At 39.5% G+C, this 72089-nt stretch overlaps 4 protein-coding genes across 5 annotated transcripts; 1 reads left to right on the top strand and 3 right to left on the bottom strand.

Moving 5' to 3' along the window:
* Positions 1 to 4036: 4036 nt before the first annotated feature.
* iqch (IQ motif containing H) lies at positions 4037 to 39009 on the bottom strand (the record flags this gene model as incomplete). Its single annotated transcript, XM_044036069.1, is given in 21 exon segments — positions 4037 to 4149; positions 4981 to 5091; positions 19184 to 19329; positions 19971 to 20079; positions 20523 to 20668; positions 21725 to 21883; positions 24653 to 24916; positions 25111 to 25245; positions 30059 to 30247; positions 30369 to 30635; positions 31828 to 31997; positions 32083 to 32166; positions 33063 to 33129; positions 34336 to 34881; positions 34964 to 35148; positions 35539 to 35641; positions 37317 to 37436; positions 38155 to 38230; positions 38379 to 38476; positions 38556 to 38678; positions 38941 to 39009. Coding segments are annotated over 20 exon segments (3123 nt in total), but the record flags the coding sequence as incomplete, so codon positions are not given.
* lg10h15orf61 (linkage group 10 C15orf61 homolog) lies at positions 17619 to 19177 on the bottom strand. Of its 2 annotated transcripts, XM_044037022.1 has the most exons (3): positions 18980 to 19177; positions 18032 to 18412; positions 17619 to 17930 (listed from the first exon to the last, which is right to left on the bottom strand). In XM_044037022.1, exons 2-3 carry the CDS (start codon positions 18372 to 18374, stop codon positions 17803 to 17805), a joined length of 471 nt encoding a protein of 156 aa, XP_043892957.1. In that variant the 5' UTR covers positions 18375 to 18412; positions 18980 to 19177; the 3' UTR covers positions 17619 to 17802. The 2 variants fall into 2 exon arrangements, with proteins under 2 accessions (XP_043892957.1, XP_043892956.1); XM_044037021.1 differs by having other exon boundaries at positions 18032 to 19177.
* Positions 39010 to 39465: 456 nt separating the features above from the next.
* Positions 39466 to 42435, top strand: aagab (alpha and gamma adaptin binding protein). The gene is made up of 10 exons (XM_044036128.1): positions 39466 to 39662; positions 39903 to 40093; positions 40176 to 40272; positions 40369 to 40458; positions 40706 to 40789; positions 40886 to 40965; positions 41094 to 41187; positions 41336 to 41440; positions 41526 to 41575; positions 41946 to 42435. The coding sequence occupies exons 1-10, from the start codon at positions 39569 to 39571 to the stop codon at positions 42021 to 42023; spliced, it is 963 nt and encodes a 320-aa protein (XP_043892063.1). The 5' UTR covers positions 39466 to 39568; the 3' UTR covers positions 42024 to 42435.
* A 584-nt stretch (positions 42436 to 43019) lies between these two features.
* Positions 43020 to 53758, bottom strand: smad3b (SMAD family member 3b). Its single transcript, XM_044036127.1, has 9 exons — positions 52966 to 53758; positions 48117 to 48310; positions 47869 to 48003; positions 47582 to 47656; positions 47448 to 47498; positions 46491 to 46703; positions 46230 to 46367; positions 45987 to 46131; positions 43020 to 44789 (listed from the first exon to the last, which is right to left on the bottom strand). Exons 1-9 carry the CDS (start codon positions 53166 to 53168, stop codon positions 44666 to 44668), a joined length of 1278 nt encoding a protein of 425 aa, XP_043892062.1. The 5' UTR covers positions 53169 to 53758; the 3' UTR covers positions 43020 to 44665.
* Positions 53759 to 72089: the final 18331 nt, after the last annotated feature.

Raw genomic sequence — 72089 nt, forward strand, 5'->3', positions numbered from 1 at the left:
AAACATGACTGCTACCTATGAGCATCTGTATCGAGAGACAAAACATTTTGATGAAAAGCTTGAAGCCATGCAAGTGAAAATATTTCAACCCAGTCTTGTTACATTCACAAACGAGGTTGCCTACAAAATGAATGGTTATGGTCTGAGTAAACGAGGTGATGTCAATACAACCCTGGTTGGTAACCCTGTATTATGTAAGACTGACTCTATTCAAATGGATGGGAGGGTTGTGTTTTAAGCAGCACTATTGTGGGTGTGAATGAATCCTGTTTCTGTAAGGCTTCCAGAATATGTGCAAATCACAATGGCACATGAAACAACTAAGTTTACATGGACACAAACAATCAGTAAAAAATGTTAAATGTAAACACTCCAAACCAGTGCAGTCCATATGAAATTGTAGGGGTGGTTTATGCCAATCATAATTCAAACTGTTGCCCCAGTCATGACTTCCTGGTTTGGGTTATCATGAGTCTGCCATACTGTATGCAAATGTGGCATATTTCTGCTTTTGATATAGCTAGAAATGGATAGAAACATGGCTGAGTGACAGCAAAAAGACTGGTCTGGAACCTGGAACTTTAAATGAACTCCAGATTGTAGGGAAGTGAATGAAATGTGCTTGGCCTGATGTGGATGTCTTCCTGTCCTCTCCCTCTGTTTCCTTAACTCAGGAGCAGAGCCTGTAGCTTCATTAGATGGAAAAAAGACTAATAAACAGAAATTAAATCCAAAATGGAAAACAATGATATACAGAGGAGAAAATATCTGAGGTTGAGCAGTGACAGTGGCTTTTGTTTAAAATACAAGCAAAAGTGAAGCTTCTTCTTTAACTTTAATGTCTACTGATGTCAAAAATGGTTTATTATGAAATGCTTGATTCATCTGTGCTCACAACAGAATCAGATTACTAATCTTTAGATCCACGCAAACAGGGATGTTGTCATTTCTAATCAGAATGATTTCAATAGAACATTTTCTCATTTAAACATAGCTAGTGTTGTGGTCAGCCTGATGCGTGGATCCAATGTTTTTTTTTTGTTTTCATCTTTTTCCTTTTGTGACGCTCACTGAGGCACAGTTTACAATGCTGGCCAACCAATAACTGACTTGTCTTTACTCAAAAGAAACACCATCTGCTTAGCATTTAAAGGCCGCACACTCTTTACTGTTTAACACCTCCACCTGAAAACCTGTTGTCTTACTCTAACCCGTGAATGGGAAAGCAGAAAACATACATCAAGCGGTTGACACAAGTGCCAGACTGGAAAATTATTTTTAAGTAGCAGTGTTGTTCCTGAATGATTGAATTTACTTTAACATGGGAGAAAAAATGTTCACTTGACACTAGTCTGTAAAATAAGGCAACATATTTCTTTCATCATCTAAGGTGCGGTGTGTAGGCGTACAAGAACTAGTAGTCCCCGAACAGTTTTTTGTTGTTGTTGTTTTAATTAAAAAGACAGATGGTTGAGTAAAAACACACAAGGGTGTATTTGTGTGTATTTAAACAGTTCTCTCTCTCTCTGCTCTCTGTGTGTGTGTAACTGCACACGATCTGTCTGACAGATACACGGAGTGTAGGCCAATAAGCCACCTGGAAGAATTATTTTCTGGGAAAGCAATCTAATGTAATATCCCCCATGACCTGCTCCACACAAACAACCCAGGCATAGCAGTCAGACTGGTTGGGTTTTTACAGGAGTCATTGCATGTACACGAGGTGGAGCACAAAACAAATTATAAAGTAAGTAAATGGCCACAAGGCTCATGCTGTACTGAACACAATGTCGGGCACCGGCTACAAACAGAGGAAACATCCCACACATCTGTTGTGTGGAGGCCGCTGGAAGCTAAATGATATCGGTGGTGTTAATAATCAATTCTGTGGGATTAGTTAAAAGTGGAGGACAACACACTAACAAATCAGGTGGCCTCCTCTAAAACAGTGCCATAAAGACATAGAGCAGCAGAGCATATGGATTTTCCACAGGGTTCAATTGTGTGAGAAGTTGTTGGGCTTGCATTATTGACTTTCTCAGTATGGTGGAACCGTGGTAGTTAGGTGCCTTTCCTCAACTCTAATTATGGTGTCATAAACAGGAGAGACCATTAATGAAACCCACTCATGGCTTTAAAACCACAGATAGGATTTGAAGAGGAGAGGGCGTGAAAGAGGTCTTAGAGTAGTCATGGTATCAATCACAGCAAACTACTCCGCTGTTGAGTAACAAGCATGAGAGCTGGTCAATAAGTCAGCCAAAGAGCCAACAGACTGTAATAGAGACACAGCAGAGATGGGAGACAGAGGTATTTGACCTGAGACTGCCTGTCATGTTCACAGGTCCGCGGTCGTGCATCATCGAGGAGAAAAAGTCACTCTGCCACGCGCTTGTCAGCGAAAATCAATATCATACAATATCATGGCATATAATGCATTTCCTATCTTTGTTAGTAAATAAAAGATCTCCAAATAAACTGCTTTCAACGCACTTTGGGTGATGGAATACGGACGTCCGACCTTTTCCGATGCTGTAAATCAACTAATAAAAAAATGAGGTATGACTAACTCAACAGAGGAAATTTGCAAAGGTCAAGCTGTGTGATTGAAATGCCAAGGTTGTGTTGCTCCACCTCTAAACATAAGCGCAGCAAAGCAGGTCAACTCAAGTTCAGCCGCTATTAGAGGTGGAAGATCAATATAACATTTGCTGTACGATAAAACCATAATACCAGGGAGAAGAAGCTGGTGGATAAATCAAATTTGTTTGGCTAGAATTGTTTCATTTGATTTTGATAAAAGCTGTCAGAAGAGAAGTGATAAAACACTGTCCCCAAGCTGATATTATTGGACAATTCCTTTAGATAGTGTTACTGCTGACAACAGAAGACGAACAGATGTGTTAACTTGGGATGTGTACCCGGACGAAAACAATAACAGGAAACGGTGAGCGGCTAACGGTTTATGCTTCTTTTAGAGCCTCGTTTAAATTTTTCGTAAAAATCAGAAATGTCTATATGCTTCATTATATTCTGCAGAAATGTACACTGAGCTTAGGTCTATTAAGGAGTTGTTGTTTTTTCTCATGTTTGAGGGTTTAAGTACCTCCTTCGTTCATGACATGTCACACTTCTCCTCAGCAAAGCCATTTTGACTTTCAAACGTGGGCAGCTATAAAATATCAATTCAACATGTTTTACTATATGGACTTTAAGACATAGTCAAAATAGCTGAAGCTATTTCATGCTGCCTGTAAAAACTGTATCCAACAACAAGAAAAGGCAGAGTCATGGTTGAGCGGCAGAGGAGTGCGAGTGTTGATAGCCCTCCATGGACTAACCACAGACGTACCGTGTACCTTAACTAGACAAATCTATTTCAGACACATATTAGATAAATATTTATATACCATAAACTGTATCAATAAATCCCCTGGGCCGGGGAAGCTATTCCACAGCATGTCAATAACTGATTTCAGCAGCAGATAATCATTTTTCCCTCCATGCCGGGGCTTGATATAATGTCGATACAGGCTGTCAGAGTTCATTTTGGCTGTAGTCGTTACAGAAAGCGTCACTGAAAGGATGTGGCACGCTTCTATTCAGCTCCATTGATTGGGTGGTAGTCTGTTAGCGGGGAGGAGAAGAGCTGCTTGTCATGAATCCAGTCGTATGCCGCACATCGTATTAAGTTGGAGGGAGACGATGGGTCGTGTGGAAGGTCTACAGCTCCATTTGACCTCAGTGCTACAGAGCACACAGGGGAGTCGCGCCTTTTAATTGTCTTGCTGAGACCAGGCTGCATACAAGTAGGCACAGGAGAGGGAGCAGAGAGGAGGGCTCATGGCTCCGAAATGGCAATTGCACAACAGTACTGTGATACGATGAACATATACAATCAGTCAGGATAAAGATCTCACCCTTGGCGGCATGAAAGGGGGAAGTGAGGAGTGCTTGGGAGAAATCAATACGGAACCGCTCATTTTGGAGGGACATGTGTGTCACAGTCAATAGGAGTTAATAGGCTGGGTTGTTCAGAGAAGACAGGCGGCTTGGGAGAGCAGCCCACTCTGACAGCTTAATACATACTGAATGGCAAGCTGGTTGTATGTAACAGTCACTATGGACACATCAAGTGTGGAATGGAACCTGATGGGTGCAGGCGAGAGTTAATTATAGAATAGAGCTGAAGGTCTTACATACAGAAGTACAGAATTACCCATCCAGTAATCAGAACAGACACATACACGCTTTACTATTGCCTATGACTGCAAGGTACTGTGAAGGAAAGTTTGTTTAAAACTACTGCTTTCATTGCGGTTTTCATTTTAACTTTAAATGAATCTTTAAGGATTTTATTGTTGATTAGTTTAACTGTGTCTTTGTATCAAAAATAACTTAACGCTCTGCTTTTTGCCCAACGACAGCTGACGATGGCTCCAGCTCCTCCCAAATGAATGAACATAATCTTTACATAGTGATCATCAGGTCATGCATAAATGCTTTTGATTGTAATGTTCTGTATTCAGCTTTCATAACCACTGATGAATTTGTATTTCTGTATAATCTAAACAGAAAATCTATATTTTTGCACTGTGGTTTAAAAATACTTTCTGCCGGAAAATATGATACTCAGGCAACAACGGACAAGCGAGAACAGAGTGCTGCCCACTGCTCCTGTGTCCGACCTGTGTGTGTTCACGACTGGTGTGTAATAAGAATGGGTTAAACGCAGGACAAATTCACTGTCACTAATTAGTCTATGTGCAAAAATGACTCATTCTAAAAATCATACCATTAATATAGAGATAACATATCTGACATGTTGCCATAATGTCTTCATTTCAGAGCTGCAGTAAAAATGTCTAGATGACAGAGATGACTCCACTCGAACAATTCACACTTTAGTTCCTTGTGTTTCAGTGCACACATGGCAGAACAAAGGCAACAGATAACTGCTTAATACTAACATGTGCTCACCTGAGGGCCTCTCCACAGCATCTCGTATAGAGCTCGTCCCAGCTCTAATTAATCAGCTTTGTACCATCGGGCTGATCGCAGGTTAATTGGCTCTGAGGACGGGTGAGGGACCTTGTGGAAAAACAAACAGAAACACATTTTTAGTGTCATTTTTCACATGTTTTGACTTTAGTTGAACATGATCCAGATCATCCAAACATGGGTAAATGGCTAATAATAGCTTAATTAATTGAGGTCTGCAGGTCACACCATTTGGCTTCATAACAAGGATTCTCCACTCAATTAGTAGCCATTAAGACCTAATATGGATTATTATCATCTCTTAATTTCATCCCGCTAATTAACAATTAATTACAATTTCAGTATACAGCAGGGTTCAAACTTTCAGCAACATTTTTTTTTCTTAAATGACACTAAATCCTGCAAGTCATGTGTTCATTCAGAGAAACATTCACATGCTCATATAAGGTTATTCTTGAAAAATAAAACTTTATCAAAAGAATCCTCAAAAGCACATGCAGAGTGTTTAGGATTAAAAATGAGGAAATGTGAAATTCAGGTTTTCCTCTTTTAGCAACGGCAAGGACTTGGGTGAGTAGGAAAGGCGAAACAGTCATAATGTAGTGAGGAAGAATGAGAAGAGAAGTAAAAGGGTCTTGGCTCCAATTGACATTTCAATAAGTGGAACAGAGCATTAGCAATCCATTCCCAACTTTTCTGAAACAATTATTGAGATGGTACCTCCAGGCGATGTATGTTCCTGGTCCCCGGAGTCCTGCTGGCTGAAACAGTAATTGACTAAATTGTAGAACACATCAGGGCCATTTACAAATTTGCCAAAAATGAATCGTTTAAAATGAAATGAGGGTGACTCTCAAATTAGCAAGGAGTATGATTGAGATGTGGCTCTGGGAATTAAGAAACATGATTTAGAGTTCCACTGAAAGGAGCATCTGTGAATAGTCCAGCGTTACTCCCTGCTCTGACTCGTATTTAAATATCACTGCGGTTTAACAGATGTTCAGTAAAACGCCACGGTTCATATTTAAATTTTCACTGTGAAGATAGATAGATAGATAGATAGATAGATAGACAGATATATGGAGCTGTAACAGTTGATCCAAATGGAACATTTAACCACACAGTCCACTGTATCGTAAAAGGAAGTGACTTCAAGCTTGAGCAAAGTAATTTGAACCCATGAAACAGTTCCTTAGCTAAAACTAACAATTTTTCTGAGAGCAGTGTGATAAATCACATAACACACATCTCATTGGCTTAAACATATTGTGCTGCAAGGTGTTTGGGAAAGTGATCTTAGCTACATTTTACAGGGTGTACTCATTTCTGAGGAACACCAGCAAATTACTCTAAGTGTTAAGGGCCTGACAGCTTTGATTGATTGTTGTGCAGACACTGTGTTGATTGTTGCCTGTTGTGCCATTTCTGTGGCTCCCAGCAGCCACTGCTTTCATCTCACCCAGGCTAAACTCTCCCAACCAGTGATGAGTAATTACAAAGTTCATTAGCTGCGCTAGTGGCCTAGAGATTTATTAAAACAAGATTTGCCATCAACTCTCTCCACTGCTTTTGAACATCTTAACTGACTACATCTGGCATTTAGATGGGCAATTATTACCTCTTCTGTGCAAGACTTTACAGGTGAAATAGCCAAAATAAACAGTTTGGAAAAATGGGCAGACAGTAAAAAATTAATTGAAACCACTGCAAAGCAATGTGTAACTCAGGGCCTTAGTCTTGTTACAAAAAAGGGAGAATACAAAACATATCAGATCAGCAAATAAACAATACATTCTTTGAATCCTGTTAACCATGTCACTGTCAAACATGAGCTGATTTACATGGAATGTGATTTGATCATTGTGACATTGAATCAGATGAATGAATTTGTTTGTGACAAATTGAAGGAAAAGGCCTGATAAAAAAAAATATTAACAGAAGACAAGAATAATAAACAAGGACATTTAACTTCTGCATTATCACAACAAAATAAATTCTAAACTAAGCTAGTACAACAGGAGAAAGAAACTCAATCGTGCAAAAGTGCAAACTTATTACACATATCTATATCTTCTTTGTTGCCTTTAAACATAAATGTGTAACAATAACTTTGAAGCTTTGAGTGAAATGATCTACATATCCAATTCCATAATATCAATTCTTTTTGTGTTTCTAAACATCAGTTTTTACTGATTTAATAATGTTTTCAGTTCATTATTTAGATTGTTCCACGATTTGAAATTTTAACTCAATGATATGTTAAGAATTTAGGGGGGTTATATCAGTTTGACTGTAAAAGCAAACACACACAGACAATACAAAGTACAGTCAGTCATGTGGTAGTGATTTTTAGAACAAGATAATATTGCATTATGATATTAGTTTTGAATTATTTAATCGATTTCAATAAAAATCCAGGGGTGACAAGGTCCACCATCAGCCTAATATACACCAATGCATACGTATGATGCATTCATTTTAAAATAATCTGTATTACTTTTTTTTTAAAAGCTGAATACCATAATGACTGACTGAAAGGCAATACAATTACACAAACCTTTAAACAGGAAATCCTGCTTCCACAACCGGTCTGAAGTGAAAGAGCCACAAGCTATCTTAGTGCAATGTCCACGTAATTTTTCTTTAATAGGAAAATTGTTACTTATTGATCTGCACTTGGTAATGCCTTCCAGCAACGCTCCAATCACCACAGCTGTCAAAACCATGGAAAAGGACTCTGTTCCTTCTTGAAGTTGATGACACACCAACTCCCATTACTGGCACATTTCCTGTGTTAATTACCTGCAACATAACATCATGTCTCTCAAAAGAGTCTCATACAGGCTACTAGTGTCCCACCAGAGGACAGCGGGGGGCAATAATGATATGGCAAGTGTGGAGATATCGTGCTTTGCCTGTCTAGAGCTTGTGTTGAATCTGTGCACCACTGAGTCTGGCCATTAGGCAGCGTGATGGGCTTTTCTTTTCCAGGCCATTTCCCATGGTCAAAATAGCATAAAAACACCATTTTGGTTCAATAGCAAAGACTTCAACTGAATAATCACAAGGGTGAAACTGTAACTATTACAGAGGCACCTCTGGGATAACCATACATAACAGGGGTGTCAAAACACTGTAGGTTTTCTGGAGGGCAAAGTGTTTAAAGTGTATGCTTTTGGCTCTTGCTCCAACATCTGCTTTTAATTACTCAATTAGCGCAATCATTTAGTCTCCTTGACATTCATCCAAATGGCAAATCATAGCCGGAAGTTGTTCCGTTTAAACAGAGCGTTAAAAGGAGTCATGAAAAATGCATACACAATAATGTATATGGATACTTAACTAATTGAACCAATTAAAGGGAGGGAGGTGGTTTAAGTGAGAACAGCGTTGCATTTGCCCTGTGGGCAGAGGCTTTGACACCTTTGATCTACAGCCTCCCCACTCCCTATTCACAGTCCTAGGCCTGAGGTCATATTTCAGCAGACAAAGGGTTTTTGACTTTAGTCAAACAGCAACAATGAACCAAAAATTAAAAGGCATGTATGTTGATGACAGGATTAGCCATGATGGAACAAAGCAATAGCATGTTTAGATTCCAAATTAGATTTACATGGTATTTAAAATACTCCATGTGTCCTCAGGAACACTTCAAATATTAAGTCTGCCTTCATCTCAATACGAGCAAATGAAATGCTACAATCGTAATAATATCCCCAAAACTATAACACGCAAACTAAAGTAGGAAGCCATCTTTACTTGCACTTTCAGGACTTTACTTTGTGCTTTAAGGGGGAAAAAGGAAACAACTCTGCTCAGGTTTGGATATTTGGTTATTTCAGAACATAAAGTACCATCAGATCATGGAGTTAAATGAATATCTGTTCAGTATAAGACAAGCTAGCTTACCTCTTCACAAAGTTAAACCAATGCAATCCCCCCGCCCCACCACCACAAAAAAGAATGATTGTACCCCCGCGGTGGTGATTTCCTGCATGCTATGGATGCATAAATAAACATAGGCATAAATACACAGAGGACACTGACTGGGACTGGCTGGCCAAGTGGGGCAGCTGTTATTAAAAGGGCTATTTATCACTGTCACCCCTCTCAGGTTCCATCCCTCTCTGCCCTCCAGCTATGTCACTAGGCCGCACAGGAACAATGTGGCTCATCCAACCAAACCTATCCCCCTCCACCATATGTACACAAAAACATGCAAAAACTCACACAAGCTGCTTTATCAGCTTCCATATGTATATTTTGTGCAGAAACTGGGATTGAATTCTCTTTTGATGACTTGGCTGAAACAAAAGCAAAAACAAGGACCTCACTCCCGCCCCATTTGTGTCAGATATCCACAACACAGCTACGCTGCACACACCGTTCATTTTCCGCTCTGTTACTTTATTGATTGTGGCCACAATTATCCACTTTTCTGAAACACTGCATTAAGTGAATTCCCCCTTTGTTGGACAATAAGTACAGAAGGTTGGCTAAGTCATGCTATTCCTCAGCCTGAGGGGACAGACTACTTCTCCTGCACCCTCATCATCATTAGCAAGCCCAGATAAAAAACACACCTCAATTAGTCCAGCTTTGCTGTGGGAGGCACGTCAAGTAAGGCAAACACTTCCAACTGACCTATGCCATAACTTCACTTACAGCAGCTACTATCCAAACTAAAAGACAATGATTACACTGCTGAACAATCATCCATTAGCAAACAGAATGAGCATTCAAGGAGACCCTTTGAAATAATTGAATCAGTAAATTCCCAGTATTTTTGTTGTAGTAAAAGTTAAATGAAAAATATGTACACAAACATCCCACATATACAAATGTAGCCTTGGACAATACATACAATGCACAATCAGCATGTCATGCTGTGGATGTATAGTCAGCATGGAAGCTACGATTGTTATACATTCACATGGGCCAACATGCATCATAATACATTACAGAATCAATCAACGTCAACATTGCTGAATAATGTGACAATATTGTGTATATATTGCTTATCCTGGTTGGGTCTATATGTCCCACAGCCAAACGCAGTGTCTTCAAATGTCCATGACTAAAGGTGCAGAACGCTTAACAGCAGCAAATCCTTCAGTTTGGAGACCAGGGAGATTGCAACTTTGCTGTTTTCATTATTTTTGCCTGATAAATCGCCTATCAAAATATTCGATGCCAATAACTTTTCTGTTGATTAACTAATCAATAATCAACCTAACCTGTGTCTACATCACATGGTATACATGTATTTGTGATCTCTTAACTACATCTTCTGAGCACCAACCAGCTTTTTAATGTGGAACTTCCCCCCTTTTATTTCATCGAAGTACTAGCAGTCTACATCACCGATAAACCTCTTACACACAGCAATCCAGACACGATTAATGAAGTGCTTACTTAACCAATTTAAACCCTTAATTCCTATTAATTCAACATAATAGCCAGCCTCTCAGCCAGAATTAACACCCTAGCTGAAACCTACAAATCTCTGCAGGCCAGAAAGCGTCAACACAGCACATTCCATATTCTATGATAAATATGTAACAGTATGTATATCACTGTTAAAATGCATAACCCTCATGTAAGACCCCTATCAAGTCTGCTTTACACCTGTATCACATTTCCCCCTCAATCAGCAGCTTTTCTGAGACACCGGCCTCCCACGAGGAGCAGAAACCATTACATGGGACTGCAGCTCATTTGCAGAAAGATTGGAGATCACGCTGCATCAAAAAAGTATGTGAAGCATTTCTCAGAACAAAATTGATTTATTCCATTTCTGTGTTTGCATGCAGCATCAGTATCGGTGTATTTAATGTAAATCTCCAGTCTAGCATTCAGTTGTTGTGAAGGTTGCTGCTCCTTGTGCAAGTAAGAAGCAGGGCAATCGGATAACACGAGGGCCTGGTGTGTGTGTGTGTGTGTGTGTGTACATATATATGTGCACTGGCTTGTGACACAAATGGACACACAATGTTCTAAAAATGACAAAAAACATTATTCACAATATGCCTTATGAGCAGTTCAAAGTTAAAATCTGTATTTTTAATCAAGTATTTTTACTTGGATTAAAACACACTGCCTGCAGTTTTGCATTCACTTGTTCACTCTAAGCTTGCGTACGAATAACTAAATCTTCACTTTTGTCCTGGTTGAGAAAATTATTTTCCATTGAGGACTTGTCCCGGTGTCTCTTGATGACATCTGCAAGATGAAAAGACTAAAAAGTATAGGGCCTAAAAGCGTGCCCTGTGGTACACCACAGTTTAATCTGTTGTTTTGAGAACATATTTCACCTGCTGCAATTGACCCAAACACCTTATTGTTGCCTTTCAAAATATGTTTAATGTTAACCATTTAAATGATTTAAAAACTAGTTTTCATAGTTTTGCTGTTGCCTGTCTATCATCTCTGCAAACTCTAGAGAAGGTTGTCCATGAAATTCCCAAAAGATCAGCAGTTTCTTGATGTTAACAAGTAGTTGATCAAGTGTACCTAATAAAGTGGTCAGTGATACTATCTATCTGTGTGTGTGTGTGTATAACAGTTGTCATGAAATGACAACAGTGTTACAAATTACACTGTATCTATCAACAAAACCCTTCATTATCTCCCTTTTTCTGATCCACTGTTGTTGCTTGTTTAAGCTACAAACACATTAGGCTGTTCTGGGGTAAAAGAAAGGCATAAACAAATAAATAAATATTTCTGAGTGTATTTCAATTTTAACTTGGGAAAAACAGCTCAAGCAGAGCCTGTGGCTAGAGGAGCCTGACTGCATGCTGGTGGGGGGTAAAAGACGGCCTGGGGGTGTGGGGAGGGCGTCTGTTTTTTAATGAGCTGAAACTTTAAATACTGCATAATATATAATAAAAATGGATAGTTCATTTAACTCTACGGATAAGTCGTGGCAAAACTATTAAAATCCATTACTCTCTTAATGTCAACAGAGTAAGCATTAAGTATGAATGAAGGGAACATGATACCACATCATCAGAGAGAAAGAAAAACAACGCAATTACCAACTTGAACTACAAAAAGAAGGGAATTTTGGCACAAAGTTAAGTGCTCAGGCTTAAGGGCATCAACTAAATAGAGAAAACATTTACAATGATATATTAAACTATATACATTTAGATCCACTCGAAGGATACAACATTAGCATTTTTAGTGTGCTTTTAATGTGGAGTAAAGTATAAAAGACCTTGATGAAATAGTCCAGCTTTCTATTCTGTGCAACTTCTCCCCTGATATCACTTGGGAGGGGTCTTAGAACAGGAAAGCCACAAAAGATGAGATGACAGGTATTTTAGTAACCCACTGACAGTAGCAGCAGGCATTACGCACATACACACACGTATAGAAGATGCCACAGAAATAAAGAAGGAAGGAAAAAAAAAAAAGCGAGCTCTGGTTCCCCTTGTCATCAAATGACTGAAAAATACACCATAATAGAGTTTTAATGGCTTTAGTTTCAGCCAAGTGCTTGATCATTGTGTGTACTGTTGGGTCTCTGTATAATAATTGTAAGGTCTTGACCTTACCATGTAAAGTGCCCTGTGATAATTGTATGGTATGAATTTGTGCCACACAAATACATTTGAATTCAATGGATTTGAATACAGTTTGCAGTTTTAAAAAACTGTCATTGGTCCAAGGTCAGCAATTGTCAATACCGAAAATATCTCAAAACAGGGACAACCAATATTGACAGAAATGTTGCCACTAGGGAAGCACGATAATATTCAGATATCTTTCAAATGTATTATCGAACAGACTACAACAGCAGGCTAAATAAGCTGCTACCTCCTTGTCTTCTTTGTGCCCTCTAAAACTATTGTTTTTACACTTATTTATTTTGCTCAATTAAGTAAATTCATATCCACATCTACTGTAACATGGATAGGCACAATATTATGTTAATTTCACTACAGAAAAGGGGTATATATACAGTATGTGTGTATATATATATATACATGTATATATAGACAGACAGACATACATACATACAGTCCCTGACAAAAGTCTTGTCACTTATCCATTTTGTAGAAAAAACAGCTCATAACCTACCTTTAAATTAATCCATTGGTTTTAGAAATGGCTCATATGAAAGCTAAAACCCTCCCAAATCATGTTCAATATACTAAAATAAATTTGCTTCACTGAAGAAAGATTGATCATTTAATGAACACAGAAAGGTCAGATTTTGGTAAGACAAAAGTTTTGTCGCCTACAGAGAGTAATGTGAAAATTGAACAAATAATTTACTTCAAATACAAAAATATGCTGCATAACATCAGCAAATTAAGCAGTGGTGCTGTGAGATCCATATTTAATATCTTGTATGACTTCCATGAGCTTGCAGGACTGCATCCATGCAGTTCGATAATGATTCATACAAGTCATCAGGAATAGCAAAGAAAGCAGTCTTACATGCCTCCCAGAGTTCATCAAGATTCTTTGGTATTGTCTTCCATGCTTCCTCTTTCATTCTACCCCAGACATGCTCAATGATGTTCATGTCTGGTGACTGGGCTGGCCAGTCCTGGAGCACCTTGATCTTCATCGCCTTGAGGAACTTTGATGTAGAGGTGGAAGTATGCGATGGAGCACCATCCTGCTGCAAAAAATTTTCTTTTATGTTTGGGAATGTAAGAGGGAGCTAATACTTCTTGAAATTTTAGGCTATTGATATTGCCTTCCACCCTGCAAATCTCTCACACACCCCTTTACTGGATGTAACCCCAGACCATGATTTTTCCACCACCAAACTTAACTGTTTTCTGGGTGAATCTCGGATCTATGCTGGCTCCAGTAGTTCTCCTGCAATATTTGCGGCGGCTGTGATGTAATTCAACCGAAGATTCATCTGAGAAATCCACCTTCTGCCACTTTTCCAGCGTCCATCCTTTTAGCAGGCTGTGGGCCTTGGCAAATGCCACACATTTTTTTAATTGCCTTTTGTTAAGTGATGGTTTCTGGGCACAGAGGCCATTTCGAGACAGAATTCTACGAACTGTTCTGGTTGACATGGGGACTTTAGGTGACCAGGCCTGGTGAAGCTCTGCTGCAGTGGAAAAGGGGCTGGCCTTGGATTTTCGAGCAGTTGTCTTGCAGGGTCTGCCGGACCTGGGCTTGTCAAAAACATCTCCAGTCTTTTTTAATCTTTTTCTTACACTTTGTATTTGATGCTGAGACACATTGAAGTTGTCAGCCACCTCAGCAGTGGATCTGGTCTTCAGCCTCTTGATAATCAACGCTTTGGTCTCAGGGTGAATCTTAGGCATGTTGTCAGAGGTCAAGTTGCAGTTGAAGTGAATGTCTGATGTGATAGGGTTCTTTTTATACACACCCGCTAATTGATTTATCAATTATTGATCACAGGAGAGGCTGTAATCTAGGATTGGGTGCATCATATGACAAGGCGACAAGACTTTTGTCTTTGCAAAAACTGAATCAGTGGGCTTTACCAAGCTGTGAACGTTAGAATGCTTTTCAGAAGTTTCATTTGGCACCAAAACATTACTTCAAAAACTGTTGGGATTAAAATTAGCCATTTCTTGTAAAAAAAAATTGATTAGACATATATTTAAGGGGCACTTAAGGTCAACTTGTACCCAGGCGACAAGACTTTTGTCAGGGACTGTATATATATATATATATATATATATATATGTTTTGACTGAATTATCGCCCATCCCAAGCTTAAAACAATAATAACAACAAAAAGGTTGATAACTCACACCACCATTCCACATATGTATCTCTCAACCCTGTCAAAGCAGATGTGAATATGTAAATGCCTGTAAATATAGAAATGGCTCCAGCTGAAAAGTAATAAGCTGTATGTTTCGGTTGCCACATCACAGAGGATGGCGTGACAGTGTCGGCTGACACTTGTGTATTAAGATGTAATTCCAGCGTGATCCTTAAAGTGATCTGAATGATGGCTCTAGTGTCCCTGCTGCTTGTGGAGCACGCACAGCAATGGTGCTGGTGGCCAATCCAGAGGCTTAATAACGATAACTTACAAGCATTAGCTGCAGGGGTTGTTCGCACAATAATTGTTTCTGCCAAGCCATACATCTATATGACAGAGGAAAAAAACTGGTGTTACTTTCCTTTTAAATAATTGATTCAAGAATGGGACACATCCACTATTTCAAGGAATCCAACATGGTTCGGGACCGTTTGTGGGGGTTTTTTTGCACAGAAGAAACTGAGAACTTATGAGCTAATTAGACAATAATTACAAGTCTCTGTAAGTTGATTAGCAATTTCACTGTTTAACATTAACAATTTACAGCAACACTACACTCAATTTCAGCACTTGTTTTGCTTTACTTACCTAAATTCTAAAGAGTACAAGTATTTAAAGATTTCACCTTGACAAAACGTATTACCAGCTCCAGCCTGCAATTAAACCTGACAAACAGGCATTAATTCTTTGTTCATTACCATGTTGTGCTGGGTAATTTAGACACTTCAATACAGGACGACACAACCAGCTATTAAAAGGCATCAATCACATGAAATGCAGATGTTATCTGCCGTATGTATATGTAGACTCTGCATCGGTTGCAGTGAGGTGTCAGAGGATCCGCCATCTTGGTCAGGGGATGTCCATCCTATACATATATATGTATATATACACACAATTAGATGTGGAAACTGTAGTTTTTCAGAATTAAATGCACTAATGCTGACATTTAACAGATTTTCATTACTCGTTTTTGTATTTATAGATTTATAGAGAAAAATTTTGATCAGTGTTTTTCAAACCTGGAAATGATGATATTCTCAAATTACTTGTTTTGTCCACAAACAAAAGTGATTCAGTTTGAATGATTTCTTGTTATATGGAGCAAAGAAACCCAGAGAAATTCACATTTAAGAAGCTGAAAAATCAGAGAACTTGTTTAAATTCTCTAAGAATAAATAAGATTTTTAAGGTTTTTCGGTCAACAGGTGCAGCAGGTGAATAATTTTCTCAAAACAACAGATTGAAATGTGGTGTACCACAGGGATCCATTTTAGGCCCCAGTCTTTTTAGTCTTTACATGGTGCCTCTTTGAGATGTCACTCCTCAATGGAGTATTTTCTCAAACTGATTTAGTAATTGTGTCAGTGTTATGCATCAGATAAGCTACTAAATTCATGGGCTCCCAAGCAGCACAGGTTTAAGTTATCCTTCTCACTCTCAATGATGGTGGTAATGTTAACACATTCTCTACCCGTCAGTCCAGCATATGTCTATGCATAAGTCTATGCCTGGTGGTGACAGAGGTTCCATGTGTAATGCCGAGACTATTACTGAGCTCGAGGAGTCCCCTCCCAGCTCCAGTTTAGATTTCACTGACTCGCATCATCCTATGATAGCCACACACAAAGCTGCAGTCTGTTGCAACCCCATACAATTGTGTCTGTCTGTACGACAGTATCAATGCATCTCCTGGGTCAAAGGGTCAATGAGTAATTAAGACATGGTTGCCTGAGCCTTCCCCGTGCACACTGTCAATCCTGATGAAAGGCTGAAAACGAAAGGGAGGGGGTGTAAGTGCAGCCTGATACTATGGATCAGATTTCCGTAAGTGTGTCTAAATGTTCCTGTTCAACGCAATTAGTATGATTACTAGATAGTATGGTGTCATTGCTCTGTTTAACGGAATTTTAGGTTAAGTAGAGTTAAGTTAGCAGAGACAGTGAAACACGTCATTAAAAGGTGTCCAAATATGAAATATATCAATATGGATTTAAAACATTAAAGTATTAAGTATTAAAAACATTTTGACTGATGTAAGTACACCACTCAAAAAGGATGGAACTTGTCGTTGTTAGATATTTTAAAGCAGAATTGTACCTTATTATATTTTATTATATATTGCATAATGGACATATAATAAACATGACGAAGCTGTACATCATGAACAGCATGTCCGTGGATCGCTTAACCTTTAGGAGCAAAGAAGGTCACAAGGTGCATTGATTTACATGAAGAACAAGAAATTGTTCGTTCAGTTTCTTTGTTACAAAAATGAAGAGGCCAAGGCCAGAAACTGAGGTCACTGATAAATGCTATTAGTAGGAGATGCTGAGGGGTGAAGAAATCAATATGGCAGTTTGTCAACCTGCCTCTCAGAGGGAACAGGACTCTGCTGCAGATGCAAGTGTGCACTGTCAGCAAAGCACATTACCAGAAATCAAAGGCCAGAGAAGGCCTGAAGGAAGAGATGTAAATGTCTCTGTAGAAAGGCCACACTTTGGTAATTAAAACCTATTTTATCAGACCTGTCTTGTCACTGTTTTTCCTCTAACACTATTGAATATCTGTTGCATGGAGACTGATCACTAATTTAACTTTAAATGAGCTGTGGTTATTTAAATTCCTCCATTTGCGTTGATTAAGGGGTGATCTTGACAATTGTAAGTCAATGTGACATTCAAAACTTTGCCATCATATCATCTCCAGTGGTGTCAGTCTGTATGCTTTGTCAAATCCACATTTACATCAGGCAAACAGGTACATGGTTTATGTCAAAAGGTCTGTTCTTGGTGAATGTTGTATGTGTTGCAATAACATGCACAACATACTCCTACACTGAAGGATCAAACATTTAATAATTTAAAACAAATAAACCATTTCTTTGATACAATGAAAGCACTTGAGAGTCACAGAGTGCCACTGTTGTCAATGGAACATCACCTGGAGAAATGTTGTAAATACAGCAGCAACATAGATAATATTCTTTTGAAGATGCGCTGAAATTAATAGTAGTTCATAGTTTAATATTGTGCACCTTCGTCCTCTTTGTAGGCAAAATAGACTTTGACAGGTCCAACACTTGTCTGCACCGTTTCCGCAGCTCCCACGACCATCCAGCAACCAATGCCATAGGCCAAACAAGGAATGCCTGCAAGGAAAGGTGCACACTGATTACGTGTCTCTGCAATGTACAAATAACATATAATGATGATTTGTTTCTCACATGAGCATTAAAATGTGTTTACTGACCCAGATTAATCACTTTGAGCATGGTGAAAAACCTGTCCTCAAAGTCCAGGTTGTGTGGTGGTGCTTTGGTGCAGTGGTACTTTATGAAGGGGAAGCAGCCTGTTCTCAGTATGTGGTAGTTGGATCCCTGAACTCTCCAGTTAAAATTGGACAGTCCAAATTGGTCATTGTGGACCGAACTGTAGCGGACACAGTATGAAGTCCATGGTGGGAGTTTACGCTGCAGCAGGTGACAGGTCAGCACCTCTGAGGCAGCCGGCTGTGGGCCCGTCCTACCAAAGACGCTCGGAAACAGGGCGATCTTCACAAAGACGTTGTGTATTGTCCTCAAAAACTCCTTCATGACTTGTGCTAAGATTCACTAATCACCTGGACCTAGGGCTGGGTGATATGGCCAAAGTTATGGCAATGAAAAAAAATGTTTTGTAATCAGTCGATATTGGTACTAATCATGATGTCAGATGATTATTAGAGGGTTTTTTTATTCTCCTCAGTGGTAGTTGAAAGAAACCAGTTATTTATGGTTTCAAACTTATATATGGACATGAAAAAGACAAGCAATTCTTGACACAAATATTACTCATTCCAGCTGACACATTCAAAGCTATGGAAGCCCATTTATGCCACTTGAAAAATAAAAATATATATTAGTAAGTCATAATAACGAGATACTATACTATACTCATAATTCTGAGATGCTAAGTTATAATTTCAAAATAGCATCTCATTAATATGACATGTAATCTCATAATTATGGGACATTATCTCACAACTATGGGACATTATCTCAAAATTATGATTTTACTATCTCATAATAATGACTTGGGTCATCTCAAAGTATGACTTGGGTATGCATTCTTTGTTTCCATATGACGTACACGGGCTTCCATAAAAAGGAATCGTGTTATTTGTCAAAGTGTAAGCTGTATTATTGAGCAGTCCTCCTACCTGGATCTCATGCAAACGACTCCTAAAGCAGTGTCAGTGTGACGCTACACCGCGCACATAACACACAGTAACAGGAGCTAAGAGCTAAGGTTAGCAAACATGGGCGAACACGTTAGAGAGACACAGAACAGAACAAACTTTCGTCTACACAGAACGACACAACAACTACGAATACACACGCAGATTATCTGCTTCTGAAATCACCTTTGCATCAGTGTTAGATGTTCTGTCACGGCACTTCTTCTAAAGTTGTCCGGATGGAAACAAAGAGCTGCACAGTTGTTCCTCCTCAGCAGAATTAACCTCAAATCCCGGCATTTAGTGCGCGCTTGTTCACCGACCAAATATTCCTGTAGTGTGTTAAGAATGCAGTTTTAAACTGTACATTCCTCAGACAGCGTCATTTGTTAACCACAAATGAACCTGGAAAGAAACACAATTAATAAATAAAATCATATTTCTGATGAACAAAAGTTTTAGCTTTGCTGTGTGAAATTTACTTCCACTTCCACCTATAGTCATTCACTTATTACCTGTGTTTATTGACTTTTACATGATAAGTGCATTATTTATAATTAATAAATAAAGTATGATATTTGTTCACCAGAAGGGACCACTATTAATGAGCCACATGGTTGGTATAGTTGTTTTCCTTTGCAGCAAGAAGACCTGGGTTTGTGACCAGCATAGTATGTAATAATGTCTTGCATTATTTTATAAAGCTTTTGATTTTAAATCAAAACTCAATTCTGCCACCTCATCAGGCCCTGGAAATAGCTGCAAATGGTATACCTGGAGAGTATGTAAATATCCACATGTAGTCTTTACATGGCTGAATAATAAGTTATTGTAGCCTAAAACAATGAGCCAGACAATAATTACAGGCTTAAAATAGCATGTACTGTAGCTGCAAATTTGTCTGTATGTCAGAAAACACTAAATATGGATGTTTTCATGATGTAGATGAGAAGAGAAGTCATTAATATGGTACCTTGAAATTGGTCTCTTCTTGCATTTTAGATGATGATATTTCCCGATGAATGACGGACAGATTCCGAGCAAAGGTCACTAGAGCTCCCTGGAGATCTTCAGAGACCGTTCTATTAACAACACCCCAAACAAATGAGTTTACTAACGATCCCCATGTTGCCAGCTAAGAAACAATCACCTTGTTCTTCTGATGGGGGTGGTTAAATGAAACTTTCAGCTGATAACATTGTCGGTCTTTAGGGGGATGAGCACAGCTTGATTTAACTGTTACAGCACTGAAGTAAGCTAAAGGATTTGTGTGATAAATATGTTAAATAACCCTCCGCTTAACAACTTGTAGAGTTTGCAACGACATTTAGAAAGCCAAAGGAAGCTTCTTAATCTTTGGAAAGAACGGTCATTACTCTCAGTCGGGAGCGGTCTTTCACACAGCTAATCCTCTCCCCTCACTCCTCATGTGCTCAACTCGTCTTAGTCTGAGCAGACCTTAATAAGTTCAGAATGTTGTCTCTACAGTTCTTCATAAAGTCCATGTAAAACAAATAATGCTTACATCATTCCAATGTTGCATCGCTCACCGCTGTCCAATCCAATACCATGAACATTGCACATCTTAAAGAACACATGGTGGTACAACATAGAGAGGCTGGAGTGAAACAAGTGGCTGCCAAGAACAGCAAAACGATGAACTGCAGGACGCTGTAAAAAGGTAAGGAAAAAAATCAGTATATGAATGGTGTGTATCCAAAGGGTCACGAGTTGTGTGTGATTAGTGAACATGCCAAGTGTGGGGCATGTGGGTTTAACTACTTAAATCAACAACAGGGAGGAACATTTAATGTTATTTAAATGTCTGCCAGTTCAAATTTGCATTCAGTTTCAGACAAAACAAGGACAAAATGCACAACAGGACAGCCAGCGTAACATAGGGATTCTGGCTATGTGAGAGTCATAAGTAACACTAGAGAGGTTGATTACTTATAAGTGGCAGGGCTCACGAGGATAAAGATGTTCCTGGTTCTCTGGTACCTCTGGGAGGCAAAAAGCACAGGCTTAAGCCCGTGTGAGCTCAGGAGATAGCCCATAACTCGCTGTGACGGCTGTGTGTTTGCAGTTGTCAAACACAGGAGTCTCACACAACAATAAAAGTGTCCAACAGGGATTTAATTGTGTTTGTAATATGCATGCCCCTAATGATGGCCACTGCTAAAGCCATTAACCACTGCAGTGGCTCAACTGCTGTTCTGAAGCACCAGGCCACCAACTAAATGAATGTTTGATAAAATAATACAAGTCGCAGATTAACAAGCGTAAACTCAGGCATACTGCTAATAAAGGAACTCTATTGTTTAAGGCCTGGCACCAGGTTGATGAGGTGTTCAAGCAAGCATACACATGCATAATGAAAATGGCATGAATTATTAATGTGTTGATTATTTAGGCTCATCTATCAAAATGATAATGAATTCAGCACCTAAACACCAATTGAGCTCAGTGCGTAATTACAGTTTTTAGTTGTATTTAACAAAAATGAGGAGCAAAACTTGATCTAGCTTCATGATTACTGTGGAGGCATTATAAAATCCACAAAAGGATGAGCTTGCTTTAGTGGTGTCTGTCTTGTTGATGGCATATATTAACAACTTACTTTGGGGGAATTATACTTTAAACAACTTTGACGTAAGCATTTAAAATCATTATTCTCATGTTAAGGAAACATTTACAGGATGCAAGCTAAGTAAAATAAAACGTTACTTTGTCTGCAATCTGCTGTTGACACTGTTTCTCTCTGATTTGCATTGGCACTTCTAAACAGCCTGCGCGGCAATTCAGCGTTCCTCCAGTCATCATCAGAAGCATCTGGGTCATGGCCAGTTGGTCACTGTATCTGAGGTCCAGATCAATAGCCCATACCTACAAACAAGACATCGTGAATTATGTGTCACTGCCGAGAAAATCACTCTGCATACTTAATCACTTCAATTTAACCATATAAAAATGCCACATCAACCAGTACTTGTACGGACATGGGTCAGTACCTTTTAATCCTAAAAGTGTTATCCATGTTGAGCGGCAGAAGAAAGGAAAACAGGGTTAATGTTGTGTGCTTGCCAGAGTTAGGTAATTCAGTTGTGGAGTGACACATGCACAAAGAAGATCATTCCCTGCATATTTGGATTCAGTCTGCCGTGGGCTAGTTCGTTTGGCTCAGGTCTAGTGAGAAGCTAAGTTCAGATATGTATGGTAAATGGCGTCATTATAAGGATATTAAGGGGTCAGGTATGGTCATAGCCTTCTGCTTAAACAGGGCTAATTTTCCCAATAATAACCTAATAGCTATGCCCTCCCTTCAAAAGTGGCAAATAAATCACAAGTGAAGGAGTTGTTAATAACTAAGTGGCAGTCGGCTGCCTCCTTTTGCTGTTCCTATTTGTCAAAGTAAACGCTCCTGCCACTGAATGCAAATCGCTGCCTGTCTGAACCGTGCAGGCTGCGTAACCTGAGCTCTTTATCTCCACTAACACACAGACATCTGACCGCATACACTCGTTCTCTTTCATTTGTTTCAGTTTGTAATGAATTCAAACATATTTTGAAGTCAAGCTTACCTCGACCATGACTAATTTGAAGTGAATAGTGAATAATTATTTTCAATGACGTGTCAAAAAAAGGCAAAGGTCTTATTTTGAGCCAGACATTTGAAAATAATCCAAGTGACAGATCAGTTATCATATTTGCTGCTTATTAAAACATAATGTATAACATTTAAAGGTATTGCTTCACAAAAAATCATTAAAGGCTTCAAAAACACATAGCCTGATTTATAATTTGAGAATATTGTAATTTCAATGCTTTTAATAAGCTTTAAAAGTGAATGCAAGCTACCGCACACAGGAATGCCATGTAAGAAAAACAACTGCAAAGCGTATGCGTTTATTTTGAGCAACAGCTCAGCAGTGTGTACTACACTCAGTCACCTTTCCTGAAAGAGGTACAGTAGCTACCTACCGGATGGATGCTCTATCTACAGCAGTTACCTGGGCCTGGGTGATGGACACACTCCTCTGAGCTATTCACTCGACTCACTAAAAATCATACTCAAATGTTTCATTGTCACTCTTAACAAAGCAGTGGGAAATGTAAGCCTGGATTGCACCTGTTTTCTATTGCCTTGAATTTTCATTAAAAACCCTGATGCTGCAGCTGGGGCCCCACCATTCCACAATGTGAGGGAAGACTGCAAGGGCAAACATATGTGACCCACTTCTTCCCATCAAATAAAGTAGGCAGCTTTTAGCAACAGGTTTGAATCTAAATTGATGTTTAAATCCAGACAGGTTTGCCCATGTGGCTCTCTTCTGTCTAAGCTGTGTGTGCGTGTGTGTGTGTGTGTGGAGATGGTTAAGAATCTGTCTTTAATATTCCTACCTCTTGAAGCACATGCAGTTTATAGTCTATTCTTAATTATATTGTCACTGAATCACATTCAATTTCAGGTCAACGTTGAAAATTAATATTAATTTTAGGGCTGTCATTATATCATTGTAAAGGAGCAGCCTCTGAACACTCTGATTTCAGTGTCACAGCGTTGTCACTGGAAGGACAATTTACTTTGCATTTGAAATTCTGAGATGTACAAACACATTTTCTTTTTAAACACACACAAAATAATCTGTGTAATTAAGTGAACTATACAGTATTTCCCAAATGAGGGATTGTGCAGTGCTAAATATCTTTGCTTGGCTTTAAAATAATTACAGAAACTAAAATAGTAATGCATTAAATGAAAATTTAATTAATCATAAACTCTACTGTATAAAGTTTAAGAAACAGATGATAATGTTTTTAACACCGGTTTCCTCACATTGTGCAAACATCCAGTCCATAAGATACTACCCTCTAGTGGCGTGTGTGCCTTCTACTCTACCTCCTTCAACTGAGAAGACAATATGGATGCAAACCCCAGTAAAGAGGGGAGAAAAAGAACATAGATTTATTGAGATGTCCTCATGTTGTTATTTGGTGGATTTTCTTTATACGCTTTGTAAAACTGCTAAGTAGATCCAGTGCTTAATATGTTATACATCTTATTGTAAACAAAGCATTTCGCTTTACAGCTCTAGATCAATAGGCAGTCAGTGTAGCCACATGTTAGGGGCAGAGCAAAACCATCACAAAAACTCGGCCTGACAAATTTGACAGAGTTTTACTATAATAACTAGAGGAATTTCCGTCAATCCTGCAGATAACTAGGTAAAAAAACAAAAAACAAAAAAGCAGACAGGTCATTGCTGTGAAGCTGTCGAATCACTTTAGAATGACCCACTGTCTGAAAGATGGTTGCCTCTGAAATTCTCTGCAGTGTAAGGTGAAAGGGCAAGCCTTAAATGGTGGAATCAGTGTATTGACACAATAAGACCTGACAGTTTATTAGATGGCCTTGTCACACATTTGGTCCCTGTGCCCACTGTTTGCTTTGCCTGTTTTTCCAGATCCCTGGGGAGTGGAATGGGAGGCACCTCTCCTATCTGCTCATATGGATCCCTGTTCCAGCCTAAAAATTGATCCCTGTCACCAAAATGGTGAATTGGAAAGCTTTGACACCATGCATCGCAACAGCTGAGGTTACATTTATTGTTCTAGCATAAGCTACAGCCTTGACTTGACCCAGCCATGTCTCACCTTCTGCTCCATGGTGTCGTGGTTCAAAAAGGTAGCCAGGTCCACAGAGACATAACCTACAATACGGCATTGCAGACAGGCCTGGCCCACACGCATGCAGATGGAGTGCACGGTCTCTGGGTGTACACAGGTCTGAGGAACAGTGGAACCTACAGCTTCGAGTTGACAGGTGCCATGAAGCTGGTCTCCACAGGACAGCACGGTCACCTCACCCCCAGGCTTCATCAGCAGATCTACTGTCAGACAGGAGGAGATGCTGTCTGACTGGACACACAGTGAGAGTAGAGTATTAAGGTACAGCACCAGGAAGAAAAAAAACAAACAAAAGCAACTAAAACTATGCATTTATGTCAGTTCACCTACAGTAAGTAGCATGAGAAGGAAACATGAACAGTTAACATATTCAAATGAATAAAAGTTGAATTGTTTCAGAAGGTGAATAGCATCCCATGCCTGACAATGGGTATCTGACCTTGCCCGAGGAAGGTCTTAAGGAAGCAGGTCCAGTTGGGATAGCAGGAGGTTTTAACAGGCCGGGCGTTACGGGTCAGCCACTGAGGGATCTCATCTAAATATCTGAGCAGCACAGACTCCTATAAAAGGGACAGGAGAGGTTTATATTAGGAATCTCTTGGAAATGAGTTGGAGACAGGAAATCACAAGTTTGGTCATTCAAACAGTCTTGGCTACTTTATTTTGTCCCATTATCAAATCTGTCCAGGCTTTAACTATGTTCTTGGAAATGCTCCTGCATTATTCAAATGACTCCAGTGACTGCTTGTTATCCTTGAGACCTTTGGTGGCTGCTTCAATTTCTGTGTGTCTGATGGATACTGTGTGAGGGTCTACCTGTGAGTGACAGCCTATTATCAGACGGCCTCAGGAGTCTAATGGCTTTAACTTACAACCACGGAGACAGCACCTGCCCTCAATAACAACTCTCTCCACTGGGCAGCTGATGAATACCTAAGCTAACCCCATCTATCTGGGGATCAATCAGGGCTTGACTGGGATCGATATCACTCTTGTTTCTGTAACTAGGAAATGCCGTAATGGTTTCACCACTTAATTATGTTGTTAATTTCTAACTTTGGTTTTAGGTGTCTCTTAAACACTTTGGGAACTCAAGTATCCCCTTTCCTCTGATGATGCTCGTAAGTTTAGATTTGGGTGTATTATAGTTTAAAATACCACATATCAGGCTGTATAGAATTATAAAGTCATTGAACTACTTCCATCTTTGTCACTAGTGATTTCAAGCTTAACAAAGGCTCCACCTAACCTTTTGATGTCATCCCATTTATATTATATCATAACACTATAATGTTGACTGCATGATCCAAGCGCTGAGGTTTCTGTTAAATACTGGGCTCGATATGTAACGAGAGCTTTGTATGGCTATTAGATAGGAAATTCATTTAATCAAACACTATAAAATGTGAAAAAATGTCTGAGTTGAATAAATTCTGAATGGAAATATTATCTTTGTTCTTTTGTTGTTCCATCCAGAGCATTACTTTGCTTTGAGTATACGCTGTCTGGCTTCACTGGAGCCATGACTTGCGATTATGCCGTTGACATTCCAGTCATGTAACAGCCATCATCATATTCAAGTACTGTAAGAGGCGAGGTCAAATGCTACACAGTGATTCCCCCTATACAAACCATAAAGCACACAATGGTGCGGCAAAAAGTGTAAGGGAACGGTTGTCATTTTCAACGGAAGAGCAAGCTCACCCCAGGACTTTGCCTATGCAGTTCACAGAAGCAGCAGGACAGAAAGAAAAGAAAGAGATGTATTTTGCCATAAATTACTTGGACTTAAACTGCGTACAGTACCCGGTGATAGGATTCAAGCTTTGCTTTGTGTCCACATAAAGCCAAGCAATCTAGTCATAAATAAAATAGATGTTGCCCTGCCTCTGCGATTACCAGTACATATAGTGAAAGAATGAGAAAATCGTGAGGATAGAGTCGAACCTTTTGAATGTAGATCCATTTTCTTTGACTCATGCCTCTCAAAGATTCAACCTCAGACTACTTCAGTGAGTGAATTAATTATGCAATAGGGAATAAAACCTAAAATTCTTTTCAGATTATTCTCATTCCTGGTTAAATCTACAATCTCAGAACAGCAGTGGCAGCGTTTTGTCTGTATTAGGACAGCACCAACAACATTCATGACCTTCAGTTAAGTGAGAGAAGCCACCAACTGCACTCAAAAGTGAACAACAACAAAAGTTCAAACATCTATTAAGGTAAATTCAAGTTAATTGTGCTCAGCGAGATAATTATATATTTAAACTTGTCCATGCATTAAGAGACTGCACAATATTTAGACAGAAAACATCTGTATGTAAAATGTCCCTCTACCTCTTCAGTGGTGGTGATTATCAAATGACCCATTTCGTCAACAAACTTAACCTAAATAAGGTGTTGCTCAAGATCTGTTTGTACACAGCGTGACCAAAAAGAAATACTCCATCTGTTGACGCTATTAGGTGTAATTTTTACCCTCTTGTGCCTAATGATCCATATGCAAGCTGTGTGAGCGCTTAAGTGTGTGTATGGCCCCCTTCAGGCATTGCATGGGTGCAGATCTACATGTCTTTAACCTCTCGCTCTGTAAATGCTAAAAGAGGCCTAGGGGCTTTCTGCAGGCTGAAACATTGTGCTGGGGGCTGGGGGCCTCACAATGTTTAGAGAAGCACACTTGTCCTTAGACCTCAGCGTTAACTCCTATATTGTGGATGCGATCCCTCCTCCTTCTTCCTGCAACCTTTTAGACTTTTCTTTTGCACCGCCAGAAGGGATCAGACTGTTGGCACTAAGACCACAATGGTTTTCTTGTGAGTCAATCTTCTTCACGCTGAGCTCTTCACAACAAGCAATAATTAAAAAAGAAAACACAGTGTCTGTGTGAGTATGCTCCCTAATCTACTTTCTACTTTTTAGAGTTACTGTATAAACATATTTATGTAATATTCACTTAAATCATCACTTGTTTGTTATATTTTGGTTGAACAATAATCTTGGTGGAGAATTATGAATTAATATTTGAAATGCCTCATTTGATGATTTGTATTTCGTTAATAATTAATTTAATTGCCACTATTTCCATAAACAAAGCTTTAAACATCTATTAACTGAATTCTTAAATGCATGCAAATATTCAGCGTCGCGAGTATCTATCCTATTCACTCGCCGTCATTCCCGTCGCAATTAAGTTGACTTCTTTTCGGCAAAGTGCCACATTAATGAGCATTATATCTCCCAATATACTGCCATCTTTACACATCTATCTAGAGTTTCTGCTGCGAGGAGATACTCCAATATAAAATATTCATATGTTTGAATCTAATCACCAACATTGCTGGGTAATCTTTCAGCATAGAGAACCAAATTGCTATCCTCTAATATAAACTAATACAAGAGCAGAAGGACATTATGACAACATGTAAGGGGTTAAAACATTTTAGGGGAGGACAATGTCATAACAAAAACATCATGCAATGAGGAGCACAGGATGTGTGCTTTGCTTTGATTAAAAGAGCAAGGTGTAGAATAAAGGCCAGTTAAAGTGTTGTGTCCATATGGCCCACGAGCCCTGAGGCTGTCAGCCTACACTGGGGGCCTCGGCACTCTTCCCTCTCCATGGGACCCCAGCTGGTGAAACAAACCCCATTTACTTTCCTGTGCTGCCTTAGCCACCATTATGGACCTTGGCTGAGGCTCAGCCTTAGCCACTCTGCCATAATTAACGGCACCGATGCCACAACAATTACAGCCCTGCATCGCACATACACCATGAGTCAAAGAACAAGCTAATAGGAACAAAACAGAGTGAGCCGCGAGAAGCTCGAGATGACTGCTGCTCTTTCAAATGGAATAAAAAGTAAAATTGTTGTGCTCCAAGCCCACAATCATTAGCCTGTAATTAGTTTACACAAAGCTTCGAGTTAAATGGCAAAATACGGTAATTAACAAACGACAGAAAATCAAAGGCTACTATGTAAGCATATGAGAAAAAAGAGCCAGGGACTCAGGAGCCGTGTACAGACTGAATGAATGGTTTACCAATGATTAAATACATTGTGTTTGGTTTGAAGTGGCCTTAACTTAAATCTACAATTTTTGTTTTGAGGTGAGAAATAAATTAAATTTCTACCATTTCAAACCCTTCTTCGCAGAGTAATTGTACCATATTTTCAGTTGAAATGGCTCAGAATTATCCAGTGAGTTGGAGACAGACTGACAGAAAGCTCAGTGATTTTATGCTCAGAATGCTCAGAAATCAGCATCAGCTATGAATAAATGTCTAGAGCTTAAAGTGTGTAAGATTTAGATGGAATTATTTTTTCATTTGGCAGAAATGAAATATAAAATCATTATACTGATTTATTTGAAGAGTGAAGAATCATTCAAATGTATAAATAGTTGTTTTCATGACAGAATGAGCCTTTTGCATTCATGTCAAGAGCGGGTCTTCTCTACAAAAGTGATGGACCATCATGTTTTTAATGGACAAACTAAAGACCTTTTAAGTTTTAATGATGACTGAAGGCTACCACAGATTCTCCTACATGCTTGTAAAGGTAGGTTGAGGTGAGAGATGTTCAGCTGCAACATGCAACTTCACCAATATATTGTACTAAATCTTACACAGTGTTGAGGTAATCAGTGTCATTTGTATTTTAACTTACTTCCATGAGGCATTTTTTTCGTGACATTAATCTGCAAAATCGCTTCAGAAAAACATAAAGAAGAAATGCTCTATTGACCAGAATGTCTGTATTGTGATTTGTCACCAGGTGATTTAAGGTGATTCCACCATCAGAGGATTTTGTTGTGATATGGGTTATACCAGGAATAATGGCAGCAGGTATAAACTGATTGATTTACTGTTCTTTGTGGACAACGCTCAAAATACTGGACAACAGGGACTAGAATCATGACTGCTACTTTAACACTTCCTAAACTATGCATTTCCTGACCCCACAGTGACCTTTGCCTTTGTTTATTTCGTGACTGGAGTGAATCTAACCCTTGTAGAGCTGTGACTGTAATGGTGTCTGTTAAGTATCTTGCTGTTACCATGTTAACTTAAAGTGGCCATTTCCTGATTGGTATGAGGGTAATAATAACAGCAATGAACATTATCTGTATTGCACTTTTTTAAAACCAGTGCTTTGGAGGGCGCCATAAAAAAGAAATAATACTAAAAAAAACCCATCAATTTAGGGAGAAGTAATAAGGGGAATAAAAATAAAATAAAATCACAAAAACAAAATTTATGCAAATTCAATAAAACACTGTATAAATGTAAGTGTACAAGATGTGCTTTAAGAAGTGATCAGATTGTTTACTACTGTGGGGGAATGACACCGTCCTGAGTAACATCTTTACCTGAATCCATTTTGCATTCCATAGCTCAGGACCACAGCGATGGTATTCGTGCAGGGCCCACTTATAGCAGCTGAGATGGCATACGTCACAATATGCTGTACCACGGCCACTGTGCTTGGAGTCGATCTTGAAGAGCCATCGCTGCACATCTAAGTTTTGGGTCATAAGCTCAACCAGCAGCATTTGAAACTAAATCAAAAGAAAGACCTGTTAATCAAAAAATGAAGTTGTAAATCTAGTATCAGTTACTGATCTGGGTCCTTAGCCAGTGATGGAACCTGTGTATGCATCCCTGTTTCTGATGTCTGACCTGGTTTAATGTGTAGATGCCTCCCTGACCAGGGGGTACATCAACATCTGCCACAGTAAAGATCCTCCGCCCTCCAGACTTGTAGAGCTGTGCAACAGCTGGTTCTGGCCCCAAGATTGGCACACCCAGCTCATCAGCCACTGCTAAGTCGTCCACATGGGCAACACCACCCACAATATAAGCTTGCTTCCCCTGGATCAGATTCCTTATGCGCTTTAGGGTGCGTGGACTGTACTTTAGGAGCGTAGACAGGCACATGTTACGGTCCTGAAAGAGAAGTGGAGAGAGAAAGATTATAGCTGGAGCGGAGAGTTCTCACCGTCTCTTTCAAGGGTTGTTTCTTGACCTGATTTATCACTGTGTACACACAACAGATCTATTATTGTAATAGCCAGCAGGGTTTTGACCTCTCATGTATTCCAGCAGGTTGAATTGATAAAAGCTGCCTGTGGGAGGCCTCCCCTATCCTTCACATCTTTAATGTGCGCTAGCAATGAGCTCCTTGGGAATACAACTAATTACTTCACATCTGTATTTATTTGATCCACATGGAATTATCCCTTCTGTCACTGGCAGAATGTGCTGCCAGCCGTGGGTAGTAGTGATTCATCTCAGCAACACGTCTGGCACAGTTTAACAACAAAACAGCAGGAAAATCAATAGAAAGAAAGGAGGAGGACCATGTCATGTTGCACATTAGTGCAAATGGATGTAAAAGGATGAACAGAATAGATGGATGTAAAAGGAGAATATAGCAACAACCAGATTTTAGTGCTTTGATTTTGAGGTTATCAAACCACTCCAAACTTGTGAAGATGGAGTTACACGGAATGGCAATTGATTAAATCAAATAATATGTGATTTAATTATTTACCGATTACCAGTTAGAAGACACTACATTCATTTGTATATGTAAATGATATATATTAATATGGCTCTAGTGTGTTTACTCTGAAATAACATAGATGATTAAAAAGCAGTAAAAGAAAATGATGAAACTGAGTGTCTCAGTGCACTGTGTAAAAACAATCACATCGAGCGCCCTCTAGAGGATTTTTTCACAAGCTGCAGATAAATGTGGCATCTTTACAGCAGTTTTTCCCAAACCTTTTACACAGGGACTTACTTTTTAAACACGACATATCATTGTGACCAATGCTCATTTGTGTATGAACATTATGTTCCGGGCTATTTCTATTGCCTTTTCTGTAAAAACAAATATTATTTTAAGATTGATTTGTTGAAATGAATAAATGAATGAAACAACTTCATTTGATGCATGTTTTTTTTAAATATACATACATATATTAAGTAAAAGGCTGGACAAAAGATTCTGCAAATTTATTTCGGGTCACACAGAAGATGTGTGGCTCCGCAGTATATCAACATTTGTTGATTTCTCTGCAGAAAAAACATGCAGTGTCAAGTTTATGTCATATGTCAATATGAGTGACCTTACCGGAAAATAATCTATGGCCTCAGGTGTGAGGACGACAAAGGGCCTGACACAGGGAGAGGTCTCAGTTGCTCTGTTATCAGCCTTGTCACGCTGCAAGAGGCTGCTGTAATACTGCAAGATGTCCTCCCCCAGATGTTGGCGACATATGTAGATCACCTCCACATTTTTATCTGAAAGTTGACATCCAATAATGATTACATGTTTACAGTGAGGCGTACTGTGGAAGGTGGTGAAGAAGCTCTGAGATACTCGTACCTCTAATATCACACAGCCTGTTCATTTGGACGTTGTGGTGGATGTCAAGCCCCCTCATGTTCAGTCGCTGACTCTGAGTGTATCCTGTCAGAACAAGGTCACAAAAATAACTCATACTGGATTGATTCATCTTCTCTGAATTGAATCTGCAGACACTACACAAGTATCCTCAAATGTGCAAGTTCCTATGATTGTGCAGCTAAGTCTAATCACACAGTAATGCAATCTGATGATTAATTTAGCTTAATAACTAGCAGGTGCAGAGTCTGCTGTGTGCTGGGAGTCCTGTTGCACCAGGTCCAGCCACCACTGAGCTACATCCAGTCATACCTCCAGGATTTTACTCTATGTCTGTCTGGATTTCTGCCTGAGAGAGAATCCTCAACTGAATCTAGGTAATTAAATGATTGGATTCATGCTAATTAACAACAATGGGGTTCAACTTTCTAATTATCCTTGCTCACACAGCACTCTGTGTAGCCACCCCAAGTGCAAATAAAGCATTCCATCTGCTAGTAATTAGGCTTAATAATTTTAGACAATCGCTCAATGATTTACAATGCACATGCCTGATTACGGTCTAAATGTGAAAGCCATGGTGAAATTAGAAAGTGAATGTTGTCTGTGTCAAGTGCAAAAACATTATGGCTTCTTCCTCTTCTTCTCTTTTTGTGTGATTTTTCTTTTTCTTTTTGCAACACTATAATATAGGACCTTTGTGTCTTTTGCAAATATTCAACAAAATGGCTTTTCATTTGTGTAATCTGCAAATTAAATGGCATTTGAGACTAAATTGTTCAGTTCCCTGGCATGGGGACTGTCATCATCCTGTGAGTGCTTTCCTGCAGAGAGTCATTTGAATGAGACTGAGTGCCTCCACCAGGGCCACAGAGCGGAGCAGTAGAGTGGTGAGACATGGGATGACTGCAGCCAGATCTGCGTGTGTGTGTGTGTGTGTGTGTGCAGGCGGAGAAAGCTACCTAATGAAGGGATGTGGATAATGATTCTCTTGGAGGACTGGATGTGTTTCCAGTTGGCTGCCAGATCCTGGGGATGGAGAAAAAGGCGATCAGAGAGGGACTGCCTCAAAGTGTACACACACACACACACACACACACACACACACACACACAAATCATCACACATCGCTGCATAGCTAAAACACATCAAACCAATCTCTCTGGGCTAACAGAAGGAAACCAAGCATAAAATACCACCTTAATTAAATTAAGCGATTACTTTAGAAACATCTTCCCACAATTAATCCAATAAGGAAGGTACATGATGCCACTGCCAGGGGAAGATTATCAGGCTTAATTAACAGGGTATGAATGCTTGTTGAGTGAGAACATATATTTCCTGCATGTATACACACACAGGGACATGTTATTACTAAATTTACTTGTAGGCATTAATTAATATTGTGTCAGTGCTCCAAAAGATGTTCAGCCCAGATGACAGCGGACCTACAGTGAAGAAATTACACCGGGTTCATCATCTAGGGGAGAAAAAGTGCTGTTCTTCTTTCTAGAAGAGCTGTATGGGAAACAATTTTAATTTGCTCTAATAGTTTTCATTTTGAAACCTAATATGATCATAACAATATTAAAAATTCAAAGTAGCTTTAATATTTATATTATGTCATTATATATTTAGCTGCTGTTATTATATTTTAATAGTTCATCAGGAACTTTTTTGCCCTTGATCTTGAGCCTTTATAATCACAATTCCTGCATTTGTCTTCTTTTGTTATCAATGTGGCTGCATTTGTCTCTCTCTATTGTTCTGCTCATCAGTCTCACTTCTATTCTGTCTGCTTTACTTAATTTGCTTTGCGGTTTCTTTTTTTCCTCTTTATAAACTCAGTGTTTTATTTTATTTTACTGTCTCCCTGTTCATGTCAAACATGTTTTAGCTCACGTGACAATGATTACTGACATGCATGAATTCTAACATGACATTACAGCCCTTCTGTTCTTATTTTTAAAGTTTCTGTCACAAGGTTGTTGACAACTTTGCTCAAAACACAAAAATAACTTTTTTACTTTAAACAAATATAAAAGTCTTGTTTGTAAATCTTAAATCAAACAAGCACAAAATGTATCCTTATAAGTTTATCTTTGGAACAATTTAATGGAATCATGTACAGCAACATTTAGGATTGGTCTTGCCTAACCCAATTTGTGTAAGTATTTAATTTTTGACTCTGAAATTGACAGGGAAAAATTGGCATTTATATATAAGCAACATCACCTGGGCCCTGCTGCGGTAATTCTCCAGCTGTCTACAACGCCGAGCCTGCAGGGCCTTCCTGACATGGAGCATCTGAGTGTGCATCAGCCATGAGATGGCAATGGTCCCTGCCGCCCACCTGCGTCGACAGTGGTGCAGGTAGGCTGTCCGGGCTGTATAGCCCCTCCAGCAGGATTGGATGTGAATGGCAGCTGCCTCGGTGCCACCTTCTCCCTTGTAGCGCTGACCTGGGATTAAGACTCGACCCAGTACTTCCTCCCAGTTTTCAAGAACAGAGAGGAGGTTGATCACTGGCCGAGCATTTCTCCAATGACAGTCCCAGCCTTGAGCAAACTCCACCAGCCGCTCCCCACTCACTTTGGCTCGAGGCACTGCAAAGTCTCAGAGCAGCTTTTCTAATGCCTGAAGAGCGTACACCACGCTACCCCAGCACAAGCTGAAGCTCTGCTTGAAGTGACAGAAATCAGCTGCCACTGGGTTGATCCTTCCATTTGTGATGGTAAATGGGTATTTACTGATGTTTACAGGAACCGGCACAGGTGTGATCTACAAAACAGTGAAACTAGTGAGAAGCAACTGAGATTTTGAATAGAAATGTATATAAATGTAACTATTGTTCATACAGTACCTGAGAATATTCACGTATCACAGTGCTGACTTGCATCACACTAACATTGGCCATGCTCTTTAAAGTTGCGGTGGGAGGCGGTGTCTTGGGGGTCAAGAATAATGCGCATGTGCTACCTGTTTTTTGGCTCATGGAGATCGGTACTATTTCACATTTCAGCTGCTTATCATGTCCAGACTTCAAACCTGTCGGACATAAAGTAACAAACTGTACTCAGTGATAAATCAGTGGCCACCAACCATCACTGTCCAGACTATTTAAAGTGTCAGCAGGGAGCACAAGGCAAAAGACAATCAAACCATTGAGAAAAAGGCTTGAGCTAAACAGAGAGAGCATGATTCCTTTTCTCTGGTGTGAAAAGAAGCAGCTTTATCCTGAACTGACATTTCATGAAAAATTGTATCTGCCGAAAATCAGACTTTAATAAAATATATAAAATAATTATGTTAGTTAAACTAACCCACAGCCTAACTAAATAATTCAATTTAATAATGTAGATTCAAATTAGCCAGTTTGCCACTGAACAGAGAGTCTGTAGGAGATACGAGAGTAGTGATGACATAATGTCTGTTTACCTGTCCTTTTGTCCTCCTCAGTTATATTCACGTTGTGATGGCTCCTTGGCCCTGAGGCTTTCATTTTCTTAGCAGGGCCAGTGATTGTTCTGTGGTGTTTTGCCTGAAACAAACATTATAAAGCTTATTATAATGTGACTACATCCACTGCACATAAAATCTAAAGCTCAAATGCTACCACACTTGTCCATCCATAAAAAGTCGTTGGACACAGTAGAAGATTGGCCCTAGTTTCATAAGTTAAATGTCTTAAACTGTCTAAGAATGGGAGCTGGAGCACATTAAAATGTAATGTGTTGTTACTTTTAAACTGAGAGTGACTATCAATCAGAATAAAGCTGATGTGGCAACACAAGATGAAATCTTTCCAGTGGAATAAGAATAATGAGACACATGATAACAAGAATATATTTTCTGTCTTTATTATAACTGTAATCCACTTCCTGTAACAATTATTTACATCAAGCCAAGATTAAAGATTGATGTTAAAACAATAAACACAGTACTATATCATCATTTCTAAATTGAAGATGGGTTTAGCACCCACATTTAAGAGTAACTGAAAGATGCATTTTAGAAAACCCTCAACCTTTTGTTCAGGTTTCATTCAGTGTGCCATTCATAAAACACAAAGTTTTTGCTTCCAGATTTGTCACCTAATGTCCCCTCCTCCATTGTCTTCAGACCACTGAGCTCTTTGACAGACCAAAGGTAGTAGCCATGTGCTGGGAGAATCTCCCCTCAAAGGCACACATCTGTTACAGATGGGGTTGGGAAAAGGTGGCACCTTTTGTAAAATTGCTAAAATGCAAAAGCTCATTCCCTGGCATGTGTGTGGATTGGAGAATAGCTGGTCTGAGATGCAGGTGGAGGCAGCAGGCAGAGAGCCAGTGGTTAGCAGTTGGGGAGGCTACGGCTGTCTTATTGGCATGCTGGACCAGGTACCTACTTCTGTCCTGAGACAGCTGTAAACCAGTAGCCCATAGCACAGCAATCAGGCGCTTGTTTCTTTAGAAGAATGCTGATGTGCTGCAATCTGCTGCTTTCCGCTTTCTGCAGCCAGTTCTTCTACCTCTCCTATATCAGAGTGACAATTTTGGCCTCTATTTCTCATGTGGGGTAAAGATTCCCAAAAACATAATGGAAAGGAAAGACTGTGAAATATATCTAAAACTAGTGCCGACCTTTGCAAAGATTCATTTGTTTTGTGTTGTCTGTCATCGCTAATGCCAGTGACCTTTATGTCACTGTTCCTCTGAACATGAGACTTGAAGAATCTTTTACTGAACCTGTGCCATCATTTCTCACTCCAACAAAACATCTCTAATGTGGGGATTACAGGAGGAAGTATCAAGCATGATAGCAAATCTGTACCCCAACCTCTTGCAATACATCCTAATCAAATCTTTCCTGAGGTAGAGGCTGTATGTTAGAATCAATATCTACAAAATGCACCAAAAATAGCTGGAGGAAAACATTATTATGTTTCTAGTTTAAGACTTCATGCACTGACTGATGTCTTCAGCAATAAGAGTGAAATGTGATGAGAAAATCTGCTTCATAACTAAGAAATATCACAGATATAGCTTGTTCCATCAGTAACTGTTTACTTCTGGTAAGCATTTAGTAAGCAAAAGCGTGGTAGGTGTGGTAATATGTATCATGGCAGAGATTATATTACAGGTGGCCAAATGTAAGTAATTTTAATACATTTTATTTAATCTCAAATGCCAATTTACAGCTAAAAATTAACCTACATTCATTGTGAAATTACTTACTGCATTTGTGCCCTTTTTGTGGACATCAGGGAGCAATATCTCACATTTCTGGTACATTATAGCTCTGTGCTTTGGGTGAGCAGGACTGCACAGCAAGCGCATGGATAATGTCGGCTTGGGCTGGATAGGACAGAGAAAAAAGGTTACAACGCTTAATTATCTTAGAAATGAAATATCAGAAATCACAATATTACAGATATAGTGTACATAAATATATATATATATATATATATACATACATATATATATATGTATATATATACACTCAGATGAATGTTTATTGAGTATGTCTTCTGAAATTAATTTCTGCCTAAAACTAAAATCCTGACCTCCACAAATGTTGCAATAAAACCTCTTGGAGAAGTGCTGGTTCAACTGTATGATCATTATGCAGGAGGCAGTTTGTGGTGGTGTTGGATTGTCTTACAGTAAACAGAGAGCCATTTGTTACTTAGCCTACCTTCATTGATATTAATATATATGTAATTAATCACACAATATAATTCAACAGTACAAAAACCTTCCGCCTCCAAAATGACCAGAAATGTCATTTGCCAGATTTGTCCAAAAACACCACAAAGATAGGATTCATAGCACAGCTGCATTAGTTTTAGCGACATGTACACCCTAAACTGACAAGTGGCTATTGTCTACTAAGCATAGGGGTGCTACAGATTTATTTTTTTCTATTTATAAATAAAAAGTATTTGAGTTGTGCTCTGTCACACATTGCCTAAAACTAAAGAACAGTTGAGCTAATTTACCTTTTGTTGATAGTGCACTTTGTATATTTATATATATTGTTAAATAGACTATACATTTGTGAATGGTTATCTACCTTTTTCCTCGGTACAGTGTGTCGCAGATCTTCTCCTTGTAGATGCAGGACTGGGAGACAGTCCTGAACAGGTTTCCTGTGGACAGTTTTTTTTTCAAGGTCACAAAATTTGATCACCAGACTATACACATTTCTCAACCTATTTTCTTTTTTAATCTGCCAGTGATATAGTTCAGGACAGAGAAATTTACTAAAAAATAAAATAGAATAAAAAAGACACATACCATTTGGGAATCTGCTCAGACATTTTCTGTGTGCCTTCAATACTTGGAAGAACCAGCACCTGTGCAGTTAATGCTTTGAAATAATCCTCTGTGCAACTCTGTCCAACTGCGTTAGACAACTTGTCTTTCCTTTTTTGATGTTATCAGTGTGTACTGTTGTGCATTAAACATTCTCACCCTGATATTTCTCTCTGCCTTGGTGATGACATTGTCCAGGGTTTGAATGTCCAGTGTTGTTGCTCTGGCACTGACAGTGATTTTCTGAAAGCTATATCTGAGTTCTCTCAAATCATCCTGAACCTGTGATTTAAATGTGATGTGGAGAATCATGACTTCAACCTCAACTAATCTAGTTCTCTTACATAGTGGCTGATGTAGCTAAACTCATGTCTTCTGTTAGAGGAATGTTTACAATATATGTGACATTTAACTACTTTGGTCATAATGCAATAAACAGTAAATTGATCCAATTAAACATTTAGCTTCAGTCGAACAAATTAAGAGCAAACCTATAGTATTTAAGTATTTGCTAAGGAAGTTAAAAACTCTTACATTATCTTACCTGAACTAAAATTGCTCCTAAATTATTTTCACTTTTAAGCATTTTGGCAATTTTTTCGGCATACAGATTTTAACAAAAATAATTTAGCATGTGCAACGATGGCATTATTACGATTTGTATCCAATATCTACCAACTGTTAGCTACACGTAGTCATGACAACAAAAGTCCAGCTACCGGTTAAATTTTTGCCCCGAGTTCGGACTGTCAGGCAGGCAGACAGACACCCTCTGCTCCCTCCTGCAAATTATTCAGTGTGACTGGGTAAGGAAAATGGACTCACGTTTTTCTTATTCATTTGATATCCTAAACAACGCTCTTGTGTCTATTTTCTGCAGCGTTTAAAGGAGCTACGACTTCGCCTGAAGGACAAGCCTCGGGGAAAAGGCTGCGTTCACTCTAAACGCTCTAGAATTGTGTTGAAATAATCGGATAAAATAAATACACATATGTAGAAAAACGTTTTTAAAACAACAGACCCTGGATTGAGACACAGCTAAAAAAAAAAACAATCTGCGAAATTTTGCACCGGAAGTGACCGTCCCAGGCAGAGTTGAAAGGTCGACAAGTTGGTTATTGTCGCGCTAAGCTAGCTTGTTACTAGGATTTTTTTCTTACATATTATTTAAAATGTCCGATACAGAAGAAACTACAGAGATGACTATTCCCTGTGTGCTCGTCACCAGCTGTGACAGTGGTTTTAAAGAAGAGGATCTAATTAAACGTAAGTAAGCAAAGATTAAGTGGCACGATTCGGCTAAATGCTAACACTTAATCGCAAAGACTGTCACTGGTGTAGGTGACGGGTAACAGGTCTGTGTAAAGCTGTCAGTCCAGCCGGTGAAGTGTACGTAGTTGTTTTGAAAACAGTCAGACTAAGGCTCTAAATCAAGCTACTTGGGCAGACTTAGCTACGGAGCCTAACGTCACATCTTTATTGATAACAAATGTGTCTTTGCCTCAGAGATCCTCAGTACGAAGACTTTGCCGGAGCCGACCAAGCAAGAAGATACGGTGGTCTGGTATCCCTGGGAAATCAATAATAAATACTATACAGCGGATGTCAGGCTCTGTGTCGTACCGAGCACTTTCCAAATGTCGTCAGAGATTGCACAGTCCACTCAGGCTTTCATCGCTTATTTTGACAGTTCAGTGGTACGTGACTCAAGTCTTATGTATGAGAGTTGTCAACTGGTGCATGTAAATGATGTTTATCATGTTTACTTGGTGTTTACAGAAGGATGGTTTGGAAAAGCTTCACCCTTGGATATCAGTGGTGGAAGATCTTGCTCCAGAGGTTCTCATCCTGGTGTGTGACCAAGTCAGTGAAAATGGTGCGTTCTCCAGCACTGCAGGGTGACACATGGCTTATAGAAAGCACAGAACTATATTGTATCATATCAACTTTGGAAATGTTGTTCATATTCTAGGGGTCGGCAGACATGAAGCACAGCAGTGGTGTTTGGCTCACACCTTTGAGCTGGTGGAGCTCAATCCACAGGAGCTGCCAGATGAAGACGGTGCGTTTTATAGGGAAGACTAAATTACAGCAACACTGACTGCTTATATTTACATTTCAGATCCGATTTTGGTTTATTCAATTAAAAAAATTGTAAACCTGGTGAGATAGTGGTGATTTCAACATTTCAACACAAATATTTCTTTAGAAAGGGAGATAGAGTGCCCTTGGTGGAGGTTTGTAGTTCTGTAGTTAATATAATAGTACTTAATACTTTTGCACTTATTTGTCTTCATGTCTTTAATCAGATGACTTTCCAGAATCCACTGGAGTGAAGAGAATTGTTCAGGCTCTGAATGCAAACGTGTGGTCCAGTGTGGAGATGAAGGATGGTGAGATAAAATCACAATACCGTTGTCAATTGCATTGTAAGATGATTTCATTGTCTTTTTGTAAGTCACATGGATGTTTGTATCTATGTTACACAGGACACAATCAGGGTTTTGGTCTGATGAGTAGTTTGGTGGCATCCAGGCACAACAATCCACGCAGCTGCCAAGAACCAGAAGTACAGAGCTTTTCTGTTGTTTGTTCACTTGGAGCATCATATAGCTTAGATTCTAAATTCCAATTTTCATTCTAAATGTATCAGTTTTCATGGAGGCAGGCTAAGCCCCAACTCCTTTTCTGTGCTAGTCTTCCAGCTCGCCAGTAGAGGGCACACTCGTTAATGAGGGCAATCAAACAGAAACTAGTACAAACACATGCACACGAGAAGACACAGCAGTCGGTAAGTGAACAGCTTGTTTTTGACAAGTAATTTCTTACTTCTCATAGCACATTTCATTCTTGTTTTGTTGTTGCTAATGAACACTATATTCCTTGGAGATACTGTGTAAAGCAGTACATGTTAATATGTAATTGTTTTGTTTTCTCAGATGCAATGACAGACTTAGACATTCAGGAACTCGCTAATCTGACAGCTGGAGATGCAGATGTGGATAACTTTGAACGCCTCTTTACTAAGTTAAAAGAGATGAAAGGTTAAAGGAAAAGAAATACAAAAAGTTTTTTGCACCAGCATGAGTTTTGATTTTTAAAACTTACACAGTCTCTTTTGACCTGCAGAAAAAGCTTCTTCATTACCACATGAGCAGAGAAAAGTTCATGCAGAGAAGGTAAGCCACTACACTCTCTCCAATATTACGCATTTCATTTGAATGTTTGCACCTCTGAATTAGGACACCTTGCGTAACATTGTTGAAAGGGATATTGATCTTAGTGGGGGCCATTGTAGATAAAATAAATATTAGTGTTGTCAGAGAATGTTTCCTTAAAATAGTCTGTCTATGCTGATAATAACATTTTATCACATTAATTAGTATCATTAGTTATATTAACTATGTGTAATAAAGATGTCCTAAGAACATTGTTGGTGATAAAATTAGCACTTCAGTCAGAATCCTTCAGCTTTTGCTCATTCAACTGTGTTGATGATTATGATCATGCTTAATCACATTATTTATATTTACTAAATGTCATTTGTAGGTCGCTAAAGCATTTTGGATGGCCATCGGTGGAGATGTAGATGAGATAGATGGGTTGTCATCGGGTGAAGAAAGCTAAAACCCGTTCTGATCCTCGTCCTCTCCTGGGACTCCCACCCACAAGATCCAGATAACTTTCCCCTGACTCTTGCACTTGGACAGTGCAAATGCTTGCAGATGGGACTGTAGACATAGACATAATAACATTAATTGTTAAAATTCATGCAATACTTGTGTATGGTGAGACGCAGATGAAAATCCTTGGGTCAGGAAAGAATGCAAGTGGGCCAGACCATAGTTGGGTGCTATCATTTTTGCTTTACTCCCTGAAATGAATCTCGACACATGTTGGTGTTGCAGGAGGAAATCATAAAATTAAACTGATTTATGTTTTTATCCTTTAGGTACAGTTGTCACATATATTTTTAAGTGATGTGTGCCTTATCTATAATGTCAATTCTGTTGAATTAACATAAAAACTTGTGATTTTATTTGTCCTGCTTTAGTGTGAATATTACTAAAAACAGGTAAAGTCATTCATATAAAAATATACAGATCAGTGCCACGTGTGCTGCCGTACTTCTGTTATGATGCTGCTTGGGGGAAAAAAAGTCACATTCAAATATTTTTGAACCACCTTTTGCTAGATTCTGGCACACATTCATCTTAGCATTGTTTTGATACACTTTTGCATTGTCACAACATGTATTTCAGTCCACAGTTGCATTGTTTTGCCAAGATCTTGTATTTATGTTTCAACATCCCAAATATTCTTAATGGGGTTGAGGTCTTGACTATGTGGTGTTCAATACATGTGTGACAATGATGACTGATGCTCCCTGAACTATTTGACCAAGATAAATCCTGACATTGTCATCTTGGAATATACCTGAAAGACCTGGTCCTTCTCTGATCATATAGCATTACATTGCTAAACCCTGACCAACTGAAGTAACAATGGTTCATAATATTGCCCCTACAGGCTTGTAGGCACCAAGCAAAGTCTGTTACAAGCAAAAAAAAAAGAACTATTCCGTTCAACAAAAATAACCATCACAAACCACAACTGTGATCGTTGCTTTTATATCACTATGGATTTATTACAGTAGAGTGATACTAGATTGTACGTTTTTTCCAGCCACTGGGTATTAACAAGCAATTGGCTTTTAATTCCCAGTTAGTTTATTCATTGTTCACAGATAAAGGTACACAAATATTAAGCAACATTAAATTAACACGTACATAAGAATTAACAGAAAACTGTCAGCTGAGAACTTCATGGAGAACAAGTACTGATACAGGTCTACCAACTACATAATGCATTGTAGTCCATAGTGTTTCAGTTAAGCACCATGTGATGTTTAAAATAGATAACATGGTGATTCAGTCATGTGTACTTTCTAAGTAAATGCAGGATTAACTTTGTGGCTTCTAGGAGAATGACCAGCAAGAGCAAGCATAATTACACATGCCTTATATTGTTGCAATGTTCATGTAATGTACAGTATTTAAAAGACGAGTAAAATACCACAAGAACTAAACCATTCAACAACAATTACAGTGAAGTGCATCATTTATCCACAAGGAGCATAGTGAACTACTGACCAACAGTTGGTTGTATGAATTCATGTCCTCACATTGTCATCACCACCGTCAATGCTACCACATACCCTTCAAAACCAAAATCACACAGTTCATAAATTCAATCAGTCCACTACAAACATCCGTACTGTATATCATATGTACTTCATATGAAATACCACTAATCACTGGTGCTGTAATCCTATGTATTACACCCAAAAAAATCCTTTGACCAGGCCATATTTAGGGTCATTCAAGAAAAAGTCTCTGTAAATCTGCTCATGGCAGAAGTCAGTCAGGTCCACTGATTCAAGCAATGCATGACAAGAAATCACAAGCTATAAATATTTATATACAATTATACTGAGGCAATAATAAAAATATATTCCCATGCAGGACAGTATGCAAAAATAACTTATAAAATGTCTCTTTCATTGAGCAAAATAGTTTCCTTACAAGGGATTTTTCTCAAGAAACAATGCTGCTGATGTCTATATTTTGTTTAAAAATAGATAAAATACCAATTAAATGGTCAGATAATTGATGCTTTCATTAATACAGATAAATCATATGGGCAAGTACCTTGTACTTGATATTACGTTATTTAATCACTAAAGATAATGACTAATAAATGTGTTCCATCAAAGCGTGGTTCATTCGATAAATAAACCTCCCAATTCAGTGCTGATAAAAAGTGCTTCTGGGACCATGACATACCAGTGATGGTAGATGTTCATAATTCATAGAATCAAATGTTTTGAAACACATACCTGATAGCCAAGATAAAACTTGGCAGACAAACAGTCCAATCTGCTCTTATAGCTTTATAAAAAACTAACAACACTAAGCACAGACATGATGTCTCAATGAATGAACTGTGAAGAAAATATGGTTCTTGTTTTGGAAACTGCTATGATTTACCCTGTGGTTGGATGATGTACATATGGGCACAAAAGAATGTCCAAAAAGGGGAACACTTGCGTGGTTCTGATGAAAGTGCTATACATGTGAGGTGAAATGTTAAAGGCAAGGGAGGAGAGTTAAAAGAAGGATGGTGTCTTTCTTTACGATCAGTGACAGATGATTGAGTTTTCCTATATGGTTTGTATTTAAGTGTGTGGCTGGGACGAGGGTCCGCTCCTACGACACACTGGAGCAGTGGATACTGGGAGAGCCCATCTGAGTCAGGACCTTGTCCAGCCATTGCAAAGGGCCATTGAGATGCAGCTCTATCCAACAGGGGGTGCTGGTCACTGTCTGACGTCTGCAGGGCACAGAGAAGTAGAATGGCATCAGTTTGTTTTTACATTTTACTGACTTTGAGATATCGCATTGTTCATATAAAATAAATAAAGTCACGGCAAAGATGCAATCTACTGTTTTTAGTTTGATGAGTATAAATAGCAAAGGCCGCTCTGCTAGCTGTGAAGTCATTCAAGAGATGTTTTTGGTGCCAGAAATATGACACGCACTGCTCACTGTCCAGTGGGAATCCCCTTGCAAAGGGTGTCTGAGTGAATGAGTTCATCTTCCGCTCCATGTCTCCTATACCAGTGCATGCCTGCTGCATTCTTCGCCGTTACTCAGCCCTTTCTTGCCCCAATCACAGCTGCACCATCACCCTCTTTTTCATTTTCAAAGCTTCTATTTTCCATGTGCAGCAACTCTTCATCCTGCCGTTCCTTATCTTGACCTTAAACACCAAGGCCCCTGTACATTTTCTTACTTCTCTAAGAAATACTTATGCTTGTATTAAGGCAGCAACAATTAAATTAAATTAATCGCCAACCAACTTTATAATCAATTAAATGGTTGTTGTTTTAATCATGAATTGTTTTTGTTGTTGTTGTTTTTAATAATTAAAACAAGTTCTCTGATGAATTTGCGACTATTTCAAGTTTCAAGTGTTTGGTTTTTGTAGTGTCAGAAAAAGGCCTTTTATTTGTACTTTAGACAAGGGCTTTACATTAAGGAGGCTGCCATCTTGCACTGCCATGCTTCTACAGCAACAACATAAAACCAATGCACAAACTAACAAAGTGAGAGGAAAAAATGATCAAGTAAAGTAAACGAGTGGAGAGTTTTGAGAAAGTGTTTACATCTTTTCTGTTAGGTCAAATCCACCAGCTGTCACAAGTTACTTGGCACACTTGGAAAAGGAGAGGAGGAATGCTCCGTGTATTGCAATCTGCAGTCTCACCAACAGATGTCACTAATTCTGACACACTGTACCTTTAAAATATATTTTTATCTGTCTAAAAACACTATTTGACATTTTTACAGTGCTTTGTTCAGCACCCTTTGTCATTTTTAAGCCTTTAACTGTTTATATGTTGACACATAATCAGTCAACAACATGTAAATATTAGATGTCAATGTAATGCATTTACTAAACAGTATGTGTTATAAATACAATCAATAAATTCAACAGTAAACTGCTTCATTTTTAAAAAATATTTACCTATACTCAGCTCCCCATCCCTTGACAAAACTCATGCGGATGGTACACATCCTAGTGAGCTGATAGACGGCCTCAAAGCCCTGGTTGACTGACTGGGCAAGCAGAGCAGCAAACTCCTGGTTGTTGAAGATCTTCAAGTTGCAGCCTAACAAACGAAATATTTGTTATTCTTAATGTTGGTGGGTCATCAAGAGCCTTGTGTCTGATTACTACACGTTTTTATACACGTCTTCACATGCTCACCTGGGGGTATTTTGCAGACAGTGGCAGGATGCCAGCCGTAGCGCTGATTGCAGTTGGGACTTTGGACAAAGATGGCACTGTCACTGAGACACTCTGCAAACACTTCGCCCCCAATGTAGTACAACCGGACGCCCCGCCCTGGAATGGGGAGAACAAAGACTGTCACTCAGTGGCACAGTAACCACCTGATTATGTCACATGCAAAAATAGAGCCCAAACTGCAACACGGCTTATGTGATACCTGTGAAAGGAAACTAGTACCTATATGTCTGCGTGTGAGCTCTACCGCTGAGTTGCGGTTGACATTGGACAGCAAGCCCAGACAGAAGCGCTCAGAGTTGGAAGGGTCTGTGAACCCATCTACAGTGAGGGAGGGCTGGGAGGCATGGAAGGTCTCTCCAACGCGTTGGTTCAGTTCATAGTAGGAGATTGAGCACCAGAAGGCAGATTCACAGTATGTCACAGGTTGTAAGCCTGTGTGAGCACGGAAAGGGAAGTGAGATTAAGATTAATTAAAATTTTTTTGAAAAAATGTAACCAAATTTTCAAAGATTCTGTCAGAAAAAACACATTGACTATATCTCCATGTTTCCATTGACTGCTGTAAAGTGAATATTGGGAGTAAGGTCACCAAGATAAGCAACAGGTGGCACAAAGTTCATGGGAAGTACTTTGTGATCAAACAACCATTTAACCAATTTATTCAACCATTTTAAAAGATGTACATTGCTGATTTTGTTCCCTTTGATTTTTCTCTTTCACAGCTCATACTATGATCCTCATGGCCCCAGCCACGAATGGCTGGGACATGACGTGCATGTACTTTTTTTATACCAATAACCTGCTGGTGGCTTTCCACACAGATTGAATAACCGTGCAAATGCATTTTATTATTATTGCATTATCTTGTGCCATCTGTAGCTGGCCTGCCTGACAAGGGCAGACCAGAGACAGATACTTCATTCATACCTCACTCACTGTATTACTACCCGGAGGCTAAGGCTCATATATTACTGATATTGAATGAAAAGCACCTTCACAAAGACTGCAGCAGGTTTTTGGTTTACTGACTTTTTACAGTAAACTAATAAAAATGACAAAAACAGTAAGCTGATGAGTTGTCAAGTCCATGATCAAATGATGATCCAGACTTACAGAGATTTCAGCTATGCTTCAAGTAATGTTGAATAGGGCCACACATAATGTTGTCTTGCTTACCGAGATTACTGTTTGCAGGTGACACGGGATTGGGCGACAGGCTGGGTGAACCTGAAACAGAGCAATAATAAAGGACTGGATCATGGTTTCCATCAGGCATATTTAGAACAGTATGAGCTTGAAATGTGTCTCACTGGTGTCCATGCTGTGGTTGACCTGGTGATCATTAGTCTCACCATCCTCACTCAGATACCCTGGTGGGGGAGTTTCTGTAAAACACAATCTTTACTGTCAGCTTTCAAGTTTTATAAATAGTATTTTACAATACCTCGAACAAAGAGTTGTTCGTGAAATGATGGATTTGTGTTGAATCATTAGAGGTAAAGATCCCAATACTAACAGCGTTTGTCTGTCCAGCGGGAACAACAATAATAACAATAATATACTGGATTCAGGGATACTTTGGTATAGTTTTTCTCACCAGGAATATAATTACTCTGAGGCTCAATGCCAGCGGGGAAGTTTGTGTTCTCAGGAATGGATGGGCTGTAGTCATCCAATGGTGGGAACACTGCAGGGATATCCGTGTGCCGTGGTACTAGGACAGGTGGCAAAACTACAGACACACAGATACACAAATTACAGATATGTTCAGTTCTGTACCCCTCATATCAAAAGTGCTATTGTGAATACAGCAATCTGGATCACATATCAACTAACTGCACTCACTTGGCGTCTCCACTCTCTGGTAGTGGTAGGGGTTGACGCAGACTTCATCCTTCTTGGTATGGAAAGCAAAGTCACAGTGGTCGACTGCTCTCAACTCATGGTGGGACTGTAGATCTGGCCAGCACCACAAGCGGCAGTAGATCACATGAGGGAGACCTTTCCTAGTGGAAACCTGGAGACGCCCATCTAAAGATCTGAAAGATACCATCAAAGAGACCTGAATTATGCAAGATTACATGTAATCACTGTTGCTTTGATACGTGTCCTCACCATTACTGAATCATGTCCTTAATGCGTAGGATAAAAACTATGTAAATATACACTATTACCTAATTTGAAAAAAAGAAAAGAAAGAAATTTGACATTAATATAGGGCCCAACACCACAGCATTTTACTGTCGGGCCAGTTTATACACAATGTTTGCTTTTCTTTGCATATACTGAATTTATTTAAGTATTTAAGTATGCAGTGACATATGTCAACCACTGCCTCAGTCCTTCCCACAGAGCAACATCGGAAAAAGAAACATCATCTGTTTGAACTGATGATGATGTTGTCCTACTATAAAGCAACGAATGGATTTATAAAAAGACAGCTGTTAGGACAAGTGATGAAAACTCATATTTACAGTGTTTATATACCTTTGAAGTGTATGGCCATAAACCACATGTTGCCATGAAACTCAAATGACTAAAAAAGGAAAGGAAGGACTGTAACACATCCTTGACCTCTCCCTTCACATATAGTCTAACCTGGTGACGGCTTTTTCCCAGTTGAACTCGACAACAGTTCAGCTCTTTGTTAAGCTGTCAGACAAGAAACATATGGTTCTCATTCTTTACCATGGCTTGGCCCTCTGAAGTATGTCAGAGAGGACTTGGGTTCAAGAAAACAAGTTAAGCAAACTTGGCACTAGTTTTAAGGCGACCACCAAACATCTTATTAAGGTGATTTCAGTGCTAAGCCAATTCATTTACTGTTAACTGCTTTAGTCTCAGATGGAACTGAAGAAATAACAATTTTGTTTTTTTAATCAAACACATAGTCATGGCTATGTAATCTTTTAAATGTGAGCAAAGATTGCTGGACTGAATCAAATGGTTTGTCTAGCTTATTAGGTGTTAGGTGAATATAATCTCATTTTACGAGAGTGCAAATCACCTAAAATGCGGTCATCTTATGCCTTTTGTCGCTGAGTACTTAGTTTTCTACCATTTTGTAATTTCTTTTATCAACAAACATCAACTTTTACACACTTTTTCTAGAACTGCCTCCTGCATAGTGTGTATCTGTTGCTGCTGAAGTTGGCGTTTCTAAGCCTCTGGGGACAGGACAAGAATGCTCCCCATCACCATAATTTGTGACTCTGACATGTTGACCACTCCAACACAGATTTTGACTACAGCAACCATCTCATTCAAGACAGATTAAACAACAACTGCATAGCTAAAAGCCAGGGATTCATTAGCATCTCATCACCAATCCAATACTGTGGCCAAGATTTATATATATATACACACACATATATATATATATATATATATATATATATATATACACACATTTATGCAAGTGTTGCATGTTATCCTCAATCAAATTAAGTTTAAACAAAAATCCTCACTTTCTTATATTACTACAATTTTACAAAATGACAACAGCCAGTTATTCAAATTCTAGTATGTAGAATTAAACACTATGTCCACTAATTTCTCAAAATATATACAATCATACACCATGAGTGTAGGGTTTCTGATTTGTTCGATAGTCATATAAATCCCTCTATACCTTACAAAGAAGACAGGCAATTGATCTGCTCTTAGCCAACACAATGCACATATATTAGTACATCATTTCCTGCTGGCCAAGTCCACTCTGGGTTTAAGCACCTAAGGCCTGCATTTACCACTTTTAAATGCTAACAACTCCTGTCTCCGGAAGCCACAACAGAGGATGTGATAAAAGTGCAGCGTAAGGAGGGCCCACTTTATTACCAATTCACTGAATCTCTGTATAACAAGACAGATGTTATGCTCTTACTCTCTTACCTACCTCCACTGAGATTGAACCACAAGTTAAACAGTGACCCACATCCTCCCTAGAGCCTTGAGCACATTCCCAAGAACTGAGAAACATCTTAATGAAGGTTACCACCCATGTCTTGACTTCTCCGCACTCAATGACAAGGACTTGCAGTTTTATTAGCAATGAATCTTAAAAGCTGCCCGATTAAATATGAGAAAAAACATAGGGAAGAAGAAAACAAAAAATATTCAAAAAGGTGTATTCAAGCATCTACGTCACCAGTACAAGCAGGATTTGACCTGCCTTATTACTTTATGTTGGAAGAAAAGATGGCGAGACATACATCCATATGATAAAAGGAAAAGTGGAGAGCGACTCTGCCAATCAAAACAAAATGTATCATGATGTGTTCCTGGCTGAGTACAAGTTAAATAGCTTAATTTCATTTAAAGTTACATTGTCACATCAGGCCGGAACTGGTTGAGATAAGAATCCAAGTATACCTATGTCTTAGTATGTCTAATAATGGAGGCATCTGTTGGTGAATAACTGACTACACAATACTTTTCAGCCCAAAATCATCAATATTAGACAAAAATATCAGACAAGGAAATGTTCTCCCAACACTGCTGAAACATTTTTATGAAATACAAGTTTTGATATCTTAAAAAAAACCTTCAGGATTAACTGTATAATGTGTAAACCCCTAAATGGAGTTGCCATACCACCACTAAATTATTACTAATATTCACAAGACTATCCGATGCTGCGTCTCAAACCTCAGGAGCCACCGTTAGAGGCAACTATGTAGTGCTAGGTTGTTCAGAGGCAGCAGCACATTGTAGAACAGTGTGGACAATGCATATCTGAAAGGCACTTTACATTATTGTTTCTGTTGTCATTTTGTGTTTGTTTGTAGCTGTATATGTGTAACTGTGTTGAGTTTTTTCTTTTCTTTTTTTTATTCCTGTGCATATTTGTGTGTTTGAGTTATATTGACCTCCCCAAGCACTACGGATGAAAATTATTCTCTGGCCACATTGACATTTGAGTATACTTAATGTGTGCTGTCCCTATTTTAGAATCAATCGAATTACATTTGATGACTCATTCACACCAATGAGGGTACAACTATATGGGCGCACATGTCTTGCATCACACACAACTCATGTTTCAGACAAACTATGCTGACTACGTTAGACAGATGGCTATCAAACATGGGGAGTCCCACACTGAATACATGCCCCATCTTTACCACAGTACACACACTCCAGTCTAAACATCCTCTATGAGTCACAGTCCTGCCTGACCAAACTGCCTGACCAAACAGGCTCACAGGTCAGCAGGTGAAACTTGCCTGGACAACTGTCGTGAATTTACATTATCGGAATAATTGTGAATAGGAAGAGTCTTTAATGAAGTTTGCATGTTCTCCCCGCGTGGACGTGGGTTTCCTCTGGGTTCTCCTGGTTCCTCCCACAGTCCAAAAACAAGCAGGTTTGTGGATCAGTTCAATTGGACACTCTAAATTGACCATAGGTGTGATTGTGAGAGTGGATGATTGTTTGTTTGTCTCTAAGTGGCCCTGTGATGGACTGGTGACCTGTCCTGGGTGTACCCCCTAACTTTCACCCTATGTCAGCTGGGTTTGGCACCAGCTCTCCCTGTGACCCTCATGTGGAAGACAAAGTGGTAGAAGATGAGTGAGTAAGTGAGTGAGTGAGTGAGTTAAGAGTCTTTAATATGAAAATGCTGTCCAGCTCAACATAACATCCAAGTTATTTATTTTAGTACCACAAGGGGGAGCCTGCCTCTTCCCACTCATTCCAGGACCTTGTGATTTAAAACAAGATTATTTAAGATTATAGTTTTTGTTTCTAAGTTTAAAATGTTCACTAAATTCATATCCTTAGTTACATGTTTTAGTAATATTAAAACATTTTGTAAGTGTTTTTCGGACAATATTACCGTTACTTCTACGGGTAGAAAGATTAATCAGGCAGCAGATTAATGAAGTTGATGTTATACATTTGTTTTATAATATTATTATTTATTATTAAATAATTACCATGACTGCTTGGACTTTTAAAGGTGGCATCGGCTACAGAAAAGCCAATAGTGGTCAACTTCTAATTAGTTCACCTGCTTCCACTGTATCTGGACGCGTTTATTAAATGTGTGCACTTCTTCGAATTAAACTGTCGCAATGATATCGTGAATTGCAACTACATTAATCAGGACAAGAGTGACAAGAAAGGTTAATATCGTCCCATGCCTACTACAGCACATTCCTTCACAGGTATAACAGTTAGTTTCCCGTAGCCTGCGGAGCGCAGGTCGCCCCGATTATGATCCCTGAGCAGAAAACACACTGGACATAACGGACTTTATGTTTGTGCTTACACGTCTTTGTGCAGCACCGCTGGCTGACACAGATCAACGTGACAGGTGGTCATATCAGTATTTTTCAGACTGACAAAAAAATACCAACAAACTGTGACCTTTTTACGCAACATAGTGAAAATATTTAGGAGAAACAGTGGGTGACGTGTTGGCCCTGGTTACTGTGTCGGACTGTTTGTATTGTGACAGCTAAAACACAATTAACGGTACAATTAAAAAATAAACACTGCTATACTTTATTTGACTGTGTGAAAATAAAACTGTCTCGACAGTTACTGGTTACCAACCTGTGTTAGTCCGCGTTATCTCCTTATTTTATTCAAGCTAACTACCCATGGCAACGGGCTAATAACTAGCTGTCAAGCGTGCTAGCCGCTTGCTAGCCGAGTTAGCTACGAGGAAGCTAGCCAGTGTGTTTATTACCTGGGAATAGTTATGCATTTTGTGTTGACATTCTGTGTCGTGATGGCTTTCTCCAACTCGTCCAGTTGTCCCGTCTTTTTCAACTTCTTCACGAGACTTTTCACAGCCTTTTCGCACCATTTCTCCTCTTGTCCGTTCTGCTCCCCTTTCTTCCAGCCAAGGAGCCTCTTCACTATAGGAGGAGTGAACGGTAATATAGACATTTTAAAGACTGAAACTAAATCAAATCGCCACAGTCTTCTTGTTTTAGCCCGGCGTCCAAAACTATACAGTCTCTTCTTCCTGTGATAACGACTTCAGTCTGCTGGCTGTTAGCTTAGCGCGCTAAACTCCCGCAGCAGACGGATGCCGGGGCTCAGCTAAGCTGCAGCAGCGGCGGCGGCGGCTTGCGTCGCAGGTTCCCTCCGTTCAAGTAGTATGTGTTTCGAAGAGGAGAAGCAGCTCCAGCAGCTACAGAAGCAGCAAGACTGTCTGTCTCCTCCTCCTCCTCCTGCTGCTGCTATGTCCTCCACCTGAATCAAGCAACAGGTACAGCTTAGCTTGACTTTTCCACACGTCGCAAACCACCACTAACTAAACACAGTTAAGAGAAATGCCTCTGCCCCGTTTTTACTGATGCAAACAGTCAATCAGTTTAAACATCAGCCCCAAAGCTGTCAACGACACATTTGTGCTGATGCATTTACCACAATAACCAGCCATTTCAAAAACAGCTGTATGACAAATATTCTGACTTTGGTTGATGAAGCATTTATGTAAAAGTTAGGGTTGTTTTGTAGAATCAGATAATCTGTTTCAGTGTTTTTTTTGTTTGTTTTTTATCTGAGGTTTAACAAAATCAAATGTCATCTAAAAATACATTCATGAAATCACCCTCACTAATAAATACAATTTATCAGAGAAGACAACTATTTTATATTTTAGAGAGGGTGATGTTTATTTCTGGTGGGGAGTGAACACATAGTGAGTGCTGATTATCCAAGCTTTTATTTCATGATATTACATTTCACGATATTATTAGGTACACTAGCTATTACAGGTCCAGTGTGTAAGAAATGGTGACATCAAGTGTTGAAACTGCAACAATAATGGTGGCCTGCTTGGACCAGAAAGGATTACCTATTTTCACTTGTGTCGGAACTCAGAAGCATGAAATAATCACTCTTGTCCATTGGAATCGTAACATGGTGACCACCATAAGCAAGACCCTTGCCAAATGACATAATTGCCCATGTATACTTATATACAAACATACTTATGGGTAATATATTCAATTTCTGCCAATAACCACAAAGTGAAACTTAGAAACAAAGAGTCAAATATTCACAACAAAAGTTCATCTCAATATTGAATTTAAACAGTTATTGTAACCTTGAATGACAAAAATTGCATAAAACAACATGACACAAAGAAATAGGCATTTGTCAGCTTTTGCAACACACTTATGCATGACCAAAAGTGAACATTCTTTTAATAGGTGGTTTTGGTAAACAAATCGCATATATGGTGCCCCAGAAACCAGTAGCAGCAGGGTTTTTATGAACCTTTCAATCTCAGTGCCATAAGAATGTGGCTGGAGAATAGTCACCACATCCTGATAGTGGTAATTTTGCACCCTAACAGATATTTCCCAGAATGCAGTACCAAGCATATTTATTGTGTAAAGACATATGGTCATGCAAATAAAAGCTTAAATCCTTTATGGAAAATGTTGTGGTAAAAGGAAACTGATGGGGGTTGGGTACTGGTGGTGGCTCAACGGTACCGCCACTTCTAATGTTCATGCTTTCCTGCAATTAATTTTATTTGCTTTAACCCTGTTCTGTACATTTACATATTATTATTTTCCAAAAAATGTAATAAAACATATGTCAGCACTGAAAAGTGATCAAACGTTTGCATTTACTGTGTCCAAGAATAGAAACCACAGAGGAGTAATGGCTTTGATGCACTCATAAAAGTGATTTAATTTCACCACAGATACATATTTCTAGAAATGGATGAGGGACATGACTTTGCATTCATGGTATTGAGATTTTTATGGTGTTATTGATAAGTGCAGCCCGAGCTGCTGCCTGCAGTAAACAACAGTGTGCCCATGCAATAAATATCCCAGTCCAGGACTAGCCATTTTACTCTTTATTTATAACCTCCATCAATGGACTGCTGACTATTTTAAGCAAATATTTGGCACGGTTGCCTGCTTCCTTCTTCTTAAATAAATATTGTAGCTATCCTGGCAAGTGGCACCTGAGAAACTATATATCTCTGTGGAACTCAGCTCGTTTAATTTTACAATATGTTTAATTAATTAAATTTTTTTTGACAAACATAGAAGGAAAAGAAAATGGTAAAACTTTTCAAACACAGTTTTGTGTGTTTGAAAGTTATTGTTGATTATCAGAGTCAATGAATGTACCACTTTTTTTCAGCTCTACTTTTAAGTTAAATGTACATAACTCAGCTGCATATGCTTTAACAAAAAGAAATAGCTGATCGTGGTTATCTTATACATATCATCATTTTACCTAACATTACAATTCTGCGTGTCATTCTGTTGTCAGTGCAGGATCTAGTCAGTATCTAGACTTTGTGCTGCACAGTCTGCATCAGCCATTCGTTGGATTTAAGTGTAAATCACACTGCTCAAATAAAGTCAATGCTGCAAAGGGTTCACTCTGCTGTGGCTACTTTTTCCATGATTTTCTTCTGGTTTTCCAGCACCTTTTACTGGCGGGGGACATGAGATGGACAGCTGGTGTGGATGCACACACATGAATGTGTGTGAGAGAGAGAGAGAGAGAGAGAGAGAGAGAGAATGATGGGCTTTTGCAGTATGTGTCAGACGGGGGGCAGATGGGCCACAGCAGGCAAGACAAGGTCTTTGGGAAAGACTGAAGAATGGTTTTGGACAAAAGGTGGTGACGGCTGGCTGAATAAGTAATGACTGAGGACAATCTGATGGATAACAATGGCATTGTGATGGACCATTCATGGGTTACATGGGAAACAAGCAGAATGTGTTGGAAGGGGCCCGATCAGCTGTGCCGCTGTCACAACAATACTTAGACAAGGATGGACTAGCAAGTGGAGTAATTATGTCTTTTGTATGTGAACAGACTATGGTGACATTTGAAGAGTAAGGAAACTGATTAATTGTCATAAAAGCAACATTCGGTTTTGATCTCAGTTGTGCGATAAACATACACAACATTCCTTATGATGAATGATAGCTTTCCAGTAATTCTGTTGTATGATACAAATCTAATTTACCCTCCACAAACCTGTAATTGGCCCAGCAGCTAATTGCAGTGTTAGAATCTGACGTGACTGTTCAGCACAGCCCCACATGGGTGGGGTCCACTTCTCCCTACAATCTTTGCCTCTTTTTTTAATCTCCCTTCACACTACAAGCTGTTATCTGTTGCTTGCAGCCATCAATCTGTCCCCAGACAGTGGCACTTCCAAATCTGGGGCAGCAAGTGACCTCACTTCTCCCTGTGGCCTGAACCAAAGAACCCTCAAATCCTCTCCCTCTGGCTTCAGACCCATGGAGGTGGTACATCGTCCCATCCCCCTCTCTGTCTGCCGCCTCACAGTTAAACTTCCATTTTGTCAGTTTATTTGCTCTTTTCCATCTCACAGCAGGCTGCATGTGTGTAGGTTTTGCAGGTGTGCTCATTTCTGATGGATTTATCAGTGGTTCATTAAGGTTGCCATGTTTGTGTTTCCTCTCCCATTGTGGCATAACAGACCAAAGCACCGATGCCACTTGCAATTTGGTTAAATATCATCAGGACAGTAAACGTAACTAAAAGACACCAGCAGATATTAATACAGTAGATATTATCACAAGCTTTTAAAAGTGTATTATTATCAGATTGAAAAATTCAACAAATAAAGGGATTTGTCTTAACATGAAACCCCCAATTTAAAATAAATTAAAAATATGGGTCTCTAATTGGTTAATACAACATCAGTACATTACTTATTACCTGTGACTGTGAATATTTTTATTTAGAATATATGTTATATGAATATGTCTGATGAAAAGTGAGGCACACATCCACAAGCTGGTACCTTTGCTGAAATGCACTGTGCATTATTAATATAAATAGTGTATCGCCACCTACTGTCTCCTTTTTATTACTACAACAGCTAAGGCAATGCAGTGATACACTAACACCAAAGGCAACTATGCAACTGTTAGACCTTAAGACATTTCTTGTCATGTCACAGCAGAAAAATGTGTACAGTGGTAAACAGTGAAATGACTTGACTTTCAAGCTCACGCTGCAAAGCCACATCAGCACCTGTGCTTTTCAAAATGTCTGCTGTCAAATAGACCGACACATTGAAAAATGAAAAACATTTTCATTGACGTACAAGTGTGTGTCAAGTGTGTGTCATTGGTGCTGTTGTTTTTTTGACGCCAGCGTACAAATACTCGCCGTGTTTATGATTTATTTATGATTCTGTGCCACTGATTTATTTGCTATGCAATAAACAAAATTTACATGTTTATTGTGGACAACGGCCCATAACAGCATTAAGTTGATTCAGAAGCTTTACAGAATATTTCCTTGTGTTACATATGGATAAAATGCAGCACTTGGTCATGATTCATTAACTTCACCTCTAGGCTAAAGTGGCTTTGTGTTGGAACTGCATCTTGAGCTCTAGGCTCTGTATTTACGGACGATATTCAACAAAAAGCTAATTTATAGACAGACATTGCACCACGTGAAAAAACGTATTCATGTGTATAGTGTGTCCTCCTTGAGTTCATAAAGGAAAAGTTTGGAAATGTCCACGATGCCGAGTGTGTAGTCACTGTGGTTTCTTCAAAGATCAGACTTCTGTATGTACAACTTTCTCTAAAAAGCTTGTGGAACTCGTCAAAAATCTGAAATCTGGTAAATACACTCTGTCACTCACACCACCACCAAAACTAATGATTGTGAAATTAGTTTCAGAGCAATCAGGAGCTCCCCTGCTAAGACCCACTGTATCCATATGCATGAAATTGCTTGTGTTAATACATGCTATGAATCGTGGGTAATGCAGTGAATAATTCTGACTGCACGCAATAATGCTATCTTCTATTAGATTGGGGACTGTTGTGAAACTGGAGCCCTGTGGCAATATGCTTGTAAATGGGCATGTATGGATAATTAAGCATTACTCTTGAACATTAAAACTTGCTTATTTCAGAGAACTGCAGGCAGTCGAGTGCTCATCACTGTTTTTGGTGTTTGCCTATAATGCCTTCTCATTAGTATTAGCATGCAAGTAATTGTTAAGTTTTTTTATTTCTCTTACTGTACCCTGAAAACAGATTTTTTTTACTACGAGTACTTTAGCAATTGTAATGTTTGTAAAAAAAAATTTAAATATCATATATTGTTTCAATGAAGTCTATTGTTGTGCAATCAACAAAAGCAACACACGATGTTGTCTTTGCCCTGACTTAATTCATTCCAAAATAATCTTTATACTTGGTTTGTGACTTTGAGGTTGGGACTTAAATGTTATTATGTCAAATGTGTCTTTGGTCTCAATACTGATGGGGATAAAAGGAGATTAAGCGGGCAAAATCCAAATTAGGACCAAACTTTGTTAATTATCTATCACATAAAAAGTGTCATTAAAAATGCCAACACATAGCAAAAAAAGTAAATACCGTGTGTGACACTGAGGAGCTGCCAATTAAGTATTTTGTCAGAGAACGCGCAAGGATTTATGAAATAGCTACACATCAGTGCTATACTGCATTATGTAATAATAACATATATATGTGTTAAAATACTCCATGCAGATGTTCAGTTCAGTTTCAAATACTCCGTTAATGGACAGGAACAAAAGCTGCTTCAAAAGGAGGACATTCAAAGATCTAAAATGTAGGAAGTTTGGCAAAACACTTCATAAAAACACTCAATAAATTGGCAAAAAAAATGCAAATTCACTGCTCCACTCTTGTAATAATGTATTTTTGGTTTTGGGATATAACGATTGTCATAATTTATATGCTCCTAGTTTTCTCCCTGTTGCTACGTTTTATGTGATGATGAAGCAGCTGAATGAGCCAAAAACATCTATAATGTCTGTGGGTTTTCTTTCAGGTACGACCCATCACTCATTAAAACTACAATCCTATTATCCTTGTAATGGGAATGGAGTTTAATGTGGCTTAGGGGATGATTTAATGTTGCTTCAGGAAAAGAAAGCAATCAGACTTGTTGTAGTCCTCAGCAATTGTCTACATTTATCTATTATGCATTTCCTCATAGCCTCTGGTCAATCCATGCATTTGCTGAGTTTAAGCAGCAGATTAGCCACGGTGAGATAGAAAATAGACCTCTCTAAGTGTGGGTAGTCTCCCAAAAGTGAGATATTGTTAGTAGTTGTTGGTGCAGTAAACCATCTGCTCATAGAGGACGATGAATATTTTAATGCTTGTAAAATACCAGCGCACAAGCTCGGCGATCAGTGTTGCTTTGACTTGATAAAACCTGCATGAACCCTTTTCATGATTAATGACTGAGCTGTGAAGTGTTAACTTGTATGACAAAAATAGTAAAATTAAGATAAAGGACAAACAAGTGTGGGTGAAGAGACATGTGCACCGGGATCACTTTGGTTCATTAAATACACAACCTCGCTGTGATGCCTGTGCGCTTTCAAATCCATATGTAAACAATTTCCTCTCTCCTCCTCTCCCTCTCTTAAAACCTCTGGCTCATTAGTGTTGCCTTTATGACATGGCTTTACCTAAATGCTGTGGATTTTTCCATTCCCGCTCTGGCTCATTCTAAAGCAGCTTGGTCTCTGCTCGACAGCTAAGAAAAAAAAAAGAAAAAAAGAAGGACTGGGAAGATGTTTCCTTTGATTGTTGCTTAATAAACAGAACATTTTGGCTTCAAGATGTGGAATCTACAGAAATTACAGAGGAGAATTTACTCCACATTGACGTTTTAGTTGCATATATAAAGGGTTACTTCACGCTGTGACTTTCTACTAGTTGTTCCTGTTTTCAATGTGTAGATATTGGGTGTTTTGGATTCGCAAAATGTGCTGTATATTGATGTGCAGTTTTCCACGACAAACCATTTCTATCACATTACACTGTGCAATCAGTTTTGACGTCATAATAAACCAAAAATAAACATTTTGGTTGTTCAATTCCAATGACTGATGTTAACTTTGAAGGTAAAAGTGAACATTGTTTATTTTTATTTTTTTTAAAGGCTACAATAACAAATGATACATCAGTATTAAGAGAGTCGTGTGCAACTGCAACTTTATTTCTTAAACAGATAGATGTTCCCGACAATAGATATTAAAGATACAGTGTGCAAACTTAAGGGGCATTTATTTATGAAGTTGCACGTTGCATCTGAATATCCCTGACATCACCTTTCTCTTCCACGTATGTTGGCAGTTTACATCTAACTCAAAAAGATGTTGCATTTGTCCACTGTGGGTTATTTTAAATACAAACTGTGGCCTCTCTAGTGCTGACCCAGCTCCTTATATAAATATAAAAAGTCTCATTCTGGGATAATGGAAAACAACAATTTATGCAATTCATTTTTATCTTCAACTTGTGCCAAATGAACAACAAAAATGTTACACTTTTTCCACCATTGTGCATGTAGGCATACAGAGAAAATGTGACTGTGTTTTGCCTTGAAAATGCTGCAAACTACAGTGGAAAGTTTATGGATAATACAGCCCACAAGGTGGCAGTGTTTGTGTGCTCTACAAAAAAAAACTGAATTGAGAGTGAAAATTCCCTCACTCACTGGCTCACTTTACCTATGTCATACATCAGCATTGTTTTGATCAGCTAAGAGCTCATTCACTCACAATGGCAGTGGGAGATTAAATCACAGCTTTAGATTTTATTTTCTGTGTCTTATTGTGACCGTGATCATATATGTGATGATATAACTTGCAGTTAAACTCATGCAGAATAATGTGTGTGTCAGACAGACAGACAGAGAGCAGCAGAGGCACACGCTCAAAGAGAGGAGGGGAGTATGAGAATGATCCAGTTTTCCAACTGGCTCCTGTATTGTACAGAAAGTGGTTTGGGGTGAGGAGTTTTTTCCTGTTTGCTCAATTCAATGGAAAATAATATCCCATAAAAAATCCAATAAGTTTCTGCCCTTCAGCTCGCTCACAGTTTTGCTTCCCAACTGGACCGGGTTCTTTAGCAGAAGTGAGGGTGAGCCACTTGGTGAAGGTCTTCCCATCAGCCACCTTCAACCCTCCACACATGTTTCTGATCGACCTCCACAGGCCCCAGTAATCCAAGGGCAGCTCATTCAGAGAGAGAGGGAGTGATGAAAAAACCAGGGTGAGAAGGAAAGGAAGGAGATGTAGGAGGGATAGATGGCTGAGAGGACAGAGTGGGAGCAGGCCAACAGAGGGGGAGGATTAAAGGAAACATTTTAGGCTGTGTAACTGTTACTTGCCTCACTAGGGACTGTGGACTACTCAGTTTAAAATGGTTTAAAATGTACTTTACTTTACTTTAAAATGTAAAGTTCACACAGAATAGAGTGTTTTTGTTTATATAAAAACTCATATCATCACTGTCTATTATTCTATAAGGTTTCTGCATTATTGCACCGACAAACAAGTGCAAACATAAGTGCTTCTTTCATTTCATTGGAACGACGCTAAGTGTTTCCTCTAAATAAAATAAAATATTCCCTAAACCAGAGGTGTCAGACTGGGCACATGTGGCCCCCCCAATCGATTACATGCGGCCCGCTTCTTAATATCGCGTTACTATGAAATCATGGCCTGCAACCTTCCTTTACACACAGTGTGTGTGGCTGAGGTGATAGAATATAGACAGACTACAATACTAAATATTAGTTGTCCACGTGATTATTTGCTTAATTTTAGATTCATTTTGCATCAGAAAAATGTGATGATTATGAGGTATACATCGTTCCATATTTAAACTGGCACTTTTACTTCTAAATTCTGTGAAATATCATCATGAAAATCTTTACCGTGATATCATGATGGAACAGTGTTTTAAGCTCATAACCACTACTGAACAGTTGTTTTTTTCCTCTAGACCGTCCCCCTCTTGACCTTATTAGATGCTCATTGGACCTAAGTTCATTTGAGTTTGACACCTCTTCTAAACTATAAAAGAGAATGTCTTTATGCATGCTTCATAATTGTTAAAGATGTCTCCTACTAACATTTGCTGGGCAGCAGCCTCTTTACATGGACACACATACGTTGCATGTGTAGTGAGGACATTCATTGACATAGTGCATTCCCTAGCACCTTACCCTTACCTTAACCATGACAGTTAAATGCCTAAACCTAACCCTAACCTAAACACAATTCTAACCCTAACCCTAAAACCACGTCTACGCCCTGAGAAAGCCATTTTAAGGAGTGGTAAAATGTAAGGTTCAGCCAAAATGTCCTCACTTCCTCAAGTTTAAAAGTGTTTTGGTCCTCACAAAGGTACCCATACAAAGAAATCACACACACACACACACGCACATACGTTCTGCAGGTCCTGCCAGTGTCTTAAGCACAATGTAATCCTTCATGCTTCATTTCCTCTCCTCTGCCATAAATCACTCTGGAACCTGTGTAGACAGACAAGTGAGTGTAAACACCTGTTGTGGTACTATTTTAACATGTGAGAGTGAATGTGAGTATCTGTGTGAGTAATATAGGGGCAGTGCTGGAAGGCGGGGGTGGGGCATTACTGAGGGCATTCTGAGAGATGGGGGGTGGAGGTGAGGGGGTACTGTGAAATCAAAAACAGCCACAGCAGGCTACAAAGACGCCTCAGCTGGAATAACTCACTCACAAAAGTTACTCTGCATCGCTGAGTGCAGACTGATTGGCGCATCCCCAAACAGAGGAGACTAGATCCACGCAGCAGCAGCAGCAGCAGCAGCAGCAGCAGCAGCAGCAGCAGCAGCTGTCCTCACCTCTCTGTCTATATATCCTCAGACACTGAGGAGAGGAGAGAGAATGATTCACTTCTGCTGCAGGTGAGTCGGTCAGACAGGCTCATGTATTTCTCAACCCTCAAAAAAACAAATATTTCCACAAGAGATTAATAACGTAGCCATAAAAACCTAGAGTTTAGATATTTAATTTAGTGTAAACGTCAAAACAGAGCTGGAACCAGCTGATACGTGTATTTAATACAATCAGAAAGGATATTTTGAGGACAAAAATTGGTTTGCCATTTAATTAGTTAAATGTGCAAAAACTGAAATTTCTTTATCAGCCAGCAGTTTACTAAACTTTACTATTAGTAAATTTACTATATCAAAATTGCAATATGACACACTAGCACTGCAGTATGTTCAAGTCTGCATGTACTTCCCTATAAATACTTTGGATTCATTATTGTTTCTGCTTTTCAGTCAAACTTTTATCACTGCTTGAAATATATAAACATGTAACTTTTATTTATTTATTTATTTTTGTTTTGCTCCAGTAGTGGATGACATATATTGGTAATCAACACTTAGAAAAATCTGAGTCCAAGTAAAAGTGCACCTCATATCTCATAGTAGCAACATGTACTCAGTAAAGTAAAAGTATTTCAGTACACAGTCAGTGTATTATATCAGATACATCAGATTGTGTAAAATGTACATTCTCTCTGACATGAAGCACGCAGTAAAATGTACACATCATTTAAATCCCCAAGTCAAATCCATATCTTGAATATTCATGTAAGTGCAGCACGTGAGAGCACATTTTGCTGTGAATATGAAATGCCGCAGCTCACTCTGACACAATGCTGATGTGAGTGTGATAACGTATAAAGTCACGCTCTAATTAAAATGCTATGGCATGTTGGCACAGTGAGCAGGTCAAATGGTCAGTCGATGGTCAAGAAGAGGGTGAAGTCAGTGCCAGACTGAGGGACAGAGTGACACTGCAAACACAGGCGCAGACAACACAAACAAGTGACTGACACTGTTGCCTAAGGAAAGGAAATAAAGTCAGTTATCTTGAGTGTGCAGATGTGCATGTGTGTGTGAGCATGCGTGCGTGTAAGGATGAAGGCGTATGTGTGCACATGGCTGTGTTTAGGGCCTCGAGGCTTGTTTAGCTGACCTCAGTGAAAGAAAACCTCATGACAGAAGGTCTGGCATTGTCTGTGTGCTCAGGCTGCTCTGGAGCCAGACGGTCTGCCGGCCGCCAGCTTTGCTTGCTTATAACGGCTGAGAACATCCGATCCCCTTGGGGAGGACGGGGGAGAGGGGGGTGAGGGTGGTGGTGGTGGGGGGGTCTACTGCACCACTCGCCACTTTCCTCTCTGTTTTTATCTCTGCTCTTTAGACAGGGGAACAAGCATTAGCCAGGTCATCAGCTAGTATGTTTATTATGTGTGTGTGTGTGCGTGTGTAAGAGACATAGAGTGGGGGGAGTGGGGTGGGGCTGGAGGGGGAGTTTGCTGCAGTGACTTGAAATACAAATGGAAATTTTCCCTTCCATGAAAACATAAAACAGATGCAGCGAAGGGAAGAAAGTGACAGAGGATATTTTTCTTAAATCTGATCTGGCTGATGTTAAAAAAAAACAAAAAAAAACATTCCTGTGCAGGTAATCACCAAACGTCTCAGTGTCAGAGTATTTCATTGATGAGTGTGTCCTCTTTTATCCCTCTATCCACTTCACTTCCACTAATTCATCTATCATGCAGAGAGAAGGGTTGGAGCTTTGTGCTCTGACAGAAACAAATGGTCTCTAATCACCACCAGACGCCCATGTTCAACCATGACAGAACACTTCCACTCCCTCCACAAGCTGTGTGTTCACAGTGCCCATCCAACACACCCTTCATGGACTCCACACGTGGACAATGAGGATCGCTGGCCTATTCCTGAAAAGTGCATGAAAGAAATATGGAACCTTTTTGTTTATCAATTGCATAACTTCTGGGTGGAGTATTTTCCCCCCACACAAGTGTCTTAAAATAGTCCGGTTTCATTCCCCCGTGCGTTGTGTAAGGTGGAAAGCAAACAAGTTGGTGGGAAGGTTAGCGAGAGTTACCTCTGCTGCTTCAACTCAGTTCACAAGGCGGTGTGGGAAAAGGCAAGCATATCCATGACTGGACGGAAAAAATGGAAAACCAAGGCTAGAGGAGGACGAAATCTCCCAGAGCCAAAATTCACGAGCTGAGGGGTTGGAAAAGGAAAACCAGAAAACAATGAAGGAGCAAGCACATACAGTAGAAGGAGAAGGTGTTTAGCTCTGGTGTACAATCACAATATTGAATTGTGTTGAAGACAGGGGCACTTAACAACAACATGTGTGAAGATGAAAAATGGCAACAAAGTAATCACAACATGAATAAAATGTCTCTCTGTTTTTTGACAAAGGTGTCAAAAAACGATGTTGATGATGAGGAAAAGAAATTGAACTTTGGTGGTTTTGATTGACCATAGAAACATGGTACAAATTGAGCATTTAAATCTTAATTCAGCACAGGGGCTTAGTGGTTAAGCACTGTTGCCTCACAGCAAGAAGGTGCTGGGTCCAATTCCCGGTCTGATTGACTCTGCATCTGACCTCGTAATTTCGTTGTGCAATTTCGGTTGTGTATTGACAATAAAGATCCTGTCCTTACTTGAATACCAAGGGTTTGAAAAGGACATGTCTTTATGAAACCCACATGAATCATCATCAGCTCTGCAGTTCAGATTTTGTTTTTGTCCACAAACAGCTGCAAAAGGCTGCACACACTCAAATTCAACCACTTTCAGTTGAGTTTACTGCATGATCAACAAGGCAATCAGAGATGGCAGACTTCACCCCATTCACGCAACAAGCCTCTGTTGGTCATTTTGGCAAGTGCAGAAACACAGACAGACAGACAGACAGACAGACAGACACACACACACACACACACACATAGAGCCACTAAAAAAAATACTTCACTCACTTCACTGAAGTTTTTCTCAGGAGTGACAAGAGACGAGAACTCGAGCTAAAAGGACAAGTGAACAAAGATGAGTTCAATCAGCACTTAGTTTAATTAAGCACTTCATTTATTAGGTAATAACATCTTGTAGAATTTTTGGGGCAACAACCATCGTACAATGACATTTCCATAACTATCTAATACAATCATGTTATTTTCCAGGCATGTTTAACACAAAGGCACCCACGTGCAGTAGTAAAGGTCATATAATTGATTCACCTGATGAGTTTCATTTTATTTGCCTTTATTATTATTTTTATTATTCAGAATTGAGCCACACGGTTGGTGTAGTCGTTAGCACTCTTGCCTTTGGAGCAAGAAGACCCACGTTTGAGCTCCAGCTCAGTGGTATGGCAAGTTGTCTTTCAACTGGAAGGTTGTGGGTTCTGTTCCTGGCCCTGCTAGTCTATAAGTGTCCTTGAGCAAGACACTTAACTCCATGTTGAAGCATGTGAATGGGTGAAAACTACAGTGTAATGCAGTTCATCAGGACTAGAAAAGCTCTATACAATTGCCAACTCTTCTTCTTCTGACTTTATTTGGAAGTAAGGAGTAACAAAGACAGAGGAAATGTAGCAGAAGTTGCTAGAAATGTAAATAATAAAGTCAAGTACAGATATGTGGATTTTGTACTTACTTGTACAGTAGTAAAGTATTCGTACATTACAACACTGTGCATGGCTACTGCACATTTAATAATGTGAGACAAGAACCAAACTGCTGCCACAGACATTCTCTCCTCTCCATTACTGTGGTCTACATCGCAGCTCGCTGTAAATGTACATTTCCATACCTACAGCATAAACCACAACTCACTGAGACATTTTTGTGGAGAGAGGTCAAATCAAGTTTGCATATAACATGGAAAGCGTGTCTTGTCTCCACTGGAATTGCTGGTTCTTGTCGGCGAGAGTGCAACTTAAAAGGAAGCACTAAAGCGACATAGTTTTCTAACCCTCAAGATCGAACGACCGTCCTCTCAGAGGAGACAGCACGCCTGCCGCTTTACAACTGTGGAAACCAACTCAATATCTGTCCTCAAATCAGCATGAAGATCTTTGTCAAGCGGCACAAGGTTATTCACATTAAAATGAAACGCAGAGTATAAGAAGCACTGAGGGCATTTTCACGGCAGCAGTTCTTTAGATGAACATCTATGATATATTGTCCTTCTCACTCTTACCTATATACCTATAACAACACTGGCGAGATACTCTATGTCAAGGACACAGTATCTCTAAAAACATGTAGCACGGGACAACATGAACTGACGTTCATATTCCTCTGAGGATAAACCAAAATCACCTGAATTTACATTTGAAGCTAATGGAACAAATGGCTCCTCCCACCACCAGTTCTTTTGTTGGCCTTGCCGAGGCAAAATTATGTTTTTATGTCTGTCAAATTCTGTGGCCTTTGGTATTTTGTGTGAATAAAGTGTAAAGGGACATAGAAGTTGAGCGTACACGGCAATACACTCGCTAAACTTGGCAGAGAGAGAGAGTGAAGTTTAATTAAGGCAACTAATGAGTATAAGAAGAAAGGGAATGACTTTGTTATTGCTCATTTTAAGTCTCAAAAGTCTCACCTTGTCAAATCCTAGTCTCCTGTGAGTTGGCAGTGTGGTGAGCAGGTCCAGCTCTCGGCATGTGGTCTGTGCTTTGAAGAAGGAAAGAAGATTATAAAAACTGTACTGATAAAACATTCATGTATAAACGCCAGTGCAGTCGAGGTTATTCGATGTTGTGTTGTTTCATAATGAGTTTATCTTTTTACAGAACACCATGCAAATGCTTGTGGGGAATTACAGGTCTTCAATTTCAGTTCGCTATTTCAGTTTAGTGAATAAAAGTGTACTCTGATCTGTGAAATAGAGCCTGAACAACATTACATTATTGACTTGGTCTTTGAGTCTTGGTCTCGGTAAACTCTGGTCTTGGTCCTGACTTGGTCTTGGTTAGTGTGGTCTTGACTACAGCACTAATGTGTAGGTCTTGGCAGTCATGTGACTTACAGCCCCAGCTCAGACAATATTACTGTGAATACAAGGCAAACTGTGAGTGTATTAACTTTTCCCTGGCTCCATTTGTCATTCTGTTCTCCGGCAGAGACATAACAGCCACCGGGACGCTGTCCCACAGATTGTGTCCTTCTAATTCTGTGTGATGATATTAAATATGAGTCGTTTTTTTCATATCTACTGCATGTCTGCGCTCTAATAAGCTGAAATGAAGTTATTCGGTTTCACTGCCAGACACCTAAACAATCGCCTTTGTGCGTTGTGTCAGAGCCAATTCTGTGCCGACCCTTCTCCCCTCTCTTCATCTTCCTTTCGAACTGAACGACGGTTGACAAGTTCTTGTCTTTCCTGGTCGGTTGGAGGGAGAACCAACAAAAGAACTCTTGTTTGAGACTTACCCCTGTCAGACTGCGCACTTTGATATTAAAAACTCTGCTGAGGAGAGAGCGGCTTAGAGTAGCGGGAGAGAGGGGGAGCAGCAAGGGTAAGATGAAAAGGATGAAAACAAACTCCTACTGTCTCCTAAGCCCATGTCTGTAGGTGTAACCCCATAATGGACTCACAAATATTTGTCCAGTCAAAACAAAATAAAACAGCTCTTTGACTCCTCGTGTAGTAAGTCTGATGGGCCCACACCAGTGTGTCTCGAGCTGGTCCTGCTATAACAACCACCTGCTTATTCTCTTGTGTTCTCACACAGTGATCACACTGACAAAGGGGGTCTCTCTTTAGTCATGAACAGGCCTCTTAGGCTGGATGGGAGCCATCGCCAGAGGGAAGAAATCCCCTGATACTGTACCTCTCTGACTGAAGCCATGCCAGCAACCTGAAATACTAGCAGATGCCAGGTTGTGCCCAAAAATGTATGCATGCCAGCATAAATTATCCAGCACTGAGGACAAAATTTACCTTGCCCTCAGTTTAAACCTATACCCGAGAGTGAAAGCTTGGGTTCCAGACTTTTTTTTTTAAATTTTAGATACTTTATTAATCCCCTTAGGGAAATTATTCTCTGCATTTTGACCCATCCTAGAATTAGGAGCAATGGGCTGCCACACTGAGTAGCGCCCAGGGAGCATTGGGGGTTGGGTACCTTGCTCAGGTGTACCTCAGCCCTTTTTGGCTGGGTGGGGATTTGAACCGGTGACCCTCCGGTTACAAGTTAAGTTCCCTTTCCACTTGGCACGGACTGACTTCAGCTCAGACAAGAGAAGAAGAAGAATTTCTCAATATTGCACAACCCAGGGGCCACACGGTTGGTGTAGTGGTTAGCATTCTTGCCTTTGCAGCAAGAAGACCTGGGTTCGTGACCCGATCGGAAGTTTGCATGTTCTCCCCGTGTGCACTTGCGTTTTCTCCGGGTTCTGTGTGGGTTCTCCAGTTTCCTCCCACAGTCCAAAGACATGCAGATTTGGGGGATTAGATAAATTGGACACTCTAAATTGTACCCTGCCTATCGTCCTATGACAGCTGAGATTGGCACAGCACCCCCACGACCCATGTGGAGGATAAAGCGGTAATCGATCTTTCTTGCTATACTGCTCCACCTGTTTCACTTAACATGCTCACTGTAAAAAAAACACAACAAAGTCATTCAGAACACGTACACGGCCACAAAAAGAACTGGTCGACAAACTCCAAACCTACAAGACCAAAACAGCGAGGCCATCCCACGCGTCGCACATGCAGCATCACAGGACACCACGCACCCTCTCAATCATCATTTCCACCGCCTACCATCGCGAAGGAGATTCTAAAAAATATGAAATGCAATAAAGCCCGCTCAAGCAGAAGCATGATATCTTCAGCCATCTCCACCTTAAACAAAACAAAGCCATATATGTACTGTATGTGATAACTGTACAAAAGGATTCGGAAACTAACTAACTAACTAACTAACTGATTGTTAGGTAGTCTTTCATAGCATCCCTCACAAATTCATAGTTTGAGGTTCAGGCCAGCTCTCTGAGTCCACAGCCTCTTCTGGAGGAGGAATGAACGGCAGCAATGCAGAGTACAAGTCTGTACACTTTCCCAGCAGACGCGGCAAGCTGCAGCATGTCGGCCATTCAGGAAGAATGCAGAGGCAAGTGTAATGAGGTTTTTTGTTTCGTTTTTTTTTGTTTGTTTCTGCTTGCAAGGCGCCTGCTATTATCCTGATTTTGAGTGCTGATGGCAGTTATTACAGCATTTAGATTAATTCCACAGGATTGCTTCATTTTGTTTATATAGACCAGAGAATAAAAAAAAAGATTCAAGCAATTAGAAAAAATTCCACTAAAGGAGTAAAGGAGAGGTGCTCAGTGATGGCACTGAACGCGTGCTGCTTTATATTGTTGTCCCTTTACTGGTCATGAAATGCCAGGCTACCTCTACATACTGTAGGGGCCCACTGTACTGGGGCTGAAGTGGCTCCTGTAGCTGCGGGCTCATTCCTATTAGCGATTGTTTGCCATGTTAATGGCTGTAAGAACATCATCACGCCCATCGCCTCTGACAGGCTGTCGCCACTCATACCTGCAGCCACAGGCGAGGGGATGGGTGTTCCCATAAATCTGCCGAGGAATCTGTGAGAACCGTGCCATCGTACTCTGCAACAGGCTGAAGGCGGCGGAGGAGACATAATAAAAGCAGCAAGTCAACCCACACCTCTTCACCTGAACGGGTGACAAGAGTTATCAGAAAATGAGTGCATGTCATACACTGAGATATTTCATGTACATGAGTTACTGCTGGAGGAACATAAATATCCAAGTATAGGAGGTGGAGATGTGAGCATTGAGTGTAGACAGGTTCTTCTTTTGCTCCCACCTTTTTTATGTTGTGACTGTATTTAGCAATTGCTGTTCAAATTTACATTAAAAGGAACACACACACATACAAGGCCTATTTCCTGGCACTAAAGGGAGTTCCTGGGTGCTTTTATTAATCCTAAAACAGTCCAATAATGCAAAGTATTGAAATAAAAAAGAGAAAAGTCCTAAAAATGAATTAAATTGGTGAAACTGAAAAATGTTTTTGTTCCTATCCCATCAATCATCTCACATACTGTGTGATTGATCTCAGAATCAATCAGAGAAGTCCGACATTGAAGCGTTTAAATTCAAATAAAGACCTAGTTGACCAGCTATAAAAGTAAAATGCTACTTGTTTCATGGTAAAATCAGCCCTTAATACCTATGTGGTTTTACTGTGGCAAGAATCTGAACAGGGTAAGTTTTTCTAAAATAGCCTAAAGTTTTAGTACTTGTAATAAATGATTGTTCTTGGGCCAAGGTGGAACCTATTCTCTCTCCACTTCTGCTCCTCTAAATCTTCCATTCTCTGTCTGCTGCTCTCCCTCTCTCCACCTCTCCCCTGCTCTCTTACAGCAAGGTGCTGACAGAAGTTAGCATTCACAATCTTTCTGTTAAGGCCTTAACAGGAGCCAGATGAAAGACGGCAGCAGATTAAGATGTTAAACAGGGATGGCACGGGACGAGTGAAGCAGTTGAAGCTGGAGACAAACAAAAGCCCAGGAATGTCAGATGGAGATCATGTTGCACAGCCCTCGAGGAATAAGACATGTTATTAACACGGGCTGCTCTCATTGGCTGGGAAACCCTCAGGGAAAGCTTATGTTCTCAAGGGACACCACAAAAGAACCGAGCCCGGGGACTGAAAATGATTTGAAAATTGAACTTCATTGCAAAATTTACAGCTTATTCTTACCATGAGACAACTAGTAAAACAGTGCAGGGAGGTATTGTGTTCGGGATCCATTGTATTCAGCAGAAAAGGCAACAATTCTGGGCCAGAGATCACTTCCACTGCGAGGATATTGGCCGGGAGGTGAGCATTCAGTAAAAACTACACTTGATTTGCCAAGCCTGACATAGTAATACATCTTAGTTTAAAGCAAGGAACAGAGACAGAATCAGGACTATGTCTGACTCGGGGCCCTTAGGTTTGGATTCATCTACATTTTGGCGTTTTTAAGTATATCAGTTGTTTCCTTGTGACTCGACGGCGCGTGAAGATGCAGCGATGTTTGTGAAATCGATGGTATACTAAATCTGAGCCACATTTATATCTGTGACAGAGCATCATTAATTAGTGATTTACTTT

This window comes from Solea senegalensis, linkage group LG10 (assembly GCF_019176455.1).
Source record: "Solea senegalensis isolate Sse05_10M linkage group LG10, IFAPA_SoseM_1, whole genome shotgun sequence".
Taxonomy (NCBI): domain Eukaryota; kingdom Metazoa; phylum Chordata; class Actinopteri; order Pleuronectiformes; family Soleidae; genus Solea; species Solea senegalensis.

Coding starts and splice junctions, on each gene's coding strand:
- lg10h15orf61 (XM_044037022.1), bottom strand. CDS start 18,374: ATGAAGGAGTTTTTGAGGACAATACACAACGTCTTTGTGAAGATCGCC. Junction 17,931..18,031: donor GCTCAAAGTGATTAATCTGG/GTCAGTAAACAC, acceptor CTTTCCTTGCAG/GCATTCCTTGTTTGGCCTAT.
- aagab (XM_044036128.1), top strand. CDS start 39,569: ATGTCCGATACAGAAGAAACTACAGAGATGACTATTCCCTGTGTGCTC. Junction 40,459..40,705: donor GGAGCTGCCAGATGAAGACG/GTGCGTTTTATA, acceptor GTCTTTAATCAG/ATGACTTTCCAGAATCCACT. Junction 41,441..41,525: donor TAAGTTAAAAGAGATGAAAG/GTTAAAGGAAAA, acceptor TTTGACCTGCAG/AAAAAGCTTCTTCATTACCA.
- smad3b (XM_044036127.1), bottom strand. CDS start 53,168: ATGTCTATATTACCGTTCACTCCTCCTATAGTGAAGAGGCTCCTTGGC. Junction 48,004..48,116: donor CCAGAGAGTGGAGACGCCAA/GTGAGTGCAGTT, acceptor GTGTGTCTGTAG/TTTTGCCACCTGTCCTAGTA. Junction 47,657..47,868: donor TCAGAGTAATTATATTCCTG/GTGAGAAAAACT, acceptor TGTGTTTTACAG/AAACTCCCCCACCAGGGTAT.